Source organism: Coptis chinensis, chromosome 7 (genome assembly GCF_015680905.1).
Source record: "Coptis chinensis isolate HL-2020 chromosome 7, ASM1568090v1, whole genome shotgun sequence".
Taxonomy (NCBI): domain Eukaryota; kingdom Viridiplantae; phylum Streptophyta; class Magnoliopsida; order Ranunculales; family Ranunculaceae; genus Coptis; species Coptis chinensis.
Genome location: NC_141462.1, coordinates 90,095,171 through 90,167,259, shown reverse-complemented (window position 1 = coordinate 90,167,259; position 72,089 = coordinate 90,095,171). Strand labels below are relative to the sequence as shown.

At 35.3% G+C, this 72,089-nt stretch overlaps 5 protein-coding genes across 8 annotated transcripts; 2 read left to right on the top strand and 3 right to left on the bottom strand.

The window, feature by feature from the left end:
• Positions 1-45,180: 45,180 nt before the first annotated feature.
• Positions 45,181-46,626, top strand: LOC147489869 (pentatricopeptide repeat-containing protein At2g40240, mitochondrial-like). The gene has a single exon (XM_086572907.1). The coding sequence runs from the start codon at positions 45,309-45,311 to the stop codon at positions 46,380-46,382; it is 1,074 nt and encodes a 357-aa protein (XP_086429033.1). The 5' UTR covers positions 45,181-45,308; the 3' UTR covers positions 46,383-46,626.
• A 1,204-nt stretch (positions 46,627-47,830) lies between these two features.
• Positions 47,831-49,752, top strand: LOC147489868 (uncharacterized). Of its 2 annotated transcripts, XM_086572908.1 has the most exons (4): positions 47,831-47,983; positions 48,171-48,284; positions 48,499-48,531; positions 49,304-49,752. In XM_086572908.1, the coding sequence occupies exons 1-4, from the start codon at positions 47,969-47,971 to the stop codon at positions 49,433-49,435; spliced, it is 294 nt and encodes a 97-aa protein (XP_086429034.1). In that variant the 5' UTR covers positions 47,831-47,968; the 3' UTR covers positions 49,436-49,752. The 2 variants fall into 2 exon arrangements, with proteins under 2 accessions (XP_086429034.1, XP_086429035.1); XM_086572909.1 differs by lacking the exon at positions 48,499-48,531 and having other exon boundaries at positions 47,832-47,983.
• A 2,624-nt stretch (positions 49,753-52,376) lies between these two features.
• Positions 52,377-56,031, bottom strand: LOC147489867 (Ribosomal protein L10 family protein). The gene is made up of 8 exons (XM_086572902.1): positions 55,871-56,031; positions 55,630-55,795; positions 55,468-55,558; positions 55,326-55,384; positions 54,652-54,712; positions 53,610-53,700; positions 53,432-53,508; positions 52,377-52,783 (listed from the first exon to the last, which is right to left on the bottom strand). Exons 1-8 carry the CDS (start codon positions 55,896-55,898, stop codon positions 52,667-52,669), a joined length of 690 nt encoding a protein of 229 aa, XP_086429028.1. The 5' UTR covers positions 55,899-56,031; the 3' UTR covers positions 52,377-52,666.
• Positions 56,032-56,396: 365 nt separating this feature from the next.
• LOC147489866 (SAGA-associated factor-like protein) lies at positions 56,397-58,430 on the bottom strand. Of its 3 annotated transcripts, XM_086572904.1 has the most exons (4): positions 58,372-58,424; positions 58,148-58,226; positions 57,116-57,427; positions 56,397-56,917 (listed from the first exon to the last, which is right to left on the bottom strand). In XM_086572904.1, the coding sequence occupies exons 2-4, from the start codon at positions 58,187-58,189 to the stop codon at positions 56,738-56,740; spliced, it is 534 nt and encodes a 177-aa protein (XP_086429030.1). In that variant the 5' UTR covers positions 58,190-58,226; positions 58,372-58,424; the 3' UTR covers positions 56,397-56,737. The 3 variants fall into 3 exon arrangements, with proteins under 3 accessions (XP_086429030.1, XP_086429029.1, XP_086429031.1); XM_086572903.1 differs by having other exon boundaries at positions 58,148-58,430; XM_086572905.1 differs by lacking the exon at positions 58,148-58,226 and having other exon boundaries at positions 58,257-58,404.
• Positions 58,431-58,780: 350 nt separating this feature from the next.
• Positions 58,781-60,333, bottom strand: LOC147489865 (uncharacterized). Its single transcript, XM_086574752.1, has 3 exons — positions 59,481-60,333; positions 59,250-59,368; positions 58,781-59,149 (listed from the first exon to the last, which is right to left on the bottom strand). The coding sequence occupies exons 1-3, from the start codon at positions 60,316-60,318 to the stop codon at positions 58,781-58,783; spliced, it is 1,326 nt and encodes a 441-aa protein (XP_086430878.1). The 5' UTR covers positions 60,319-60,333.
• Between the last annotated feature and the right edge of the window lie 11,756 nt (positions 60,334-72,089).

Here is a 72,089-nt window from a genome sequence, read left to right as displayed (position 1 = left end):
GATATATCATGATCACCATGCAAGAATCTCAGCTTGGTGGAATTGGTACATTGATGGCGGAGACAATGTTGGAATGATGTTACAATCCTAGCTCGCATTTTGTTAAACAGATGTCTCTGAGAAGAAACCAACTGGCAGTGGCTTAGTGGGTTGGTAGGAATGTTATTGCCACCACGAAAGCCAGTGACATCAATTTGAGTTGTCTGCACATTCTCTGGACCCTTCAGAACATAAGGTATGGGTTTTGTATCCTCGAATTTTTATTGAATGAGATTATAGCAGTTGGTCAAACTACCACAGCTTTCCCTGCATTGATTACGAAGAGTATATTATTTTGGGGATGTGTGCCAGAGTCTGTTAGGGTTAAATTGAAGTTGCATGAGAATGCACGTATTTATAGGGAGTGTATTTAGAAGGAGTGGAATTTGCCTAAGGTTTTGGCTGCTGAGATGGAATCGGATGAGGAAGAGGAGGATGATATAGCCTATTTTGATATAGGAACTTTGGAAAGGGCTACTACGGAAGTAGCCCGTGTCTCCGTACTTCATCGTGGCCTGCGAACTCTCCATAACCAGTATGAGATGATTCGTACAGGCCAACGTTCTCTTAATGACCTCTGTGAAGCTATTCAGACTAAGCAAAGTCACCTTCAACGTAACCAAGAGAAGCTTCAGAACAATATTCAGTTGCTAGGTGATAGTCACCAAGATCTCCAGTCTAACATGGAGACTCTCGCTTAGACTCATCAGGAGCGTTGGGAAGCCATGGATACCTTCATGGAGCAGCAGAGCGCGTTTCAAGAAGAAGTCCTACGATGCCTTCCACCTCATGATGGTTCTTCTTCTGCTAACTCAGGAAGGCGTGAGTGTTGTCGATGCAGGACGGATGGCTCTGGCCCTTCCTCATCTCGTGGCTAGTTCGTTAGTTGTATTATGTTTAGGAATATTTCCCTGTTTTAGTAGAATTTTTATTCTGAGTTGTTTAGTTAAGTAGTTAATATTGGATTATGTATTTGGTTGTTATTTGAATTTCAAGTTAATTTAATTTTTGTCCAAGCATGCTATCTATTTTTCATGAATCCCACCTTTCCGACTTGTTTGGGGGTGACATTATTTTGTTTAGCATTGTATTTACCCTACCCATATGTTTTTGGAAGTTAATATCGCAAGGTTGTAAGAATATAGTTTATATATGATCATGTTGCTAATGTGGTGTAGCTAGAATTAGCTACTGCTATTTGGTGCAACCTCAAGGGTTAGAGGCATTGAGATTGCTATTTTGATAAGATGTTAAAACCATGTAGAATGGCTGCTGAGGTTTCTCTTGGTTGTTTCTATTTTGGTTTTTAGCAACCCTTTTCTTATTCCATCTCTTTCCTTATCAATTAGGGAACCTTGAGGACCATTGTTTAAGAAACTAGTGCTCTATAAATACATGGCACACCATATACTTCACACCGTACCTCACAATTTCATGCCACAGACCTAGCTTAGAGCGCCAAGACGCTTTTCTTTCGGCATCAAAGCGGCGCCAGCATTTCCTTCGATGATCGCAGAATTTCCTTTTGTCAAAGTAGAGCGCGCCCGCCCTCTGACATAAGCCATTTAGAGCGCGACTACGCCCTGACCTCAACAAACCTCCAGTTCTTTTTTCTAGGGTTTTCCACAGTCACTTCTAGGAGTTCATTAGTGTGTTTATTTACGATGAAATCTCCTCAAATCATACCGGAGCAGTCCTTTGAAGAATTGCTCGAGAGTGACACCTATGGATACTGGTTTCGCGACTTAATTGTGCAGTCAGGATGGCAGCCTCTAATGGTAAGTGCTGATGAAATTTATTCTTCTGCACTTACTACTTATTTCTATGATCATTGTAAGTTCTTTTATCAATCAGATGGGGAGCAAGTGTTCTCTGTCACCATTGATGATATAACAATGGATTTAAGCAAGTTTTTGTTGGCCTTTGCTATTGGACTGTCTATGCCTACTGCCCAAAACTCATGGGGTTATATGGCTGATAATATGTACATCTCCAACTATGATTATTTGCATGCGACCTATGTGGTGGGGATTTTTCGTGTAGAGGACCAAGGGCAATATAACGTAGCCCTTGGTAGCTTGTCCCTTAACATGGGTACTATTATATTCTTTATCATGCTGAATATCTTAGGGGAATGGCGTTTTTCTTCTGCAAATAATATCACTTCTGACGTCTTCCTTGCTCTAGCTGAGGGATGTATGCTCTATGACCTTCCCCTGACCTTAGTTCTAGTTTAGCACGAGCCCATAATATGAAGCATAAGTACCTTCTTATGTTTGTCTTGGTTTTCCGCATAATGCTATTTTTCTTTCCTAAGTTCTGTACCTGTTTCACGGATTAGGTTGGGGTTGACATTGTAAGACCCACCAATTGCATTATACGCTCTTTCCGTGCGATGATTTGGCTGGGGTGGAGGCTACAACCTAATTGGGTTGCACCTTACACCCCATCCGATCAAATGGCGCTTAACAGGTTAGCAAAGGTAGATGATAAATGGCGTGAGGCCTGGTAAATTATCATAGCTTGGTAGGACGCAAAGGAACCTCACTTCTTTATAGAAGGAGAAGACAGCGTGGTGCTGGATATGAGGTAAGTTTTGCTTTCTGTTCGTGTCTGCTTATGTCCTAAGCAATGTAATTTTTGTTATTCACATAACGGGTGGAACTCATATAAAGTTGCTTCTATTTTTCTTTATCTATATTAGTATGTTATAAATTTGTTTCGCAGGTATTCTAAAGTTTTCACGTGTTTCCATGGTATTTTCTATCCTTCTTATTTCTATACTTTGAGGACAAAGCATGTTTTTGTTTGGGGGTGGCATAGAAACATGCGTAATTTAAGGCACCTATTAGAATATATATATATATGTGTGTGTGTGTGTGTGTGTGTGTGTGTGTGTAATATGCACTTGCTTTCTAGTAAAAATTTTAAAAAATATATAAATAAAAAGTATTTATACTATGCATTTAGGAATATTGGTATTGTTTCTTTTTTTGTGATGATAGTAGTCTAGAAGTTTCACGTTAGCTCTTAAATTAGAATAGTTTTTAGAAACTTAGGTTAATATGTAGATAATAATCATTGCATCTTTCCATAAATATATTGCATGAGCATCTATATTTGTATTGGCAGTAAGTTTTTGAAATCTAGGTTATAGTACTTATTCTACAAATTCTATGAGAATATAGCCTAAAAGCCTCATATAAGTGAAATATCTAAGTAATAACACAAGGGAGAAGTAAATTCCAAATAGAGAAATCACACATCCACTTGCTTGATCACTATATCATATCCTAAGTGAGAATTTAGGCCATTTTTGGATCGATATAGCCAGAAATTCATACCTATATGAAATTATTTTCCGCTAATCGCCCCTCTGAGTATTTCTTTAGCCTTTTCATAAACCACAAATCCTTTACCCTTTTATAAAAACAAAATAAAAAGAAAATCAGCCTACCCATTTTTGAATGAGTCTGAGAAGTAGGATGAAATAGAATAAAGACAAGAGAAAGACTTGTGGAAAACCAAGAATTTGTTAGTTGTTTCAAATAAAAAAGAAAAGAAAAGAAAGTTTCCATCCAAATAAATGAAAAGAAAAATAAATAAAATAAAAGTTATAACTCCAAAAACATAATCAAATGAGTCAAAAGCCAAAGAAAAAGAAAAAAAATGGCTAAGGATGGAAACAAAGTGTAGAAGGAAGTTAAGAACAAGGTTTTCTCTAGTTACATAATATGAAGACCCTATTTTCTCAGACTTATCCTTTTTGAATATCCATTTCCTTCCTTCTTAAACCATCACCTAATCCCCGCAATACCTAATAAATACATCTAGCTCAATTAAAAATAGGTTGGTGTGATAGTAAGTGGCAAATGTGTTTGATCGACCTCGGCTTTCTTGTACGTCACTGAGTTTGTGAGGAAAAGTGTGCCCACTGCGCACTGGAATGAGTGAAACTTGAGTGGAAAAATTAGAGTGTTTTTATCTTGACATATTTGTAAGGACCTACTTAAGGACGTTATTCCAAAGTTTCAGAAACGGACCTGTTATTGCATTTCATAGCATAGTTCATTATATATGTTTATCCGTAGATGATTGATTATTATGCACGTATTAGCTTAGATTTCGAATTAATTATTCTTTATTCATTGCTAGTGAGATGTATAGATATCTGAGAATAAATAAGGAAACAATAATTTTATTTCTTAGTCGTTGTAGTATAAATGAAGTTTTTGAGTATCTTCTCTGTAAAACTTTCACGATGCTATCACTCGTCCACTAGGGAATTCCTAGTGGTTTAAGGCCTTATTGCATATGGTCAATGCAATCGCACTCGGCGAAACGAGATTAGTTAGAACTCCATTTTTTGTCATTTCTTTTAATTTCTCATATTTGTTTGAGGACAAGCAAAATGTTGTTTGGGGGTGGTTTGATAAGAGCCCAAAACTGTAGTTTTAACCCATTAATAACATTACGTATAGACCAATTATGTTCATAATAAATAAGAGTTAGCATTGTTTACGTACTTTTTTGTATTCCAGGTTTTGGAATCAATTATGTAAAAAAATATGTCACTTTTGTAAGAGAAAGGAGCAAAGGCTGGTTGCTAAGAAGTTCTATGGTTAAAGCCCAAGTTTCAAGGAGAAAAAACATTTTTAAATCCCAGTCAAAGCTGAAAAGTCAAAGTCAACGTGGGCAGAAAAAGAGCCTAAAAGTCAACATAACTTCCACGGGTCGTATCGTTGGACTCAGACCTCAGAATTGGGCCTATTATATGTCAAAACGACCGGATTAGAAAGTGCTTTCTAATGATCTAGACCTTGATTCAATCAGAGGAGTAAAAGTGGATGAAAAAGTTGTTGCAGTAATTTAAAATAGATAAACCCTTTTTGGACTTAAGTAATTAGGTTTTGGGCTTGATTTAGTGGCCCAAAACATAGCTCCATAGCCCATGCACAAAAGTATAAACCTAGCCCTCTCCTATATAAAGAGGACTAAGGCAAAACTCTAACTCTCTCACCCATTAGTTAATTAGTCTTTTGTCTCTTAGTTTTTCTTTTAGTAAACCTAGTTTATGTTATTTAGCCTAGCCACCATTAATAAAATCCAAGTTCATTATATTCTTCTATCATGTCTTCTTATTCTTATTATTTTAATTATGATAGTCCCATGATTCATAGCTAAGCCTTTATTAAAGGGGTTTGATTGAAGCTTTGATGAAGACTTGATGTGTTAGTATAGAATAATTGTTTTTAAGAGTTTCAATATATATGATAGTTCATTCACTAGGAGAATGGGTTTAAACTTCCTCTCATGCTAATTATTAGTTAGTTAGAGATGTCATGAATAATTAGGGATAAAAATACCTAACCTTTATGTTGAACCTTGTGTGAAAACATAAAGATTAGGGTTGCAATAAAAATCTATACTAGCATATTAGGGATTAATCAAGGTGGATATCAAATCTCCCTAATCCGATCCCTTCTTCTCTCATTCACATCTACGTATTTAATTACCTTAGTATAATTTAGAATATCTTAATTAGTTATTCCCACATATTAGTCTTATTAAAAACATTGCTCTCATTAATATTGTTAAATTGTTTAAGTTAGTGAAATTATTACGTTCTAAGCAATTAGGAGTGGAACAAATCTTTACTTAAGTTATTGCATGATAATTGAGAGTAGGAATTTGTTCTAATTGTACAATAATTTAGTTTTCTTATTCCTAGCAAAATCACTATTCGTTAAGATAGAAACGTGTTATTTTAGTATTATCAAGATACACCCTTTGAGTTTAATTCAGAGTGCATAGATGATAAGAAAGAATTTAAATTTTATTGATGCACAGTGAATATATGATGTTGTGAATAATAAATTATGGTGGAAAAATAGTAGATAAAACTCATCAAAATCATATGATAAAGAAGAGAGTAGTTGTGTTCGCCAAACTCTAATTCGTACACTACTTGGATGCGAATCTAGATTGCAATTATGCTTCACTAATGATAAGAGCCAAAAATTATAGTTTTAACCCTTTAATAATATTACATATAGACTAATTATGCTTATAATAAATAAGAGTTAGTATTGTTTACATACTTCTGTGTATTTCAGGTCTTTGAGTCAATTATATGAAGAAATATGTCACTTTTGAAAGAGAAAGGAGCAAAGGTTGGTTGCTAAGAAGTTCTATGGTTAAAGCCCAAGTTTCAAGGAGAAAAAACATTTTAAAGCCCAGCCCAGTCAAAACTGAAAAGTCAAAGTCAACGCGGGCAGAAAAAGAGCATAAAAGTCAACAGAACTTCCGCAGGCCGTATCTTTGGACTCATACCTCAGAATTGGGCATATTATATGTCAAAATGACCGGATTGGAAAGAGATTTCTAATGATTCAGACCTTGATCCAATAAGAAGAGTTAAAATGTATGAAAATGCTATTGTAATAATTTCCAATATAAAAACACTTTTTGGACTTAAGTAATTAGGTTTTGGGCTTGATTTTGTGGCCCAAAACATAGCTCCAAAGCCCATGCATGAAATTGTAAACCTAGCCCTCTCCTATATAAAAAGGACTAAGGCAAAACTCTAACTCTCTCTCTCTTTCCATTAGTTAAAATAATTTAGCTCTCTCTCCCACTTAGTTTAGTTTAGTTTAATTAGGGTTTAATATTTGACACTCTCATATCTCTTAGCTTTTACTTTTTCTCTTTAGTCTAAACCTAGTTTATGTTTTATTAGCCTAGCCACCATTAATATAATTCAAGTTATTTTTAATCAAGTAGTATTTTAATTATGTCTTATTCTTATTATTATTTATTTAATGATAGTCTAATGATCCATAGTTAAACCTCCATTAGAAGGGTTTGATTAAAGCTTTGATGAAAACTTGATGTGTTAGTATAAAATAGTTGTATTTAAGAGTTTCAATTCTATAGGATAGTTCATTTACCATGAGAATGGGTTTCAACTTCCTCTCATGCTAATTATTAGTTGGTTAGAGATGCCATGAATAATTAGAGATAAAAAAAAACCTAACATTTATGTTGAACCTTGTGTGAAAACATAAAGATTAGGGTTGCAACAAACTTTGTACTAGCTTGTTAGGGATTAATCAATGTGGATTTCAAATCTCCGTAATTCCTTCTTCATATTCACATCTTATTATTTAATTGTCATACTTCAATTTAGAATACATTAAATCGTAGTTTTCACCATATTAGGTATATTTGGAATAATTACTCTCGTATTGTTTAATTATTAATCATTAAGTGAATTAGTTATTTTCTAAGCAACTCGGAGTGGAACGAATTCTTACTCTAGTTTTATTGCATGATAATTGAGTGTAGAAAGTTGATATAAAAGAGTGAAATTATCGTTTACTTCTTCCTAGCATACCTAGCATAAGTATTTGTAGTAGTATAGTTTTCAATTATAAACTACTAAGAGTCAAAATAGTAGATATGATATGAAAATAGAAAATTTAGAGAATGAATAAAGGAATTAGAATGGGTTTAATCTGCTATGCGATTCGATTTACTATTAGTTAGTATTGAATCGCTTTGTTAATCCCTAGTGAATAACAAGTCCTCTCATATCAAGGTTTCACTAGCAAGAGAGTATAGCTCTACCACAAATCTCTTTAGTGGTGGCTCTATACTCTAGTTCTCCGTTATTAGCTCTATCTCTAGTCTCATAACAAAGAACTTAAAGTTCTTATTTGCAAAACAATAAATCCTAAAGATTAATCATCCTCACATGGCTTTATAAACCTCCTCTAATAGAGGTTTAGCCAAGTGTCATAGGAATCATTACATAAAGGCAATAATAAGAAGACATAATGTAAGGAGAATTGAATTGAATATTAAAGAACTAAGCTTTTTATTGATAGGTTCTAATGGAGGCTACAATGCTAACCCTAATAAAAGTAAAAACTAATTAAAACTAAACTAAACTACTTATTAACTAAATAGGGGGAAAAAAAGAGTTAAGGAAAGGAGAGAGAAAGTTTTTAGCCTTAACTCTCTTTACATAGGAGAGGGTTAGGGTTACATTTTCGTGCATGGGTCAGAAAAGGGGACTTTGGGCCTCTAAAGTGAGCCCAAAGTCCATTAGGTTCAGTCTAAAAGAGTCACAGCTATTGTAAATTACTTTCGTACCCTTTTTGTCTACTTTTATAGCTCTAATTGGAGCAAGGCTAGATCAATTGGAAAACTGATTTCGAGCCAGTTGTTTTGACATAAAGTAGGCCCGAGTCCAAAGCTACGGCCTGTTGAAGTTCTGTTGACTTTTCTGTCCTTTTTCTACCCGTATTGACTTTGACTTCCCAGCTTTGACTGGGCTTGAAAAAGGGTTTTCCCCATGATTCTTGGGCTTTAAATATAGAACTTTCTTGGCAATTATCTTGACTCGTTTTTCATGAAAAAGTGGTGCTTTTAGTCACCGAATCAACTTCAAGTCCTGAAATGCACAAAAATAAGTAAATATTACTAACTCTTATTTATTATAAACATAATTGGCCTAAATAGAGTACTATTAAGGGGTTTAAACTATACTTTTAGGTGCTTATCACACCACCCCCAAACAGCATTTTGTTTGTCCTCAAGCAAAGATGAGAAATAAAAACAGATAAGTGGCTAAAAATGTAGTTTAACTAATCTCATTTCACGGAGTGCGATTGCATTGACCATATGCAATAAAGCCTTAAACCACTAGAAATTTCCTAGTGGACGAGTAATAACCTCGTGAGAGTTTTCTAGATAATGTACTCACAAACTTCATTTATATTACAACAACTAAGAGATAAAAATAAAATTTCCTAATTAATCTCAGATATCTATACATCTCAATAACAATATAATACGAACAATGCTTTTCAAACCTAAGCTAATACACGCATAATAATCAAATTATCTAAAAATATATATTCATGCTATGAACTATGTTATGAGATGCAATGGCATGTCCGTTTCTTAAACTTTTGGAATAATGTCCTTAAGTAGGTCCTTACAATTTGTCGAGACAAAAATACTTTGATTTTTCCACTCAAGTTAGCTCACTCCAATGTGCAGTGGGCATACGCTAGCTTCCTCACAATCTCAATGACGTCCAAAGGAGCCGAGGTCAATCAATCACATCTACCACTTACTATCACACCAAATTAATCCTAATTGAGCTAGATGTCTTTATTAGGTGATACGGGGTTGAGGTGATGGTTTAAGAAGAAACGGAATGGATATTCAAATAAACAAGTTTGAGATGATAGGGTCTTCAATTACATGTAACTAGAGAAAACCTTGTTCTTACTTTGCTTCTACACTTACTTAGTTTCCATCCTTAGCCTTTTTATTTTGGCTTTTTGACTCTTTTTATTCTATTGTTGGAGTTTTTGTTTTCTTTCTATTTTTGTTTTTATTTTATTTTCTTTTTCTTTTCTGAACCAACTAACTAATTTTTGGTTTTCCACAGGTTTTTCTCTTTATTTTCTTTACTCATCCTATTTTCAGACTCATTCAAAGATGGGTAGATTTATTTTTATTTTTATTGGTTTAAAAGATGGGTACATAAAGGATTTGTGGTTGCGAAAAGGCTAAATAAAAGGCTCAGAGAGGCGACTAGCGGATAATTACTTATAGCTATGAATTTTTAACTATATTGATCCAAAGAGGGCCTAAATTCTCACTTAGGATATGGTATGGTCATCAAGCAAGTGGATGTGTAATTTCTCTACTCATATTATATGTCTCCTTTGTGGCATCACTCAGATACTCACTCATATAAGGCTTTTAGGCTATAATCTCACAGGATATGTTAAATTAAGTAGTCTAACCTAGGTCTTAGAAAAATACTGTCAAGTACACTCAAACATGCTCATGCAAGATGTTAATGAAAAGATGCAATGACTATTACCTATGTATTAACCTAAGTTTCTAAGAACTACGTTTAATTCTATTGCTACTTGAGATTTCTAGACTAATATCATCATGGAAAAGGAAATAATACCATTATCCTAAGTGCATAGTATAAATTATTATTTTTTGCTTTTTATATTTTTTATACGATAATTAATACGTAATATACAACCTAATATGTGCTTAAACATTTACATCATTTTCTATACCACCCCCAAACATAATCATGCTTTGTCCCCAAAGTATGGAATGAAAAGAAATAATAGAGAGTACTATAGAAACGTGCTTGTAAATGGTAGCACCTGTAAAGAAAGTTAAACGATATAAATACAAAGAATTAAAATGCAGACATAACTCCTATATGAGTTTCATCCATTATGGAGATAAAAGGAAATAAAATTTGCTTGGGACATAAGCGGACTCTAACATAAATATAAATATTACCATATATAGTTGTTTCTAATCATGCATTTTCTTCTGATTGCTCCTCACTTGTGAAATGAGGCTCCTTTAAGTCTTGCATATCTATGACTACTTTCCAAGCCTTCATCCTGTTTTCATCTACCCTAGCTAACCTATTTAGTGCAATTTGGTCGGACGGGGTGCATGGGGCTACTAGGTGAGGTTGTAGGCGCCAGCCAGGCCAAATCATAGCACGTAAAGAACGGACTATAGCATTGGTCGTGCAGATTGTATCAACCTTAACCCAATCAGTGAAGTGTGTACAAAATTCAGGGAAAAAGAATCTCATTATGCAGCAAACCATAACAGGCATAAGAAGGTACTCATGCCTCATTGTGTGGGAACGTGCTAAGTGATAAGAACTCAAAACTGTAGTTTTAACCCCTTAATAATATTACATTTAGACCAATTATGTGTATAATAAATAAGAGTTGGTATTGTTTACGTGATTTTGTGTATTTCAGGTCTTTGAGTCAAATATATAAAGAAATATGTCACTTTTGCAAGAGAAAGGAGCAAAGGTTGATTGCTAAGAAGTTCTATGGTTAAAGCCTAAGCTTTAAGGAGAAAAAACATTTTTAAAGCCTAGTCAAAGCTAAAAAGTCAAAGTCAACACGGGTTGAAAAAAAGCATAAAAGTTAACAAAACTTCCACAGGCTGTATCTTTGGACTCAGACTTTAGAATTGGGCCTATTATATGTCAAAACGACCGGCTCAGAAAGAGCTTTCTAATGGTCCAAACATTGACCCAATCGAAGCAGTAAAAGTAGACGAAAAGGGTGTTGAAGTAATTTCACATAGAGAAACCCTTTTTTGGCATATGTAATTAGGTTTTGGGCTTGATTTCATGGCCCAAAATGTGGCTCCAAAACCCATGCACAAAATTATAAACCTAACTCTCTCCTATATAAAGAGGTTTAAGGCTAAACAAAACTTGGCTACTCTCCTCTTTAGTTTAGTTGTAAATTAAGGTTCTCTCTCTCTCCCCCATTAGATAATAATTTGGTTTCCTTCTTTAAGTTTTAAACCCTAGTTATTGTTAATTAGCCTAGACACCATTAATTCAATTTAAGTTATTCTTTAATAAAGTAGTTCTTCATTATGTCTTCTTCTTTCTATTATTATGCCCATGATAGTCCCATGATTCATAGCTAAATTCCCATTAGAGGGAGTTTGAATGAAGCTTTGAGAGGACTTGATTTGTTACTATAGATTTGTTGTTTAGGGTTTTAAGTTTAGGTTTTTCTTGACTTAGAGATAAGAAGAGTTTAACCTAAACTAAAGAATATTGAGTTTGTCATGAGAATGGGAACAAGCTTTCTCTCATGCTAATTAGCTTATGACTAGAGATAGTATAAAGTAATTAAGGATCATTAAAGGTCTAGTCTTTATATTTTAACCTTGCGTGAGAATCTCTAGACTAGGGTTTTCTATACAAATCTATGCTAGCATGTTAAGAAATTAAAAGTGGATTCCAATCTCTCTATAGTTTTCTCCATATTTGATTCACCTATAAATAATTACTTTAGTTAATATTAGTATAATATCAATTGATAGTATTATCTCGTAGTATAAATTCTCAACATAATATTACTCTCACCATTGTTTCTTTGTGTTTGATTAATTGGATTCTATTTAGTCTTGGTAGTTTAAGAGTGGAACAAATCCGTACTCTTTATATTACTTCATTATTATTTGAGAGTAGGAATATTGATCTAAGCACTTGTTTAGTTGATTGATTATTTATGTTTACGCATAAATAGTTACTCTACATAAATTTAGCTTTATCACTAAGCTAGACACTATGGTCTTGGGAATATCAAAGTGCATACGTCCCTCAACTAAAGCAAGAAAGACGTTACATGCGGCGCTATTCACATTTGAAAAACGCCATTCCACTAATATATTGAGCATAATGAAAAACATAGTAGAGCCTATGTTAAGGGACAGGCTTTTAAGGGCTATATTATGTTGGCATTGGTCTTCTAAACGGAAAACGCCCGCCCTATAAGTCTCATGGAAGTATACATAGTTATAATAGAAGGCATTATCCGACATGTAATCCCATGTGTCTTGGCCAGGAGGCATAGAAAGTCCTAGCGCCAATGCTAACAAAAATTTGCTTAAATCCATGATTTCATTGTTTATGGTGACAGAGAACACTTGTTCTCCATCTTGATTATTATAAAATTTACAATTATCATAGAAATAAGCAGTAAGTTGATGTGAATAAGTATCACATGGATATACCAACAGAGGGTGCCAACCTAATTGGTTAATCATGTCGTCGAAATAAAAGTCATAAGTGTCAATATCAAGCAAGTCATAAAAAGACTGTTCCGGTAAAAAATTTAGAATTGACATAACAAACAAGTAATGAATTGAAGTATTGGAAGTTAGAAAAGTGGAACCTGGAAATCCAAGCCTGGAAGCTTGCAGTGAGGGAGCGCGTGCGCTTGGAATAACCCTTTGGTGAGCGCGGTACGCGATCAAAAATGCTGATACCAATTTAATATGAGCGCACCGCGCTCTAAGTTTGGTCTTATAAGAGGCGCGTGCGCACTCTGAGATGCAGCAATGTGTTTAGGGTTTTCAGTTATAAAACTACATGCTTAGAGATTGATTTTATAGTGTTTGGTTGCTAAGTCTAAGGCGGATTGTTGCTAAAATAAAAAATGTGAAAAAACACATTTTTAGAATAGTTTCCTACACATGAATTCTATTTCAATTTTTGGAATTTCTATATATGATTAGCCTCCGAAATTCCCTGAAATTTTGACATTTCATGAAATTTAAAATTCCTAATTACATTATGGATCCCAATTGATTTTAACAAGGCCCATGGGTTGCATATAATGGGTTTCTTTGTTGGGTTAATTCGATTTTGGCACTACTTTTAATAGGATATTCAAAGATTGGCTCCCCGTGTTCGTAATTCGTTTTGACCCCGTTCAACTTTGGTCACTTTTAATCTGTTCCGTTGGTTCTGTTCATCATAATTTTAAAATGGCCTAAATACCCCTCACGCATGCTACATGTGATTTTTTTTTTAAACAAAAACTAATAACACGTGTCCAAATCCAACGGTTGGGATCCAAGGATTATTATTGACTAGCCGTCAGATTCATCTTTTCCGAAGTCCACCTGGTCAAACACGTCTTCTTTATATTTCTTCTTCTTTTTCTTATCTTTAGACTTTGAATCGTTCTCATCCTTTACAACCTCAATGGAGGAACTCTCAGCAGCTAACTTTCCTACTAGAGGACAAGTTTCAGTTTCATTTCGTGGGCACTTTGTATACTGATCTTCATTGTTCTTGACATAGTACAAAATATCAGGATATGGGTATTTATCGATACTCAATTTCTGGATATGTATCGTGGATATATCCCTCTCTTTGGGGATATTTGACATTGTTTCACATGCAAATATCGTGGATATATCTAAAATATCTACAAATATCGTGGATATTGTGGATATTTCTTGATATATCATAATACATTATTTATATTTATTTAAAATATAATGGTAAATATTAAATAAAATTGTTATATACACAAAATATCGTTAAATATCTCTAAATATCCCCAAATATCACAAATATTGCAAATATCGTCAAAATATCGCCGATATTTGCAGTCGTATATATCTCTTAACATATCGCGATATTTATATATCTTTTTCTGAAATCTGGATAGATATCCCCAAATTTCGCGATATATCGGGATATTTTGTACTATGGTTCTTGACATAGATCGACTTGCTTTTCTTTTTCTTCTTACCTTTGGATTTCATCCAACTGTGAGTTAGGAACAGTTTCAGACTTGTCTAATTGTGAATCAGAATCTAGTTTGCTTTTCTTTTTCTTATCTTGGAATTTTATTGACTTGTCATCAGAGTCATTCACCAAGTTAGTAACTTCAATGAGATCTCCACGCTGTTCATCAGCTGTAACATCATCACTATCACTATCACTATCACTACTTTTCTTCTTTTTCTTAATACTTGGCTCCACTGTTAAGGAATGTTTACTTCTTCCCAGATCCTCATCAGCAACACCAACATTTGGGACATCTGAAATTGTGATTATTGAGTCAATCAACCCATCAAGTTCTTAGGTGAAAAAATCCATTACAAAAATTAAATGTGAGATTGTAACCTATCCCGATAGAATAACAGAAAGCGTAACCTATCCCGTAGAGAAGAAGACGTGAACATTACTATTCTGAACTACGTAAATGAGAGAGACAAGGGTTTCATAAGCTTTACGAAACCCAGAAGATAACTTGTTTTCCCGCATTCTCCACCACATTCTCGTGATATGTAAAATCCCCAAATATTTTAATCCAAACAGTCAATGTTTGTAACATAGATACTTGCCACGTGGACTTTTAAATCGATATCATCAAAACGAAATTTGTATTGGATTTCAAAATCGAAATTTTACGAAACTAGTATTTACGAGATTAACGCTCAACTCACATGAAAGGTAAAGTTGTCATTTTGAAAATATACTATGGAGCCATTAAAACTGACCAAGTCAACTGAGAGAACTGGGGCCAAAAACGAATTACGCAACTTACAGGAGCCAAACACTGAATACCCTATTAAAAGTGGGGCCAAAATCGAATTAACCCTTCTCTATTAGATTAGCTTATGAAATTCTGTGAAATTTTAAAATTTCTCGAAATATCAAGTACCTAATTACATTGTGGTCCCAATTAATTAAATAAGGCCCAAGGGTTGTTATATTTTGGCCCAAAATTTATATAAATGTGATTAAGACATGCAATTTTATACGTTCACATATATTAAAATATACCACCCCCAAACAATTTGAGAGGGGGGGTTCATGACATTGATCATTTATATTTTCTAAACATGCTGAATATCAACAAAAAATCTATATGGTAAAGAATATGTAATTAATCATGCATTAAATTTAACAATACTTGCATATATAAATAATCACATAAACAAGTAAATATTAACTACTTAACAAAAAAACAATTAATTAACTAAAGTACTGAAATAAATACGAAATTTAAATAGTTATAACAAAACAAGATAATTCTAAATCAAATTCATGACAACAATTCAAATATAAAGCAGCTATCCCTGGGAAGAAGATGGTCCTGAACCATCAGACGGACGACGACGACGATGCTCACATCTAGAATCAGAAGAAGAAGGCAAACCTCCTAGCTGTGGCAAACGTCTCAAGACCTCGTCCTGAAAAGCTGCCTGCGCCTCTTCCATATTCTCTATAGTGTTAAACATATCGGCGTGGTTATCGGCTATGGTGCGAACGTTATGCTCTAGGCTACGTTGATCACATTAAATGGAACCCTGACGCTTCTGTATAGTCTCACAGAGCGGAAAGGGTTCGCTGATGATTGTAAAGCGTGCGCATCCCGCTATGGAGTAGTGAAAAACGTGCACAATCAGAAGAAGCACGGTCCATAGTGTTCTCAGCAAAACAAACTGGATATTCATCTTCATCCTTATCATGATCTATCACATCAGCTCTCTCTTTAGGCAATGTCCAATTCCTTTGGACACACTCACTATACGCATTTGCGTTTGAGTGAATCTTAAGATGAGTCTTAGGTGACTCAGGCACGCAACCCTAAAATAACATAATCTTAGTAATTAAAACAGGGATGGGTGCAGTAGTTAGGCCTACAACCATAAGCTCATCACGCAGAAAATCAATGAGGCAAAAACCGTACCTCCTGTTCTGCAAAACTCAAAGAACATGCAAGAAAGACAAGATGATGTCACTCGGCTTTGAAGTGCTACAGATGTTCTTGCCTAGCCACTGCGACACAGACAGCTGGTTAATCCTAAGCGACTACTACTTCGCACAGTGAGAACGATCTTTGTATCGGCCCTCAAGTAGCGTCTCCATCATCAGCTGATGCACTCCATCAAACTGGGATCATTGTAAGGTCAGGGTGACCTATTTCGCTGGTATCCCAGTGATGGTAGCAAGCAAATCATGAGTCACATCCCAGTGAACTCTGTCTAAATCTACAAACATCCTCCCTAAAAAAAGTATCCTCTTATTCCGATAAAACTTCAATACCAAATCCTCATGGTAGTACTCCTCAGTAGAGTACCATATTCTATCTCACCCTCTAGCATGCATCTCCGTACCATAGAATGGCTGGAATATCTCGGCGTTAAATGCGAATTCCAATAATATTTTTACTGGTCGGGCCATTTTTTGGTTGGATTTTGAATACGGATAAGGGTTTATAGGGGATGATTAGGGGAAGGTGCTGTAAAAATTTGGAGAAGGTATGTTTCGATGGAGGCGCGCGACGCGCTTGAATTTAGTTTTGAATAGGCGCGATGCGCACTGGGATCGATTTAGGTTTGTTTGAATTTTGTTTGAGAAGATGAAGTGAATGGGCGGTGTTGGATCTTAAATGGGATAGTCGGTGGGGTGTAAATATCGTGGGTTGGATGGAAAAATGAATTTTGGCCCAAGCCCAAATCTTTTCTATGATACCCATCTTGTCCTGTTGCCTCATAAACTTAAAACTAAAATTCCCGATTTGTTAGCGGTCTGATTTTTGCGAATGAGCTATGAAAATGGCCAGCATGAAAAATGCTATCTAATTATCTAAGAAAAACTCAAATATAACCATGGGTGACATATAAAATGGTGGAAGAACGCCTCAAAATGCGTAAATGGCATAAGTTATGATGGCGAAGGAAAATCTAGAAAACTAGAGTGTGTCACATAAATCTATAAGACGTTAAGCAGCATAAACAAAGATAAGAAGTTGAGATAACAAGGTGGGGTGATTACCCACCCCCAAAAAAAAAATTAGAATAGGATGAAAAAAAATTTGTTGTGCTAAAAAAGAAGGTCTTTTAAAGTCGAATACCCTAGACTTTCTAATCTATCTAATATTTATGGGTTTTATATTTTCTAACTTTTATGAAAAGGATTTTTGAAAAATACAAGAACAAAGCAAGTAAAAATGTAAATCATTCCATAGAGAAACACTACTCAAAAGAATTGAGAAAAAGTGCAAGAAAGGAATGCGTGAATTACATGAATGTTGACTAATTAAGGATCCGGCACTTACAACCACACACTCTGAAATGAGGGTCCGATTATCTTAATGGAGTATTCCCAAAATATAGAATTAAGATAGTAAGTACACCAAGCATATAGGTCAGTCCTCATAAACAGGGTCTTGTAGAAGGGTTTCTTCTACAGCGGGCGAACGTAATTTGTGGAAATATTTTAAGCATTGGCCATTTACTTGAAAGGTACTATTGTCTTTGGGATTTTTCAAAGTAATTACTCCTTGAAGAGTGACATCAGTAACCAGAAAAGGTCCCGACCAACGTGTTTTTAATTTACCAAGAAAAATATGCAAACGTGAGTTGTATAGCAAAAATTTTGACCAAGGTCAGACTCTTTACGCAAAATATGTTTATCATGAATACATTTCATGTTAGCTTTATAATCCTTCGCTAAATCGTAAGAATCGCTACGGATTTGTTCAAGCTCATTTAATTGTAATTTTCGCTTGACACCAGCAATGTTAATGTTGAAATTAAGACTTATAATAGCCCACAGGGCACGGTATTCCAACTCAACAGGCAAGTGACAAGGTTTACCAAAAACTAAGCGGTAAGGGGACATAGCAATAGGTGTTTTAAAAGCCGTTTTATATGCCCATAAAGCATCTGTTAGGTGTCTAGACCAGTCTTTCCTATCATGATTAACTATCGTTTCTAAAATCTTTTTAATTTATCTATTAGACACCTCTACTTGACCACTAGTTTGTGGGTGATACGGAGTCGCCACCTTATGGGTAACTCCATATTTTTTTACTAAAGCTTCAATAACTCTATTACAAAAATATTTTCCTCCATCACTAATGATGGCCTTAGGTACGCCGAAACGTAAGAAGATATACTCCTTCATAAACAAAACTACAGTTTTATGATCATTATTACTACAAGTCATGGCTTCAATCCATTTAGAAACGTAGTCTATAGCTACAAGAATATAAATGAAACCATGCAAAATAGAAAACGTGGGCCCATAAAATCTATACCCCATACATCAAAAATCTCCACTATAAGGATGGAATTTAAGGGCATCATATTATGTTGAGTAATAAGGCCAAGTTGTTGACATATAATACACGCTTTACAGTATGCATGGGCATCTTGAAACAGGGTTGGCCAATAAAAACCGCATTGAAGAACTTTGGCGGCAGTTTTCTTTCCACTAAAATGACCCCCGCATGATTGTTCATGGTAAAAGGATAAAACTTTATTGTGCTCCTGTTTCGACCAAATATGATCAAAACACTAAGTGGTGACGAAAGAGATGAAAAATGTAGAAAAGTAGTAAAAAGCAGTGGTGATCGAGAGAATGATAAGACTGTACCTTTCGATTGCCTACGTACCCAAATTATCGATGGGATCAAGTCTCAAGAACGTAATTCTTTATGAAAAATAGTTTGGTATTTATATGTATAGAGTAAAGATTTCTTGTAGCTCAAGTAATCGTAATTGAACATGACTCTTAATTGATAATTATCTCTTTGATAATAAACGAATCTGGACATAAATTAATCTACATAAGTGGCAAGCCATGTAGCTAGGGTTTAGCCCTAGATACATGAGTTAATGGGCATGTACATCAATTCATGGTATTGCAAATTGGGTTTTAGTCCTATTGATTAAACAAATAAAGTGAAGACCCCTACTAATAGACGTTTGCCACGTAGGTGGGGGTCGAAACACCACCCCCTCTTTGGCATGCGAACAAAGTTCATATGGCAAAGAAGAGAAGAAAAATCAAGAAAAAAATAGAATAAGAAAAGAGTTAGCGGAATGTATAACAAAGTGTCGTGTGAATGTAAACGATAGAAAAATTGACTGTCGGGAACAAATCTTAAATTATTGTGAACGAAATAATGTCAAACTAATATATATATATATATATATATATATATATATATATATATATATATATATATGATGCAATGTAATTAAATGAATGATGTTGAAGTGAGAGTTGAAATGAGTGGCACAGAAAAAATTTAAAAGAAATTGATGGCAACTGTACCGAAATAATTACGTAATAATAATAAAATTGAGTTTTACTACTCATGCCAGTGGAAGATATATTAGGATTAGACATGTAAAATTAAATGTAAGGGCAGTTTAGTAAGAATAGGAAGAGAAAGAAGTTAAATACGAATTGGATTCGAAGGGGAAGACTTTAGTGACTAAAACTGGATGCCAACTTCGGATAAGATAAGACTTCGGATTAGATAAGAATTCAACCAGCAATGTAAAACTATATCTAAGAAATATTATATAAATGCTGGCTAAGCTCCATACGCAAAACAGTAGACGGAAAAAAAAAAAAAAAAAAAAAAAAAAAAAAAAAAACTAAGTAGAGAAAGATATATAAGGGAGAGTGAGATGGAGTGGCAAGGCAGCATGTCATGAGGAATTGAAAATCAAGTTTCAAATCGGTGGAGACATTAAGAGAAAAGTGGTTACGGGTAGATGAAGAAAGGTTAGTACTGTTTTTAGTGTTTATATATACGGGGTCTTAGATCCGGTAGTCAACCACTTCGTTAGTTCCAATGGTAAATAGCCCAGATAAAGTAGGTAGCTCGTCAAAAGCCACTTTCATCGGCACCTTGTTAAGTTCTGAAGAGCGTCAGCTCCCACTGGGGAATACAACGTCGTATTATCTGATCCGCACAATACTTAAAAAGGTAGGGTTCATCCCAGTAGTAAAATTTAACTTTTGCCAAAAATCTCTTGCGTTCATTCCTAGTCCATATGTCAGGAATGATCTCGGACACTAAGAAATTTACTATATATGCATACCAAGGTGCAAAAAAAAATTGAATAAAGATGTTCATCCGAAAAATAGTCAGATATCGATTCGGAATCACTGTCATCCTTATTAGTTAACCTAGATAAGTGATCTGCAACTATGTTTTCAGCTTCTTTTTTATCCTTAATTTCTAAGGTAAATTCAGTTATGAAAAGAATCCAACGGATCAATTTCTGTTTAACATCTTTTTTCGCGAGAAGGTACCTAAGCACGACATGGTTGGTATAGACGATGGTCGTAGAAACCAACTAAGTAGGGACGGAACTTATCTAAGGCATAGACAACGGCTAGAAGTTCCTTTTCAATAGTAGTGTAATTATGTTGAGCATCATTTAAGGTTTTACTAGCATAAAAAATAACAGTAGACTTATTATCTAACTTCTGTCCTAGCACAGCACCAACGGCATAATCACTAGCATCACACATAAGTTTTAAAGGTTTTGACTAGTCTGGTGGTTGTATGATAGGTGCAGAGGTTAAAGCAACTTTTAAAATTTCAAAAGCCTGTTTGCAGTCATGATTAAAATAAAAAATGACATCTTTTAGAAGTAATTGTGCTAAAGGCTTAGCTATTTTTGAAAAATCTTTTATGAAATGTCTATAGAAACCTGCATGGCCTAGAAAGGCCCTAATCTCATGGACAGACTGTGGTATAGGCAGAGACGATATTTTATCTATGTTAGCGTTATCTACTTCTATTCCATTTTTAGAAATAATATGACCTAAAACTATGTGGTCAGCTGTGCGTTCAAGCATTTGGTCGACAAAGGGTAAAGGAAAGTGATCCTTACTTGTCATAGCATTAAGCTTCCTATAATCGATACAAATCTACCACGTTATAGGAATTCGGGTGGAGACTAACTCTCCATTGGCAGTACGTATGACTGTAACACCAGATTTCTTAGGGGCTACATGAACTGGGATCACCCATTCACTATCTAAAATGGGGTATATAATTTCAACATCGAGTAATCTCAAAACTTCAGCTCTAACTACCTCTTTCATGGCAAGGTTCAAACGACGTTGTGGCTCACGAGAGGTTTTCGCATTATCCTCCAAATGTATGCGATGTTTGCATACGCTAGGGTCAATACCATTAATATCGTCTAAAGACCAACCAGTCGCAGAACAATGTTAACGAATAAACCTAATCAAATTTGCCTCTTCGGTAGCAGATAACTGATATGATATAATAATCGGATGAGTGCTATCCGGATCAAGATGAATGTATTTTAACTCAGCGGGAAGAAGTTTAAGCTCAGGGGTGGGAGGAGTGGAATCGAGGGAATCAGGAGGGTGTTCCTCCTCTAAAACACAGACTTGTTCATAAGGGAGCTCTTCAAACTCAGGGGCTATATCGTGGATGGGAGTAGATTCTACGAGGTCATGTACTTCTTGGATGTAAGAATCCTCAGTACTGCCAAAGGAAAGAAATTGGTGCATCATATTATCTGTAAAAGTTTTGTTAAAATAATCTTGAGCGAGGCTCTCTATCATGCTAATTTCGCCATCTATAGTCGTGTCTGGTGTCTGTTGCATCATTTTAAAAATATTTATCTCAATAGCAAGATTTCCAAAGGAAATGGACATCGAACCATCGCGGTAATTATTAAGGGCATTGCCAATTGCCAAGAAAGAACGCCCTAATATGATAGGAACAAAGTTATAGGCAACTTCTGTGTCTAGAATGACAAAATCGGCTGGATAATAGAAGTCTTGTACTTTAACAAGAATATTTTCAACTACGCCCTTAGGATACTTAATCGAATGATCGGCTAACTGCAAAGTCATTTTAGTCGGTTTTAAATCATGTATACCTAGTTATTTATAAAGGTAAAACGGGAGTAACTTAACACTCGCCCCTAGATCTAGAATAATAGCAGTTGTTGTAAAAGTATCGCCTAAGGTGCATTGTACAGTGGGACGACCAGGGTCCTTATACTTAATGATTCCGTTGTGCTCAGATAAAGAGGGAAAATGTTCTGTTAAGAAGGCTTCTTTAGATATGTTTGTTTTCCTCTTTGTGGTGCACAAATCTTTAAGAAACTTAGCGTGTGTTAGAAAATATTTTATAGCTTCGAGGAAAGGTAGGTTTATAGTTAAATTTTTAAAAACTTCTCTAATCTCGTCAAAGAACTACCATTTAATTCAAAGGTTGTGTTTGTTGATTTTAGATTAGGTACAGGTTGACCTAGAAACACATCTTTTTGTTATGGTTTTTCTTGGGCTAACCATTGGATGGATTGTTAGATTGCTAGTAATATCTGTTGTTGAGCTTGCATGTATGCACCGAATCTATCATTTTAGAAAGGTTGAGTTGTCATGGGTTGTGTAACAGGAACTATCTCATGTTGGTTATTAACAGGTGGGTTTTGATAGTTGTTATTAACTGGTACTAAACTTCTATTATTATTATTATAATTACTTTGCTCTTGTCCTTGCCTTAGTTGATATTGATTGTAGTTATTGGTGGGCCTAACGTTTTGATTATTAAAATCTGGAGGTGTTGCTTGTTGGTGATTATAACGCCAACTAAAATTAGGATTTTGTCTCCATGGTGCGTTAGGTACATAATTAAAAGCACAGACATCTTCTGGCTGTGATTGTGGTTGTTCATAAGCAAGAGGACAATAATGATCTAAATGTTCAAGACTAACATAAATTACAGCGAAGAGAGTTTATATTCATGACGGGAGTTAGTTTTTCTTCTTGATTTTTAACAGAAACGGCATCTACCTTACGAGTGAGGGATTCAATTAAAGTTCTAAGTTCAGGATCTTGTTTAATCTCAAACATACTGGCTGCCTTAGTTGTAAAAAAGGAATGGAGCGGGAGTAATCATTACCTCCCCAGTTGTTACTTTTCTTGGATTGATTATCTAGAAAGTTATAAGCATCTATGGCTCCTTTACTTAAGAAATTACCTCCATTCATGATATCTAAATTCTCTTCCTTTAAAGAAGGCACGAACTAGTGTGTCTTTACCAAGATTATGATGTGGACATTCTACTAGAAGATCAGGGAAACGATTCCAAGCCTCAGAAAAGGATTCTTGCGGCTTTTGACGAAAGAAATGAATATTTTGTAGTATCTCATCAGTCTTCTGTGGCGGATAAAATTGTTACATAAATAATTCTACTAGCTTTTCCCATGTGTCGACAGAGTTTAGCTTTTGTGTTGTTAGCCAAGCAGCCGCTTTATTTGTTCTGGTCTTACGTTAGGATGATGGAATGTAGTAAGAACTTGTTGTATCTTACGTAAGTATTGATAAGGCTTTTCATGGTCTAAGTCATGGAAAACAAGTAGCAGATTAAATATATTGAGGGGGATTCTAAAATCTCCCATAGTATCTGCAAGAATTATGCAGGACTCAGGTTCATCGTTTAAAGCCTTATAGAAATCAGAGAGAGGTCTCTCTGCTATTTCTTCACCCATTGCTACAGATATAGTTGTGGTGGGTGTGTGTTGTGATTGGTGAATTTCTAGATATGCGATTATTTCTACGTCTACGATAAAATATAACAGGTTTATGCGTACCAAATCTTAGTCTCATGCAAGTTTTAAGTCTAACAGGCAAGTCCTAACGAGCATGCAAAAATAGCCTTATTATTACTATAAATAGAATCCTCTGACAATAATTCGAGGATATATAGAGGTGTTACCTGGAGCGCCCTTGCTACACGTATAAATAGCATCTTCAACAGCCTTGAAGCACGTCTACGTTACTTGAACAATTATACAAGTACTGGTCCTGGTACACGGTGGATTGTGAAGTCCTGTAAAAAGTTTAACCTTAATAGTTTTTAAATTTAAGAATTAGGAAAAGGCTTTTTACTATGGGCTTTGTGTTAGGCCTTGATGTTAGGCCTGTGAAAATGGGCTTTTGTTAGTGGGTGGGCTTTCTAATTAATATGTAATTAATTAATTTTTTTGTATTTTTAATCAAACCAACGGCCAGGTCACTTAGGAATTTGAGGGAGGTTGTCCGTGCGTGCACGTTCCTTAATTAGATAACCCAAAATTTGCTCAGTTTGATAGACACCGTTTAAAATGAAAAAAAAAAAAAAAAAAAAAAAATTGAAATTTAGTAATTTTTAGCATACGAGTATTGTACTATACTCTTGAGATAAAATTGCAATTAATATTAAAAAAATTAATTTAAACTAATTAACCTAGGGCGCGTGCGCACTTAGTAGTAGGACAATTTGGGTGCGATTCGCACTTAAGATGTAGAAGGCGGGATGCGCTCAGTGCAGGCAAAAATGAGGCGCGCGCGCTCGTGAGTGAAAACAGTGACTTGATTTTTTTAGGGTCAGGTCACGGGAGGCCAGTGAGTTTGTTGCACAACTCATATGCACTCCAGCAGTAGCAAAAAAATTTGAAGAAACTACAAACAATGTTTTAGTTTGTGTTTTGTGAATAGTGAAAATAGTGTTTTGTAATCTAAACACGCGTAATGTAAACAAACTAGATGGCAAGTGGTGCCATTGATAAGAAAGAATTGAAATTTGATTGATGCCTAGTCAATATATGATGTCGTGAACAGTAAATTATGGTGGAAAAATAGTAGATAAAACTCATCAAAATCATGTGATAAAGAGGAGAGTAGTCGTGTTTGCCAAACTCTAATTCGTACACTACTTGGATGCGAATCTAGATTACAATTATGCTTCACTAATAAGAGTCAAAACAATAAATATGATGTGAAAACAGTAAATTTAGAGAATGAATAAAGGAATTAGAAGGAGTTTAATCCGCCATGCAATTCGATTTACTATTAGTTAGTATCGAATTATTTTCTCTAGTGAATACCAAGTCCTCTCGGATCGAGGTTTCACTAGCAAGATAGTATAGCTCCACCACAAATTTCTTTAGTGGTAGCTCTATACTCTAATTTTCCGTTATGAGCTCTATCTCTAGTTACTCATAACGATGAACTTGAACTTCTTATTTGCAAAATAATAAATCCTAAAGATTAATCATCCTCACATGGCTTCATAAACCTCTTCTAATGGAGGTTTAGCCTAGTGTCATAAGAATCATTACATAAAGGCAATAATAATAAGACATAATGTAAGAAGAATTGAATTGAATATTAAAGAACTAAGCTTTTTATTGATAGGTTCTAATGGAGGCTACAATGTTAACCCTAATAAAAATTAAAACTAATTAAAACTAAACTAAACTACTTATTAACTAAAGAGGAGAAGAGAAAGAGTTAAGAAAGGGAGAGAGAAAGTGTTTAGCCTTAAGCCTCTTTATATAGGAGAGGGTTAGGATTACATTTTCATGCATGGGCCAAAAAGGGAGACTTTGGGCCTCTAAAGTGAGCCTAATGTCAATTAGGTTAAATCTAAAAGAGCCACAGCTGCTATAAATTACTTGTGTACCCTTTTTGTCTACTTTTATAGCTCTAATTGGGGCAAGGTTGGGTCAATTGGAAATCTAATTTCGAGCCGGTCGTTTGACATAAAATAGGCCCAATTCCGATGCCCGAGTCTAAATATACGGCTTGTTGAAGTTCTTTTGACTTTTATGTCCTTTTTCTACCCGGATTGACTTTGACTGGGCTTGAAAAAGGCTTTTCTCCATGATTCTTGCACTTTAAATGTAAAACTTCCTTGTCAATCATCTTGACTTGTTTTTCATGCAGAAGTGGTGTTTTTTGTCACCTAATCAACTTCAAGTCTTGAAATGCACAAAAACACGTAAACATTACTAACTCTTATTTATTATAAATATAATTGGCCTAAATAGAGTACTATTAAGAGGTTTAAACTACACTTTTGGGTGCTTATCAATAGAGGCTTTTGAAACTTTGAAAGTCGCCTTAATAACTGCTCCTATAATTCAACCTCCTAATTGGTCAAAACCATTCGAGTTCATATGTGACACTAGCGACTATGTTGTTGGCGCCATACTAGGTCAAAAACATGATAATGCACAGACAGTTATTTACTATGCAAGTAAAACGTTAAATGAAACACAACAAAATTATATAACCATCGAAAAAGAATTTTTAGCCATTATCTATGCATTAGACAAGTTTCGACCTTATTTGGTAGGTTCAAACACCATAATTTACACCGATCATGCAGCACTTAGATACCTACTCGCGAAGAATGATGTTAAACAGAAATTAATCCGATGGATCCTTCTTCTGCAAGAATTCACATTAGAAATTAAAGATAAAAAAAAAGAGTTGAAAACGTGGTAGCTAACCACCTCTCTAGATTAACCAATGATAGCGACAATGATTCCGAGTCCATCTCATATTCTTTTCCTGATGAGCACCTTTATGTTATCATGTATGCACCTTGGTATGTTGATATTGTTAACTATCTAGTGACTGAAGACACTCCACCCTGGTGGAATAGAAATCAGTGGAAGAAGTTTTTAGCACAAGTAAAGTACTGTCATTGGGATGATCCTTACCTTTTCAAGTACTGTCCAGACCAGATTATCCAACGTTGCATTCCAGATTGGGAACAATCTGTCGTTCTCTCTTTTTGTCACAAATAGGCTTGTAGGGGGGGAGGCATTTAGTGCCAATAAAACCGCTGCTAAGGTCTTACAATGTAGATTCTGCTGGTCAACACTCTTTCGCGATGCATTTCTTCATTTCAAAGACTGTATTCATTGCCAACATCTCGGTCGTATCTCTACACGTAACATGATGCCCTTAAATCCCATTCTCATAGTGGAGATTTTTGACATCTGGGGCATCGATTTCATGGGACCTTTTCCCACATCTCACGGTTTCATCTACATCCTAGTCGTCGTAGACTATGTATCTAAGTAAATAAAGGTTGTACCATGTCGTAACAATGATAACAAAACTATAATAGCTTTTATAAAAGAAAACATTTTTTCAAAATTTGGAGTTCCAAAAGTCATCATTAGTAATGGCGGGTCACATTTTTATAATCGAGACTTTGAACATGTCATGAAAAAATATGGAGTAACCAACAAGGTTGCCACTCCATATCATCCCCAAACAAGTGGTCAAGTGGAAGTTTCTAATCGAGAGATTAAACGCATCTTAGAAAAAATAGTTAATCCAAATAGGAAAGATTGGTCTCTCCGTCTAAATGATGCCTTATAGGCATACCGAACCACTTTTAAAACACCTATAGGGATGTCACCCTACATGCTTGTCTTTGCAAAACCTTATCATCTGCCAATGGAACTAGAGCATCGCATCCTGTGGGCAATAAAAAACCTTAACTACAATCTCGATGCGGCGGCAGGTGAGAAATGTAAGCTACAAATAAATGAACTCGAAGAAATTTGAAATGGTGATGCGTATAATCTCTCTAAAAATTATAAAACCAACATGAAAAGGATTCATGACAAGCATATTTTACAAAAATATTTTGAAATTGGTCAAAATGTTTTACTTTATAACTCAAGGTTACATCTATTTCCAGGAAATAAAATTAAATACTCGATAGATTGATCCTTACATGGTCACTATAATCACGTCACCCCACATGGGGCTATCACCGTGAAGGATCATAAGGATAACAGCACCTTCCAAGTTAATGGTCAGCGTCGAAAACACTATCATGAGTTACGGTCTATGGATGTAGAAGAAACCATTCTTAAAGACCCTATCTATGAGAATTAAATTCTCTGTTCCGTGATGTATTTCCAATCCTCTCATTCCCTTACATCTATTTCTTTAGAGTACATCGGCAAAGGTAACCAGACCACTCCACTTGGAGTGTGTGGTTATAAGTGTTGGAGCTTTGAGTCCACGTATACTTGCATATTCCTTGTTACCACTTTTACTCGTAGTTTGGAGTAGTGTACCTTTATGGAGAAAGTATACAATTTTCTTTTCTTTTTCTTACACTCTTTTTGTTAGAATTAGTTTTTCCTTGTTGTTTTTATAAAAGTTCTTGGTTTTTCCAGTTTTTATAATAAAGGATTCTCAATACAACACTAGTCATGTGTTTTTGTTTCAAAACGGGCAATGGATTCTACACGAACCAACCCCTAGAAAATCGCAGTCTAGGGGCAGTTTGAGATCAATTTTGCTTATTAAGGGTCGCCTATATCATCGCGCTATTTGCACGGGTCAGGACATTCCATGTCTTGCGTAGTAAAACTCCCTTCTCAGATAATCAAGCTCTCTGTCCGTGCGGATTGGGTTCACTCGGACCGACATGAAAGTTACCTAAGACAATCTGTTATGGTATGTTTTTATCACTGCTTTTGTAAGAATCCTTTATATATATCTCTATATAGTTTTCAAAAATTTGAGGATATGAAAATTAAAATCTTACGTCCTAGAGTAACCAAAATAATACTGGATTAACGAATGATTTTATCTTTTTGCAAAAACCATCTATCTTATTAGAGATATCTTTTAAGAAAAAAAAAAACCTCGACGAGATGTCGAATTCGAGAATTAAACAAATGGTGTAACCCAAAGTGAAACCATGAATTGTTTAATTCTATCATGCACCTCTCTATTATTGTCTCAAGAATCCGACGTTAAAAGACTCATTTTGAATAAAAACTTCAAAAAAATTCCCCCTCCCCTTTACTAAAAACTCTACAAAATTTCTAGTTGTTAAAAATTTCAAAAACTTCTTTTCTCCCCCTCCCCTTTACTAAAAACTCTACAAAATTACTCGTAGTTTGGAGTAGTGTACCTTTATGGAGAAAGTATACAATTTTCTTTTCTTTTTCTTACACTCTTTTTGTTAGAATTAGTTTTTCCTTGTTGTTTTTATAAAAGTTCTTGGTTTTTCCAGTTTTTATAATAGAGGATTCTCAATACAACACTAGTCATGTGTTTTTGTTTCAAAACGGGCAATGGATTCTACACGAACCAACCCCTAGAAAATCGCAGTCTAGGGGCAGTTTGAGATCAATTTTGCTTATTAAGGGTCGCCTATATCATCGCGCTATTTGCACGGGTCAGGACATTCCATGTCTTGCGTAGTAAAACTCCCAACTCGTATAACTGAAGCTCTGTCCGTCTGGATTGGGTTCACTCGGACCGACATGAAAGTTACCTAAGACAATCTGTTATGGTATGTTTTTATCACTGCTTTTGTAAGAATCCTTTATATATATATCTCTATATAGTTTTCAAAAATTTGAGGATATGAAAATTAAAATCTTACGTCCTAGAGTAACCAAAATAATACTGGATTAACGAATGATTTTATCTTTTTGCAAAAACCATCTATCTTATTAGAGATATCTTTTAAGAAAAAAAAAACTCGATGAGATGTCGAATTCGAGAATTAAACAAATGGTGTAACCCAAAGTGAAACCATGAATTGTTTAATTCTATCATGCACCTCTCTATTATTGTCTCAAGAATCTGACGTTAAAAGACTCATTTTGAATAAAAACTTCAAAAAAATTCCCCCTCCCCTTTACTAAAAACTCTACAAAATTTCAAAAACTTATTTTCTCCCCCCCCCCCCCCCCTTTTGCAAACCTTTCAAAATGTCTAAAGATGGTTCTTCTCCACTGAGCAAGGCTCAATGGAGACATGTACCCTCTGATTCAGAAGTTTTTGCTTCTCTTCCGATTGATATAAAACATGATATCTGGAAGAGAATTCACACCACTATGCCTGGTGCAGGAAAATATTCCTACGCCCGCAGACGGCGTGCAATCAGGGAGAATTGGTGCTTGAGATGTCAAACACCAGACTTCCCTGGGCTTCAGCCAATAAGCGAAGATTCAGTATTTACAGTCTACATGTGCCTTACACCAAAGCATAGAGCTCAGCTTCATAGAGTCATCAAACCTTCTGGTTGGGATTGACTTAAGTCTTGGGAATCTGACTTAAAACAACCCACATTTTTTACAATTTTTCAAAAATATAATCCAAAAAAATTAATTAGTCTTTAATTTCAAGTTTGTATATTCTTTCCACCATCCATTCCATTTTCTCTCGTAACACTCTTTTGGATTCATTCCGCTATTCATGTGCTTTGTTTTCAAGTTGGCATACTCTATTCTTTTCAGAGCTCATTTGTGTATACAATTATGTCATCTTCACACTTTCAGACGTTCATCTATCATCTTGTGTGTCATACAACCTTTGATCGAAGCATGTGATATACCTTTGGATAGGATTCTTCACGCTGATCGTTTAGACAGTTCGTTTGTCATAATCGAACCGGTAACGAAGCGGGGATTTGCATTTTACGCGTTACGAGGTACCCGAAAGTCAACAATTTCATGGCACAATGTTCGATTTGATGCATGCGACTGTGTTAGAGGGCGAGTACATCAATGGTTCTACTTGCACGAGGCAGACTTCTCTGAGAAAGAACCAGCTAGCAATGGCAACGTGGATTGCGCACAACCTTGTGGGGACAATGAAACCTTCAGATATCAGTAAGTCGATCCTTCATATTCTTTGGATTTTATAGACCCGGAACAACGGGTTTTGTATTGCTTCTTTCCTATAGGACCAGCTTTCTCAGTGTAAACGGAGTACTGCTCCCCTTCCTACCCTTGTAACTAGGCTCATGCTTAGTTGGGGAGCAGCAGTTCCGACTGACTTTGTGGTAGTCAAGTCTATCACATTCACTCCTGTCTACCTTCATTGCATTCAGCACGACTGGTCCCCAGAGGTTGTACAAGAGATCGAGCACGGTCTCGACGATGACTACGCTCCACCTCCACCTCCAGTAGACTAGTTTGCTCCAGGAGCTTTGTCTCAGTTCACGCGTCCCTTGGATGCTTTGCAATTCATGCATGAGGGTCAGCGTTTACATCGCCCGCTTGACTACTATTCAAGAGGAGCGGCCAAGACCTTCGGACAAAGACTCTCTAGATGCTTGAGGTTTCTGAGATGAGATAGTTCCACCGGCTTCTGAGAGAACCCGATGATAGAGGAGAGACAGGAGTAGCTCGAGTTCATCTCGACGTCGTTAGTTATCCCACACGGAATCTGACTAGGCAACTCCCTAGTGTCCGCATAGTTATATGTTTTTTATTGTCGTCGTAGTACATGTTTTTACTTTCTACACTTCTAGTTTTTTTTTTTTTTTGAATCATTTGTTATGTTTATCTGTGTTTTGTGGAATGTATGAGGATTTGTGGTATATGAGTAAAAGGACATACAAATACATCATGCCCAAATTTTTCTTATTTACTACATTATGCATGTTTATCCAAATAAAATTCAAAAAAGCCAAAATTTCATGTTAGAATAATTACGTGGTTTACTATTTAGATAAACCATGTATTTCTTGTTATATATCTATCAACCCACACTCCAAACTTGTTTGGGGGTGGTATATTTTCATAACGAGGAACAGAGTATAGGTTACTACCGTTTTTGCTCATGTTCCTATGGTAATCTCTTTCCTTTTCTTCATACTTTGAGGACAAAGCATATTTCTGTTTGGGGGTGGTATAGTAACATTTGCAAAAACTAGGCATTTCTTATATTAGATAGATTTAGTATATTTCTATATTTCTTTCTTTCTTAAAATATTTCGAAAAGACCAAAAATATTTTTCTGTTTAGTACCAAAAGTCTTGTTTTCCTTTTTCTATGATGAATAAAAGGTTTAAAAGTCTCATTATAGCAATAGAGTAAAGATTCGTTCTTCGAACTTAAACTAATATACACATAATAGTTTTTGCACCTTTCCATGAATGGCATGCATCAGCATTTAATTGTATATAGCAGTAAGTTTCTGAAACCAAGGTTAAAACAGTTAAGGTCCATATCATGTGAGAATCTAGTCAAAAGCCTCATCTGAATGATTATTGAGTGATAACACAAGAATGTCCGGATAGAAAGATAACACATCCACTTGCTTTATCACTACGCCATATCCTAGTAGAGAATTTAGGCCCTTTTTGGATCAATATAGCCAAATAAACGTTAAAAACCCAAAAATATAATTTTCCTCTAGTTACCCCCCTTGAGCCTTCACCAAATTCTAAAAGCCTTTTTATTTCTTCGCCATCAATCCCTGAACCGTTACCACACATAATAAAAAGCTTACCCAGCTGACGAGTTAAGAATTAAATTATATGTAAAAAAGAAGAGAAGGTATTGTACAAAAATAGAATAGTTAGAAGCTTCAAAAGAAAAAGAAAGGAAAGAAATATTCAAAAATCAAAATCTTCCAAAAGTTCAAAATCAAAAGGAGTCGATGTCAGAAACAAAAGCAAAATTAGAACTCCCGAAAATTCAAAATCATATGGAGTCTCAAAGCCAAAGGGCTAAAAGAATGAATCACAATTTCGGAAGCAAAGAACAAAACGAGGTTCTTCTCTAGTTACAAATATCCTAAAGACCCAATTTCTCAACTTATCAGAGTTTGTTTTCCCTTCCCTTTATTTCTAAACCACTACCTTATCCCCGTAATTCCTAATAAAAGACATCTAGCTCAACTAGGAATAGGATGGTGTGATAGTAAGTAGATATTATGATCAATCGACCCCGGTTTCTTTGGACGTCATTCGAGTATGTGAGGAATAAAAGTACCTTCTGCACTTGAGAAAAATGAAACTTGAGTGAATCTATCAGAGAGTTGTGATTGCAACACACCCCTGTGAGGACCCAACTTAAGAACGCTCTCCAAAAGTTTCAAAAATGACTCTGCTTTTGCATTTCACCACTCATGTTTTGCATGTTTATCTTTAGATGATTAAACTACTATATATATATTATTCTGAGTTCAAATGAGCTTTTCTTTATTCCCCGCTAATGAGATGTATAAACCTTTGAGAATAAATAAGGAAACAAGACCCTTTGTACTAGATAGAGGAAGTTTGTAAGTACCTTCTCTGGAAAACTCTCACGAGGCTTAGTTCGTCCACTAGGGAAGTCCTAGGTGTTGCATATGGCTAATGCAATCGCACTCTACAAAACGAGATTAGTATAATAAATCACACATTTGTGATCTTAGTTTTTTCTCTCATCTTTTGCTTGAGGACAAGCAAAATGCTGTTTGGGGGTAGTTGATCAGTCCCCAAATGTGCAGTTTATTACCTTTACAATGCTTTATATATGCCCTTCTTATGTTTAATGAACAGTCAACTTATAGCTTTTGCTACCGTTTGCAGGATACAGACCATTTAGGACGCACATTCCTAATACGTGCATTTTGGCACAAAAAGGATGGCTATTTACGTTGCTTAAGAAGATTCCAGTTTAGGAGCAAGAGTGCTGGAAAGTCAAAGTCAAAAGTCAAGTCAACTGTCAAAGTCAAAGACTCAAGGCTGGAAGCTACAAAGCCAGGGACCTAAAGCCAAAATCAAGACTTCTCTTATGTGGGCTTAGGTCAAGGGACCATAAATTTGTTTTTAGAAGGAAGGGTATAATTGTAAATAGTGTCATATATAAACCAAAGTTGTATAGAAAGATCTTTACCCTAGATCTAATCTTTGGTCATTAGGAGTAGGTTAAATGTTTTTATTTTAAATTGTTATTTCCTTATTTTCTATTTTTATGTTCTTCAAGCTTTAGTGTAAACCAAGTTATTAATCAATTCAATACAAGTTTTCTTAATCATTTCAACACAAGTTTTCTAAATCATTTCAATACAAGTTTGAGATTGAGAGTAATTCCAAATAGCCAAAAGAGACTAGGAGAGAAGAGTTACAAAGTTCGTTGTTTCATCCATCAAAAACCCTCCTCTAAATAAAGAATCTAGATAAACAACAAAACCCTTTCCACCACTATCAACCAACACCAATCAGTATCCTCATGCTGGCTCTCAATTGCCCCTCACAAACTACCACCCCATATCCCCATGGGACGAACGCGTTGCTTAAAGCGTCCACATCATCCCCTACTTCATGTATCTCCAGGTCGCTCACATCTATATCATAAGTATCCCTTAAATCGGCAAAGCTTCCCATAGCACGCTCATCTACATTTCTAGGGGGCAACCCACTAGAAGCAGAGCCCTCACCGTGACTAGAGCTACTATCCAAAACAATTACAAATTCAGATCTTACATATTCTTCATCACTTTCAAACCCTACTGATTCTACTATAACCTCCTCTGATCGTGTATCATCGGAATCAGACATCAGACACGTTATGAAACAAAAAACGAAAGAACCTAACAAGCAAAGCTTACCTATCAAAGTGAGAGAAAGAAAAATGGAGGAGAAAGCACTAACCTGAGCACTCAACGATCTCAAAAATCTCAAGAAAATGAAACAAAATAGTAAATCTTCAGTTCCCCAAACTGTCTTATACACACCGCCTGTTTAGTTCCCAATGCAGGCCATCATTGCACTGAACCCTAACCGACACGACTCCTTATGTCTTGTCTTTTTGAATCCCACAAAACGAGACAGTTATTATTCCACACATATGCTACACACGTGCTAACATTCTCTCTCAGCAGATCGCTTTAATATACAAAGCAACTTACTGAGATGGTGCTGTGTGAGGGGGTAATATTCATAATATATCCAATGAATATCAAACACGTGTCCAACACAGTAAATTTAACAACCAACCTCATATCCTCATCCTCAGAGCTCGCTTCATAGTGACTCGACTCAAGCAAGCAACCTATGCAACTCCTGCCCAGAGCGATGTCACCACCAATCGATCTCATGCACTCGTCCTGCGAGCTTGCTCCAAAGTGACTCGAGTAGAGTAGACGATCTCACACAGAAGCGATCTCCTCGGTACACACTCTCCCTATCCCACAACGGCTCGTAACGTATGTCTTTATGACTGCCATCAAGACCGAAGCTTCAGGTACGCATCATAGTAAATGTCCTTAACTCACCATTATGACTCGCAAGTGACCTGAAGACTAAAATCCGACCTGACACGGGAGAGCTGGAGGCGTGGGCACCTTGCCTATATAAAGAGGATAAGAAACTACATCTGACCTAATTCAAGTTCCCCAAGAGAGAGCTTGATACGTAGGCGGTTCGTCCACACGAACTCAGTCAAATCCAATCTTTAAACCCTTTCTCCCCCAAATTGCCTACGTTTGTAAGGCTAAACGAATCTTAACCTTTACACAATGGAAGTTGTCATTCAAAAGGGAAATTATCTTGTCATGACCAAGGCTCCTAATCTGTTAACTCCTTCGTTCAACAGCCGTTACATACCATATACTAGATATTGGAGACTATGAGAATGTTAACTCCACTCCCTTAATTCCTTGAGATTAGGAGAGTCCTCTACCCGGCTTCTTCCCCTTCTATTTCTTTAACTATTCCCACCTCCTGGGCAAGACAAGACTAACCCTATTTTAGGTTGGTTGAAAAGTAATAAGACTCCTTATAAGCCAATAGATGCGGCTGGAAAGGCACCCCGTAAAAGAAGGAAAAGGGGTCTTGAGGTTTGAATCCTCTGGGACTGGCTTGCCTTCCCTAAAACAAGGTCTATTTGAAAAGCACTTCACCACACCCTATATGGCTTTCACTCCCTTTAGCTTCATGGGACCACGTCTTGCGGTAATCTTTTTCCTTTGCACATTTTTCTTCATTTAATAATTTATTAATTCACGTTCCTTGCTTATAGTGATTGTACTTGGCAACCACTGCCTCGTCGTCCTCTTGATCGAGAACCTGGATTGTTATTCGACAAAGTTATTCACCCAACAATGGTTCAATCATTATTACTTTGGATGCTAAGAGATATCCTTTGTATATCCAGATGCAACTCTAGTAGTTACCCATCAATTCTAATCTAGCTCACTGATTCGTTTAAACGTTAAATTCGACAATTTGATCAAGGCCAAAGATTAATTAGGCCATGGTGATGGGGAACAAAGGTTTAGATTTAGAATAAAAGATGCGGAGATTCTCAAAAGAGAGAATAGAATCAAGAAGAAAAATTGAAGTTTTAAGAATTGTAAAAGGTGAGGAAGAAAAGTATAAAAGGTTTTTGGAGATTTGATAATTTGATAATTGATAAACAAACTACACTGGCCTCTTTATATAGATTAACCAACTTGATAATAACCAAGAAATAACCTAGACTTCTAAATCTAATTAAACTCAATAAAAGAAACTACTAATCAACGTACTAATTCTACAATAGAAATATTCAAAAAGTGGACCTTCTCATCCTGCATCATTCTCCCCTTCTTTCAAACAACTTGACCTCGAGTTGATAATAGGAAGAACTATTCCGTCTTGCTCAAAAACATATTCTCTATGATTTTTCCAACGTTTCTTTATGTTTCTTGGATGACATTTTCTTAGTCTTCTGCTTGACGTAAACATATGTCCAAAAGACTTTTAAGGAACTTCTTTTGAAAACACTTCATATGATATATTTTTTCCGTTTGTTCCAATAATATGTAACCATTGGTGAAGATAACAATGTAAAAAGATCTTTATAAGTTGGAAAGACAAAAGTTGGTGTGCACCCCTTCTTTAGAGAACTCTATATGTTGAAAAATCACACCTTTAATTTTTGTCCAAGTTGTAAACTTTGAAAGTTGGGATCTTCATATGTAATATGTGCATGGAGGATTCTTTGTAACCTGTAATAGAGAACCAACATACGAAACAGCATCTTCTTCTTTCACAGTTTCAACTTCTTGGGGAGTATAGTTGGGTGTTGGTGGAGGTGGGATTAATTTGAAGTGTAATTGTGGTTGGAAGAAAATCTTTCGGTGTGGATTTAGGGTCGATGATCTCATGGTTTGTGGATCGGAGGTGCTAGGATTTGCATAAGTGGTGGTGGAGGTTGCAGAAGTAGTTTTAGGATTTGCAAAATAAGTGGTGTTAGGGTTTGCAAAAACAATAGTATTAGCGAATGTTTCTTTGAACATATTCATGAATCTCATCTCAAACGCTTCAAACTTTGAATCTAACTTTACATCAAAAGATCAATTTTATGAGTTTGAGTTTCTACTACCTGTTTTAGAGCATCAAACTCTTTCCAAGTAACGAAATCTTGATTGTGTGGAGCCATTAATGAAGATCTTTGATTTTCAAAAATCTGTCAAAAAAGAACACGCTGGACGAAAACAAGAATAACTTTCTCTACAGAATTCGAAACGATTCACTGTTTTTTTTTTTTTTTTTTTAGAAACTAGACATCAGTAGCTTTCCAATGGTATATGGAACAATGACTAACTCCAAGTGTCATGTTCTTGGTGAATTTTTGAAGATGACATTTTTTTTTTGTTTGTGTTTGGTGTTGCGCGGAAGCGTTTTTATTTTTTAATGGTGGATATATGGTGTGGATCGATTTCTAAATAAGAATCTAGAAATTGAGGCTCGTGATACCAATTGTTGGGGAACAAAAGTTTAGATTTAGAATAAAGGATGCGAAGATCCTTAAAAGGGATAATAGAATCAATAAGAAGAATTGAAGTTTTAAGAATTGTAGAAGTTGAGAAAGAAAAATATAAAAGGTTTTTGGAGATTTAATAATTGATAATTAGTTGAATCTAAACAAACTACACTGGCCTCCTTATATAGATTAGCCAAACTTGATAACCAAGAAATAACCTAGACTTCTAAATCTAATTAAACTCAATAAAAGAAACTATTAATCAATGTACAAATTCTACTAATGGAAATATCCTAAAAGTAGACCTTCTCATCCTACATCACATGGTGCAGTCCTAAGTTGCCCAGGACCCCAGCCCATTACGTACTTGTCGTAGTATTTGGTTTGGTAAAAGGACAAAATAAAAGGTACTGGACTAATAACTTCAACACACTGATTTATCAAGAATCACAATAAACAATCACACAATCTTAAGAAAGCAGGACAACCATAATTCATAGAATACCCAAAACTCCGACCACCATACCAATGGGATTTAAAGAATAACTCGAGTGTATTGGGGATAAACCATTGGCTAGAAGAGAAAGAAAGAGAGATACCTCGACATCAAGGTAGTCAAGAAAATTGGAGCACCATATAAGCAACAGGTTCGCCGACTTCCACAAACCATGGAATTCAACAATGTTGTTCAATTTTTTTTATCATCAAAAAAAAATTCTTAAAAAAGGGGATAGAAAAGTTTATGTGAGAAGAGTGGGGATAAGAATAAAAGGGAGAAGGGGAGTTTGATGGATGTGAGAAGGCGTAGAGAAGTGGTTTTGGAGAGAAGCAATGAGAGGGTTCTAATAACCTTCTGGGAGATGGGGTGGGTTATTGACGAATAGAGGAAAAGAGGAGAGTGAAAAAGAAAAGCGAAACAAACATATGAAAGGGGGTAGCGACATTCTGGACCCTCTGTGCCCATAAACAGTCACTCCACTCACTCGATTAGCATATCTATATATTAATATTAAAACTCGCACCAATATATTTATCAAGAAACATTATTAAAATTCCACGCCATCTCCTATTAAAACGGGAATTCTTCCCCTATTGAAAAGGGAAAATCTAGCACTTCTAATTAAACCGTAAATCATTCTCCTATTAAACAGACCCCCCCCCCCTCCAAAAAATAAAAATAAAAACAGATTTCGTAAAGCACAATTAATACAAGTTTTCAACTAATTAAAATGGGATCATTTTCCTAATTAAAACGTGTGATTTGTTACAAAATATGTATATATTCTTGAGCAAGTTTTCAGAAGAGCTAGTGGCGTATGTAAGGGCCTACTTTCCAGTATCTAGTATAACAATAGGGATAGCTTTAACGAAAATAAAATAAAATGAAGAAATGGAAAAGATAGAATAATTATAGGGAGTTTAGGATCTCCACGAAGTGGGTGTGGGCTTCGGGAAGTCTGATATTACTAAAATAACACGTTTCTATCCTAACGAATAGTGATTTTGCTAGGAATAAGAAAACTAAATTATTCTACAATTAGATCAAATTACTACTCTCAATTATCATGCAATAACTTGAGTAAAGATTCGTTTCACTCCTAATTGCTTAAAATGTAATAATTTCACTAACTTAAACAATTCAACAATATTAATGAGAGCAATATTTTTAATAAGACTAATATGTAGGAATAACTAATTAAGATATTCTAAATTATACTATGGTAATTAAATACGTAGATATATGTGAATGAGAGAAGAAGGGATTAGGGAGATTTGATATCCACCTTGATTAATTCCTAATATGCTAGTATAGATTTTTATTACAACCCTAATATTTATGTTTTCACACAAGGTTCAACATAAAGGTTAGGTATTTTTATCCCTAATTATTCATGGCATCTCTAACCAGCTAATAATTAGCATGAGAGGAAGTTTAAACTCATTTTCATGGTGAATGAACTACCTTCTAGATTGAAACTCTTAAAAGCAATTATTCTATACTAACACATTAAGTCTTCATCAAAGCTTTAATCAAACCCCTCTAATGGAGGTTTAGCTAAGATTCATTAGACTATCATGGAAAATATAATAAGAATGAGACAACATAATTAAAGAATATAATGAACTTGAATTTTATTAATGGTGGCTAGGTTAAATAACATAAACTAGGTTTACTAAAAAGAAAAACTAAGAGACAATAGACTAATTAACTAATGGGTGAGGGAGTTAGAGTTTTGCCTTAGTCCTCTTTATATAGGAGAATGATAGATTTACAATTTCGTGCATGGGCTTTGGAGCCATATTTTGGGCCACTAAATTAAGCTCAAAATCTAATTATTTAAGTCCAAAAAGGATTTCTCTGCTGGAAATTACTGTAACAGTATTTTCGTCCACTTTTACTCTTCTTATTGGAACAAGTTTGAACCATTTGAACTCTCTTTCCGAGCCGGTCGTTTTGACATATAATAGGCCCAATTACAATGTTTGAGTCCAAAGATACGACATTCAGAAGTTCTATTGACTTTTATACTCTATTTCTGCCCGCGTTGACTTTGACTTTTCAGCTTTGACTGGGCTTTAAAAAGGCTTTTTTCTTTTTGAAACCTGGGCTTTAACCATAGAACTTCTTAGCAACCAACATTTGTTTATTTCTCTTGCAAAAGTGACATATTTATTCACATAATTGATTCCAAAACCTGAGATACACAAAAGTACGTAAGCAGTACTAACTCTTATTTATTATAAATATAATTGGTCTATATGTAATATTATTAAGGGGTTAAAACTACAGTTTTGGACTCTTATCAAAGTTTATAAAGAGAAAAAATTTGTTCCTTGGCTCTTAAGAGCGAAAAGTCTCCTAAGTAACCCATCCACCATATTTTAACTAATTAATAATGATTAACTCTGGTTAATTAAAATCTAACAAAATATTTATTTTACTTTCTCTTCAAATCATTCTTTTTTTCTCTCTCTACAAATCTTTCGTTTATTTAGTTTTCCACACACAAAAAAAAAAAAAACAGTGGAAAATTTTGAAAAAAAAATATCGATAAAACCAAAAAAAAAAAAAAGATAAAACCTTATATAATAAAATAAAAACTACTCTAACATTTATGGGGAAAAAACAATTAAATTTTATCATAATTATTAAAAAAAAAACATAAATGCAATTACAAATTACAACTTTATTTCAAACCAAAATACTGATGATAATAACCAATAAAAAAAAAAATTGAGAAATCCGCATTGTAACCCTCTTGAAAAATCTGCAACATAAATTTTTAAAAAACAAATTTTAAATTTTTTAAATTTTTAATTAAATCCTTAGATATATATTATAGTTGTACCCTCCTGGCTCTATTTTGTAAGCATTCACAAAGTCTCCAATATTTGTAAAACTCTTTGACTAATTACGAAAAAGTATGAGACTAATATGGAAAAATCGGACAATTGGAGCACTCACATAGACTCCAGATTTTTCTAAACTCTATTACTAATTACGAAAAAAAATATGATATAAAAAATAAAACAATCCCATCTAGAGTTTCACAGATTCTCCAACTTTTCCTAAACACTATAGCTAATTACGAAAAAATAGAAGACAAAAAATTAAATCGCTAAAAACAATAGTTTCTACCAAAAATTATTTTTCTAAAACCCTTACGCTCCACAAAAAATAGTTTCCACACTAATCTTAGATGAAGTTTAACATAACAAATTAAAGTTTCTTTCAAGAAAAAGACAATGAAATAACGAAGTAAAAAATGAATTGAGTTGCCTGAACATTTACTTTCTACATTTGTTAACCACACGTGACTGGGACAAAAAAGGAAAAATAAAAGTCAACTAATCATAAAATAAATAACATTGTACACCCAAAACTAAGGCGGACAACAAATAAAATTGTATTGTATGCACTATATGTCTATATGGGCCTAAACAAATAAAGTTGGATAGATTTAATGCATCATCTACTTTGGGATTTAGACATTTAGTCATCATTAAGGATTTCAAAAATCACAGTAATTACAACATATTCCAATTAAATTTCTGAATTAATAAAAAAAAAAACAACACTACAATGTAATTTCCAATTTTATAATATATGTAATTTCAACACTATACCAAACCAAAACAAATTACAGTGGAAAATTAAATTATACAAAAAATAACATCACAAAACATATCATAGAAAATTTTATATTCATTCTAATGCAAGCTCACATGTATAAAAATAAAAAATAAAAATAACGGCAAACCAATAATGACAAATATTTTAAAAAATATATAATACTATATGAAACTAAGCTCAAAAAACAATTAATGGGAAACCGAAAACTGGATGCAAATGCATCGAATTAACCTCAAATAATATTTAATGGAAAATCAAAAACTTGATGCAAATGCAAACATTAAACTAATCTTAAAAAGTAATTAATGGAAAATCGGACTATGAATACAACTGCATTAAACTAACCTCAAAGAATAATTGTCTGGAAATCAAAACATGGATGCAAATAATTGTCGGGAAATCGAAAACTGGTTGGAAATGCATTGAACTAACCCTCAATGATTAAATTAATGGGAAATCGAAAACTAGATGCAACTGCATTGAACTAACATCAAAGAAAAATTAACTATAAATTGGGAACAGGATGCAAATGCGTAGAACTAATTTTAAATAATAATTAATAGAAAATCATAAACCGGATGCAACTGCATTGAACTAATCTCAAAAAATAAACTGGATGCAAATACATTGAACTAACCTCAAACAATAATCAATGGGAAATCGAAAACTAGATACAAATGCAACCTTATCGAATAATAAACAAGAAATAAAAAACTGGATGCAAATGCATTAAAATAATGTCAAAAAATAATTAACGGGAAATCAAAAATTGGATACAAATGCATTGAATTGACCTCGAATAACAATTAATAGGAAATTGGAAATTTGATGCAAATGCATTGAACTAACCGCATTGAACTAACCTCAGAAAATACATAACGGGAAATCGAAAACTAGATGCAACTGCATTAAACTAACATAAAAATAAATAAATAACGGAATTGAAAATCAGAAACTAGATGCAAATGCATTAAACTTACCTCAAAACATAGTTGTGTTATATGTTGTGGGAATGTCTCGATAAGTATAGTTTTGCATTTAAAATAGTGTTTATCTTATCTCTTTTAGTATGATTGGGAACGCCTTGCTATTCAAGTAACTTTAATATAAACTTCGCCTTATTAAACACTCTCACAAAACTTCAATCAAACTTTTATTATTAAACAACAAAATGAAATTGAAGGGTTTTATCAAGAGTGAGTTCTTTTTTTTTAATGGATAGTAAGATTTTCACGTTATAAGAAATTTGGATGAGTGATTAATATAATATTCATATATAATAGTTCTGCATATATAGTTGCAAATATTTTTCAGAATAATTAATATAACACCACACATCCGTAGATAATCTTTGAAGATCTCACATAATGAGTCATGTATAATTTAAAGAATAATTAATGGAAAATCGGGAACTAGATAATTTTTTATGATCCCACATAGTAAATCAAACATAATTTATTTTTATGTCCTGTTTGAAGTTGATATTACATACTATATTGGATAATTAAAAAGAAATTGAAAACTGGATTCAAATACATTGAACTGAGCTCAAAAAGTAATTAACATGAAATCGGAAACTTTATGCAAATATAATAAACCAGACTCAAAAAGTAATTAACTAAAAATCGAAAACTGGATGTAACTACATTAAACTAACGTCAGATAATAACTAACAAGAAATTAGAAATTGAATGCAAATCCTTGAAAAATATTTAACGGGAAAATAGAAACGGTATGCAAATACATCAAACAAACTTCAAATAATAATTAACGGGAAATCGAAAACTAGATGCAAATACATTGAACTAATCTAAAAAAATAATTAACAAAAAATCAAAAACCGAATGTAACTGCGTTTGAACTAACCTCATAGAATAATTGACGGAAAATCAAAAACTAGATGTAAATGCATTGAAATAACCTCAAAGAGTAGTTAACGAAAAATCAGAAATCGGATGTAATTGCATCGAACTAACCTCAAAGCATAAATAATCAAAAACTAGATACAGATATATTGAACTAACCTCAAAGAATTATTAACGGGAAGTCAGAAATTGTATGCAAATGTAATGAACTAATCTCAAAGACTAATTAACAAAACATCGAAAAATTGATGCAATTGCACTAAATTAATCTCAATGAATAATTAATAGAAAATCATAAATTTGATGCAACTACATTGAACTAACCTCAAAAAATAATTAACGGGAATCGGAAACTTGATGCAAATGCATTGAACTAACCTCAAATAACAATTAACTAGAAATCGAAAATTGGATGCAACTATATTGAGCTAACCTTAAAGAATAATTAACGGAAAATCAGAAACTGGATACAACTGCATTAAACTAAAATAAAAGATTAACTAATGGTAAATCAGAAATTGGATGCAATATCTTGAGAAATATTTAACGGAAAATCAGAAACTTGATACAAATGCATTGAAATAATCTCAAAGAATAATTAACTAGAAATCAGAAATCGGATGTAACTGGTCGAACTAACTTCAAAGCATAAATAACTATAAATTTGAAACTAGATGCAAATGCATTGAACATCGAACTAACCTCTAAAAATAATTAACTAGAAATCAAAAACTGGATGCAAATGTATTAAACTAATCTTAAAGAGTAATTAATGAGAAATTAGAACCTGGATGGAAATGCAATGAACTAATCTCAAAAACTAATTAACGAAACATCGAAAACCGAATGCAACTGTACTAAATTAACCTTAATGAATAACTAACGATAAATCATAAACTTGATGCAATTGCATTGAATTAACCTAAAAGAATAATTAACATGAAATCAGAAACTTGATGCAACTGCATTGAACTAATTAACCTCAAAGAATAATTAATGGAAAATCGGAAACTAGATGCAATAACTACATTGAACTAACTTCAATGAATAATTAATAGAAAATCGGAAACTTGATGCAAATGCATTGAACTAACCTCGAAACATAGTTGTGTTATTTGTAGGGGGAATATAATGTCTCAATAAGTATAGTTTTGCATTTTAAATAGTGTTTGTCATAATTCTTTTATTATGATTAAGAGTGTTTTGCTATTAAAGTAGTTTCAATATCATCTTCGCTACTTTGAGCATTCTCATAAAACTTCAATCAAACTTCAATTAATAAACCTAACAACTAAAAGAAATCGATAGGTTTTATCAAGGTTTGGTGTTTTATTTTTATTGAGAGTGGTACAAAAAATTTGAATGAGTGATTAATATAATTTTCATATATATCTCATAGTTCTGCATAACTGCTAATATTTTTTAGAATAATTTAATATAAAGGCACCTGTTTGTAGGACGGATTCAAAAACTAGTATATATATAGAAACACAAATAAAGAAAAAATGGAATGATTTGGAAGAAGAATAAAATAAATATTTGGTTAGATTTAATTTAACTAGAATTAATCAATAGTTAAAAGATAATGGATATGTGGTGGATTGGTGCTTATGATATCTTGGAATCCTATGCGGTTAGGAGGCGAATATTTTATCGTATATAGTTGAGTTGAATATATCGGTTTAAGATTTTCCAATTTATTGGATATCAACATTTTCGTCTGCCACAGCCTTTTCTATTTCCATTCCGAAATCCTTGGCAAAAAAAAAAGAATGTTCATCCTCCGTAAAACCCTGCTAAACCCCTCCACCAAAATCCCTTCTTCTCCCTTCCATTTCAGCTCACGCTTCTTCTCAAATGAAACTAACTTTTACCCCTTCACCAAAACTCCAAAACGCTTTGACACTGACATCCCCACTTCCGCCTTTTACGACAAACTCATAGACGAAGCTGGCCGTTCTAGAGACCATACTACACTTTACCGCCTTCTCAATAAACGTTACAAAGATGGCTGTTTCAACACATCCAAAACCTTCAAATTTCTTACAGAAACCAATGCCCATTTCAACACCGATCTCGATGATCTTGTTCACATTATCTGTAAAGTGGATAAAGGGTTTGCGCGAAAGAATGCTTTCGATTGCTTAATTACCTGTCTTTGTAAGTCCGACTGCGTGAATGAATCGGTTCGAGTAATTGAGTCAATGATTGAAAAGGAAGTTGGGGTTAATGCGGTTACATTTTGGCCTCTACTTAACACGCTTACACGGAAGAGGAGAATAGATGAAGCGTGGGGGGTAGTGGAAAAGATGAGGGAGTATAATGTATGTGTTGATATAACGGCTTATAATTTTATTTTAATGGGGCATTGTTTTGAAGGAGACATGAAGAAGGCGGTAGAGGTGTTGGAGAAGATTTTAGAACAAGGGTTGAAGGTGGATACTAGAACTTACGATGCCTTGGTGATGGGGGCGTGTAGGGCGGGGAAAGTGGAAGGGGCGTTATTGTTGTTGCGGAAAATGGAGGAGGAGGGAGTACGTGTGTTGTATTGTACTCATGTACATGTGATTACTAGTTTGCTTGGGATGGGTTGTTTTAAGCTATCATTTGAGTTTGTGATGGCTTTTGCTGGAAGGGATAAGGCACTGGATAAGGAAAACTTTGGGTTTTTGTTGAATTGTTTGATTAAAAGGAGAAGGGTGGAAGAAGCTAAGTTGGTCTTCTTTGAAATGGAGGACAGGGGTTTGGCTATGGGTGAGAAGTTAAAGAAAGAGTATGAGGGTTTATTGTTGGGAGAATTCCCTACCAAGAATAGAAATAAGAAGTCTAGTTTAACTTTGGAATAAAAGTTGGTTGTCATGCTCAAATCACTTCAAAGCGATTTTTGAGCACCGGCTTTATTTGCTGTGAAAAAGATGTGAAATCGTCAAGGTGTTATGTATGGATAGAAGTATAGAACAGCTTACATATTAAAACTTTGTCGACCAATGCATCTTTTGTGACTGTTGCTCAATGAAATTGATCTGTGTTGTTTACCATATTTCCGTCGGACCATCGGAAAAGCAATAAAATTGTTAAGTTTTAGTTGTATATGTTGTTTGGTAGGAATTTGGGGCAGGTTATTCTTAACTTGTACATATCAGTGTCAGGTTGGCAATATTTTGAGTTAAAAATATTATTTTGAGGTAATGCTTTATTGATATCAACATCATTTGAGACATAACTGCATAGCTCAATCTGCAAAGGCATTATTTTGAGGTATATAAGTTGCATAGTTCACTCTGCTTTGCAGCACTAGTTGGGGGCATGAACCCTGGGTTCTCGTCGGAGGTGAGGTGCCCATGCCGTCTGGCCACACCAACTAACCTGGGGTCCACAAGGGGACTCTAATCAGAGCTCTATCACTTTGTGTTATGCCTTAGTTCTCACCTGAAAGTTGTCAAGATTGTTGTGAACAAGCTGAAAACCATAAACTTTCACCATTTTTGTACTTCATAATACTTTCTGCTAAAGCTGCTAATTGAAATCTCCGGACTATCGAACAAAAGAAGAAGAAAAAAACTAATTGAAATCTCCATCTTTGTTCAAGCTCCAGGAAAACATTCGTGTCGTGCCTGAAAACTGCAAAAAGCCCTGTTAGTCTTGTCTCAGATCAAGACTTTTTGGACCATTTTTCAAGAACAGCAAATGCTCTTCTTGTTTGTTCTAGAACTGGATTGGTCAACATAACTTTGTTTACCAGAAGGCACAGGTTTCTACCCTTTCTCTTTTGCAGACAGTTACTACACATTGGAATGACTGATCCCTTTTGCAAGATGAATATGAATGAGGGCAAGGCAACTCAAAGTACTGCCTCAAGTGGAAGTGATCCAATCTCTTGGTCACATTAGATCGTTCTTCCTTCCAGCTGATCAAAGTCATTGCTGATGCAGCTTTCTTCAAACATTAAAGGTCTTGCATGCCTGAAGCTGTTAGTTGGTCGAGGAAGCCAGTGAGGTTCTTAAAGGATGAACTATAATAGAAAGTGCTCTGCAACAGAAGCAGAACTACTTGGTGTGGAATTTGCAGTAAAGATGACTGTTAGGAAGGAGTTTGTTTTGAGTTTTGACAATAGAGGTAGTAGACTCATAGATGGTTATGTAGATTTGTGCAGGCGCACATCTGTCAGGAAATGGACTTGTTGGGAATCAACACTCAACAGTATCTGCATGAATCCATTCATCTCATGTTTAATTTTGTTTACCCCTAGCCCCCTAGGCTGAGCAAGATAGGAAAATGGAGTACATTTCTGTGAACGCTTATTTTCCATTGGGCCTAAAGTTAAAAAATAGCACAAAGCCCAGTTGACCAACTAATGTCACCATGTTAAGGGAAGAGAAGATCAAACGAGTTGCGAGAAGGGAAGAAAAACCTCCCGCGTGAGTTCTAAGTCATGGAAGATTACGAGGTCCGATCCTTCTCTTATTTCTTTTTTATTTCTACTTATGAAATTATTTGTAAGATGGTGGGTATGTATGTATGGAATTGGTATTAAACAACAAAAATATGCTCTTGCAGTTGTAGTCTTGTACTCTTGTAGGCTATTAGTGTTATTATTGAGCTTGAGATGAACGATTTTGTTACACAACGTGCAGATTGAAGAGAAAAAACAAGCCGCAGCAGATGTTCTGTACCAATATTCGCAGTTTGTTATGGTGTCTATTGGGGAACGTGTTCGTCCTTGTGATTTGAGGTTGCATTTAATGAAGGTACATCCATTCCCACAACCAAGTTTCTTGTCTAATGTTGACTGCAACTAATAGATAGTTATTTACTTATGGTTTCTGATATAGTCTTTGTTTCTATATTATTAGTGCATTGTAAATTTGTAATCCTGGTTCTTTGTAATTGCCATTTTAAGTTGATGTTGATATTGATTGTACCCTGCTACATGATTGTAACAACAACAACAACAACAACAAGAACAACAGCAACGTCAAACCAAAAGTGATAATGGTTAGTTGTGATATATAACAACATTTTCATCTGATTATAATTTCTATTCACCATTTCTTGTTGGTTAGTATTCCATATTTCTGACGATTATATAGCAGATCACCTCAAATCTTTTGGTTTGTATCTACGCTAAATCTACTTAAGTAAAAATAGTTTTCTTATTAACTTGGTCAGCTGTACAATGACGTTTCAATTGCAATTATCATATGATTTCTTGAATCATATGTGTGGAATCAAATCACAGGAGATGTAACTTTAGGAATTGTAGTTCATTTCCTTCTTTATAATGTATCTTGCTCTTAAAGTCCTACTCAAATCTGCCTCCCAGCTCCACTTTTTAGAATTTCTAACTTCTCCGTAAAATGTAAGAAACCTTTTAGTACTTAGTGTGAGGGTTATATCATGCAAGAATATGATCTGTATTATCAATTTATCATTGATCGCAGTGTCTTTATTCTCCTTGCCAACTTTAGTTTCTTGGTATTCCTTGCTTATTAGTGTGAGATATTGTTCTGCTTAAGAACTAGGGGGCTCTTACAAAAAGGTAGTTACTGTGGTTGGAAGTTGATACTTAAATGGGTTACATATGGTCTCTGCTTGAAGATCTCGTTGTAGTATCAAATCCTTCCTCTTTTACCATTTCATTTGCAAGCTAATCAGCTGACCCAGACAGGGGACACACAAGAATGTTTGACTGTATATTTTTCAAATTGTTTCCTCATATTTGGATTAGCTTAACTGAATGGGTGAGAGAACAAATGTCTATCTTCAGGAGATCTCAGGCATGCCAACATCACTGAAGGGGGCGACATCAAAGGCAGGAGCTTCTCCTGATGTTGTTGGTGAGCCTTCAAGTTCCAGTGCATCAAGAGGAGACAGAGCAGACAACTCTCAGGTGCTTTAGCTCGTAGAAGTAAGTCAAGTAACATGCTGTATTAGTGATAAAGTATTCCTACTGGATTGCCAAATCCAATTCCAAGGCCTTTTTTGTAGGCTATGTTATGTAAGTATATATGTACCAAAAGTTTGAGTTGATTCCGTTTTGTTTCGACCTCTTGTGGCCTTTATTTGGTATCAGCTTCACAGTTGCCGTTCCAAGTCACAGCTTCATAATTTTGGATGTTTTATTATGTATTTACTGTCCAAGACAAAAGGATCATATGAACAAGTTATTGATGATTCACCCATGAAATTCTGATTGAATTCTATTTGATGCTTCTATATATCGTATGTACCCCTGTTCAGAAAGTTACATTGACAACTCATATGCAGATCAGGAGTGCAATAGTGCATTCATTTTTAGCTACTGATTCACATCTGAGTTCTGGCGTGCTATATTTGAAATCAAATCCCAAGAGTTAACAGTTCATTTTAATTAATTATTTTGCATCTTCTACTTTGTGTTCTACTCAAACCTGCCTCTCTGTTTAAGAATGTAGAATTTAGGCTGAATATATGACATGCACAGTATGGTTCATTTTGTCAGGATCATTAACCTTTTTCTTAATAGTTTCTATATTTTTGTTTTTATTTTTTTTTAATCTTCTTTGCCAATTAGTTTTAGGCAGGGTTTGGGTTTCTCTACATGGTCAATAAGATGGTTTGAAATTTGTGTCTTAGGTCAGTTTCAGTGATGAATAGAGAATGTGTCTCATTGAATACTGCCTTTGGTTACCCGTCCATTTAACAGGTGAAATTTACTCTAAAGCAATTAACCATATACTGTCCACAAGTCCTTTTTCCAGGCCTGGATTAGCTTAATTAAATTGTTATTTGGCAAGCAACGGATATCTATCTTCAGGAGATCTGAGTCATCAAAGTGATGAGCTTCTCCTGATGTTGAGCTTTTGAGTTCCAATGCACCATTGCAGTCAGCAAACAACTCTCATGTGCTTTTATTATTGCCGTGGTAGCTACTCCTTCGGGAAATCGCTGTGGTAGTTACTCCTTCATGATTGTCATCTACTGCCAGGGTCTTTTATGTATGCAATTATTATATAACTCAATTAGCACAAAGATGAGTTGAATACTTTAGCTCCATTTTCATCACTCTGTACCTATCTTTTGGACAGGCTCTACTATTTCATTCTGTACTAATGTGGCTGCGTAATGGCTATATTTGTTAGTGTTTTTCTTTCCTTTTTCGTAAATTTTTTGGTGCAAGAAACTTGTATATTATTTTACTACGATACGTACCATGTAGTATCACATGTATTTATCAGACTGTCGGAACCAGACATTTTTGGACGCCTTTCCTTCAAATGTGCTATCCAACCTGGTGTGTCCGTCTACTACCATCTCAGGATTCAGAAATACATTGTATTTGAAGATGTGATTGTTGAACACCTAACTTGTCTTGAGATTTGAGACATGATGCATCCCTTCATGGATGTTATTGTAGTTGCATTGAGTGCAATGCTGTTAACAAAGAGTTTTAGTTACTTTAATTTATGAAGGTTGCAAATGAAATGAGAATTATTTTGCATGTCTAACATGAGTACTAATATTGGAGAGTACATGAGACTTGGTGAGGGCTATACCTGATGATCAACATCATCATCTTTGTTTTCTTATTGCTCAGCCCCTTCAAGCCGACAAAGGTGCTACCTTGGGTGTCATCATCAGTCAGAATAACCAATAACATTGGAGATGGAACACGTGTTATTGTTCACTGTCGTTCCAACTTCCAATAACGATGACTTCGGCAATATTATTTTCAAACAAGCGCAAAGAAAAGACTTGGAGCTTTAAAAACGATGCCTTAGACTAAAGCGCGCCAAATATCCCTTATAGAGGCCTATTTGAGCTTATAGACTACCTTGAGGGCTTATAACCTCTTATAAAATGTGGCCCAGTGATTTTGGACATTTTTTTTGTTTGTTTTTTTCCTCTTATAAGAGGCATTCTAGTGGAAATTTCTATAATTCTATAAGTACTAAAATTCTACTTCGATTCCATAAGTCTTATAACTTGAAAAATGACTCAAACACCCACGTCCATATACCCCTAACCTCATTTCTCTCCTTCTTTTCATTATCTTCTTCTCCAAATAACTCCATTGCCCTAGCCACCACCACCAAACTATTAAAAGCAACACCACCACTGCCGCCACTACCACCACCACCACCACCACCACCACCACCATCACTACCATCATCACCTCCACCACCACCACTATCATCACTACCACCGTGCTATTAAGACCAATATCATCACCTCCATTGCCATCACTATCACCGTACTATTAAGATTATCACCGTACACCACCACTACCGTACTATTAAGACATCCACCACTTCCACTACCACCACCACTACCGTACTATTAAGACCACTACCACCACTGCCGCCAATTAAAGTAATTTCCTAAAATAGATATTCTAATTATCAAAATTGATTTGAAATCGAAAATCAAACTATACGCTTGTTTCAAATTAATCTATTCAAGTTAAATGTAGTGTAAAGTAAGATTATATTTGTCAAAAAACCATCTATAAGATGTCATGTATTTGTTTTTTCTATTTTTACAAGTGTTTATAAGAGGAACTTAAAATGAAAAACAAACTACTTTATAAAACCATCTTATAAGACCATCTTATAACTTAACCCAAAAAAACAAATAGCCCCTAAATCTATCATTCCAACCATAACTTAAATCTTTTGCCGTTGTCCAAGATGAGTTTGTTCCAATCCCCATTTCCCTTCATTAATCCAATATTAGAAGACATCTGAGTATAGTTTTCCTTTTTTTCATCTCCCTTTAAGTTATAGATCTAATCCATAAGCACTATATGATCGTAATCAGATTCAGCCTTTTGACTTCAAATTACTAAAAGCAGAAACACATTCTCAAAATAGAACAGAATTAATGTAAAATATCATTTCTCAAATACAAATAAGCTTAAGTTCTCAAAAAGTAGAAACTCCATATTGATTGAAGAAGAAAGCCTAAGATACAAGATATTGACCCTGCGGCAAAATGGGAAGCCAAAATCTCATCCAACCACAAGTTGAAACTTCAACCTAGCGCTACAACTAGACCCAGTACAGCTGTGTATGAATATTCGAACAGGGTAAGACAAACAAGCATGCAGATATATTCCTCAAGCATCTATTGACGCTGCATAAAGATCATTCTATGAGGACTCGACATCGGAAAACTCCTGACCTTCTTTAAAGACTTCAAAGTCCTCGGGACTCCATCGGCAGAGAAGTTGAAGGCGAAAAGTAGCCATCTGGATCCCAAGCAATCGCTGCAAACAAACAAATAAGATAAAAAAAATATATCTCACAACACAGAGCATATACCAACATGTTAACAACACAATGAAATGCCCGTGGTAAAATTCATCTGTTATTATAATCAAATCATTATTCAAGGACCCTAAGACTTACAGTATTTTACACGATTAAATAATTAAGGAATGTACTTTGTGGATATATGTATTTGAGTACAACCATCCAGTAGAAAATAGACTCAATATAGCAATTATGTCATGTTAACTTTGCCTTTTACAAAGCGAGGCAATATCTGACAGAAGTTATTAAATCATTCCAAGACAACCAACCATTCTTATTATAAGAAATGCAATTCAAGTGGACTGATTAAATTTAAGGATGGCCGCTGGGCATATAGATTTTGTCAGTGCAGACATATGGGAATCAACACGTCATGAAGCACATCTAGTCCATACAGTAAGGGATCTTGTGATTAAGCACTGCCATTGGATGATTTGCAACTATAACCTCCCTCATAGTCCACTTCCAATAGATTAATAGACTTGAAAACATGGTAAAGATCAGATCAAATACAATAAAATGCTACCTTGGTTATGCAGCCGGATAACAAAATAACAAAAAAACAAGTGCACAAAATTACAGCTAAAGCTCTGAGGACAAACCAGTATACGAGCTGACTCAGGCGATAAAGAGCTTCCTTCTTCACACACAACAAAGTCCGAGACAAGCTCCACTACACCTACAAGCATGAATACAACCTTAACTAGATAAGAACACAACTAACTCATCTTAGAAACACAACTAACTCATCATAGAAGAAGCTCACAGAAGCAAGGATACCTTTATTCAACCGCACAGGCATACCCTGCTTGCGCAAAAATGGTTCCATCTCATGTGTGAACTGGTCTAGAGGGCCCTCTTTTAACTCCACCTGAAACAACCAAGTATTGAAGTATGTGAAATACGACTTGAGACCTAGCACATAATAATTAGAGTTTTACCAATGAAATATTGAATGTGAATGCTTGGAAACAACATCAACACTTAACAATGAAGATGATGCACCCATAATAGAGTACCAATGCAGTAATGATACACAGACCTACTAAATTGACCTACTTAAACGACCTACTAATGATAATCATTAATTTGCATCGAGACACATGTCCGTGTGTATTTCAATGCAAACCAACGTTATCCAAATAGTGAGTCGCAATAGTAGGTCAAAAAAGTAGGTCCGCGTACCACTACTTGTACCAATGTGACTAAACTCCAATTTTTTTTTATGATGATGGGGCTGCTTGTTTGGGAGAATCTGAGTTTGAATCTGATTGCAACTACTTTTTTAGTCGGTAAGCTGACTTTAACTACTGCATATCCACAGCTGATAGAAGTCCCCTTTTAAGAACAAAGGACAGTTCCAGAAAGAGAAAACTCTCTAAAAAGGAGTTGAAACAACACGGTCAGTTTCATTTTAAGCTGACTCAGTCATCATATTTCATTTTGTGGAGGTTTTATCTCCAAAACCAATCTTCCTACATGTTATCTCCTAGCAATCTACATTAGTCACAATCAATTTCAGGCTCGGATTCTCCCAAAAAAAACAGGCCCAGTAGTTACAGCTTGTATAACATGAGGACAATCGTAGTGTGTTTGGTTGATGGAAAGGTAATTTCAAAACCATTTGAGCAATATTTTCTCATCAATCACACAACATGCAAGATGAGCCACACCCTTTGGTAAGGTAGTCAGCAAAAAGTGAGACACAACACACACCACTGCAATAACAATAACGAGTGTTATTAAGATATTTTTTGGCATTATTGATCCTATAATTTCTAACACATTTAAATATACAAAAAAGAAAAATATCCTCAAAAACCTTTTCTGTTATAGTGCTTCCTGTCCTTGCAAAATCATGCACTTTAAATTCTTCAAACAACCTGCAAAGAATATAAAACAAAGAGATGTAACTTTTATACTTGTGAAGAGTAACCCCAGTTTTCTAAGATAAAAGTGTTCACTGGCCTACAGGTTAAGATTTGGGAGGTTGGGCCCAAGGTCTTAGGTTCAATTACCACCTTCGCCGGGGGAAAAGGGATTTGGGAATAAAGGTTCTAATTGTCAAAAAACAGATTTTCACTAAAAGAACTTGTTAAAAAGGATTTGCCAAATTTCGTAATTGGAACAAAGAAATCCATAAGACATAGTGTGGAAGGGAAATTCATAAAATTTGAACATACGTTATGTATAGCTCCAAAACCCCAACAAGACAGTTCTACAACATTCAATTGTATGCTCATCTTTTGAGCCACAGTCACATGTAAGCTATCCTCGATACAATTGTTTTCAATACTTACACAATTATTTCCCAAACAAAATTAAATGCGCATAGTAGTCACTCTATCTGGTACGGCACTCTAGTAGAAGAACAATATCATACATTTTATTAACAACGAAAGACATTTGTAACCATCTCATAACAAATGACTTCATGTATATACCATTAAACATAAAGCATCACAAGATTCTATAAATTCTGTAAAAAAGACCCACCTTACAACTTCTTCCTTGGGTAAGTTAGTAAAGAAAAGTCCAGAATTTCCCCGCAAAAGCTGAAAAACAAAATCAAGAAACATCCATTAGAAAAAATAAATAAAAAAATAAAATTTATAAAAGACAAGAATGCATACAAAACCTTGGAGACTTTATAAAGGCCAGGCCTAATTTCATCAGAATCAGAACGACCAAGTGACACTTGCATAACTTTATTCGAGCCAAGAAAAAACCTGTCGAAAAACATATTAAGTTAAATCAATGTTAAAGTAGTAATATAACATGGGGTTAATGAAAAGATTACCTGCTAGTAGATTTGAGTTGTTCTCTAAACTCTTTGAACTTGAGATTCCTCATGTTCTCATAAGTGAAGACATAAATGGAGTTGTAATTCTCTATTGCTTGTCTAATTGTATTCACAATCTCTTCTTTATGTCCTCTTCCTTTCTTTTTCGTCTTTGACAGCGTCACTGCATTTTAAAACAAAACAAATTTAACAACTTCTCAAGATATTAAATAAACACAAGGAGAATAACAACACTTACCTGCTCTGTTACGCTTTGACTTTGGCATGGCTTGGAAGGAGGCGGCTCTTTTTTTGAACTCTGCGAGTGTGAGAAGGGGAAGAAGAAACTGCCTGTATCTAAAACCTGTTTTCAGTGTTTTGTTTAGACTTTTAGGGCTATGACTTCAGAACGAAATGCCGTGACATTTCGAAAAATAGAATATCTTTATGCCCGGGCACAACGAGCCGAAGATTCAAGCATATTGAAGTGAACGTCGAGATTTCGTAATTGTACGAGTGAGCTCGCATTTGTCTCACTGGTTGCGAGATAATATGCTAGCGAAAACTGAAATGACATGAAAGATGAAGCATGAATCTCAAAAAGTTTGCTCAGAAAATTCATCTACATCGCAAACACTGCTGGTGCTAATAGATACTAGTCATATTGTTGTTTTTTCCACTGGGCAACTACTTACCAGTATAACTATTCATCCATCTTCGAGAAGTTGGTCTATGTAATAAAAGTTAAAATAACATATCTAGCAAAGATAGTGCCAGTGAAGGACTTTTGGAACTGCCCATATATTGGATTGCCTTGAGCACATAATAAGAGTATTCCATCTTGCTGTTTATCAAGAAAGTTAACCAAAACTGAGAGGACGCAAAGATTTAGTACTGTGTAAACCTCATCACCATTCTTAACTGCAATAACACTGGCAATGACTGGTGGCTACTTTCCTCATAACATAAAATGTCAGTCCTCCATGTATTTATTGGGTTAGTTCATCAAGTCATTCCATCATTTCTTTCATTACGAAATTCTTCCACAACTTTTTCTTTTGGCCAGTAAGTTTCTTCCACAACTCTGTCACCTTTGATGAAGTTCAAGATCCATTTCTCGGCAACTTTAAGTGTCTTCAAAAGCACCCTCACCATAGTCCTCACCAGGAAGTGCTGTTCCATTTGCAACCCGGTTTACATTGGTGGAATTGGAATAAGGAGAGTGCGTGGAACCAGGGCTTCCACGGGTATTCCGGCTCTGAGTAGCTGTACTACTTCTGGTAGTCTTAAGACGAGCCTTACGACCCTGATGGAGAACAGAGTAACCAAAAACAGTATTAGTGTAAAATAAACTTCAGCTTATCTTAGCAGATTATTCACCTTTTCTGTCATTACGCTGCAAGAAGTGGAAAAAGATTAACTGCAAAAGATCTGCTACTTTTAATCTTCTGCCAAGTGCCAACAACGCAATTCTTAACATTACATAGAATGAAATAGACCCTACCTTTCCCATGCACTTCTCCAGATGAGGTGCAAACCTTCCTGCCATGATTGACCGCCCACAATTCATGCACTCAAATATTTCATTGGCCACAGCAGGATGAGTCTGACCAAATATATCAATCACATACTTGCTATTTGATTCACCACTGTGGCTAGGATCAGCTACCCTTGCACGTGCCTGAGTAGAAAGCCTCAATTCTTCTTCTTCCTCTTCCAAATTACGATCAAGGCCCAGCCTAGCTATCCGGTGGCATTCAGACGCAACGTCCACAATTATAGACTCAAGAAGTTCATCAAGAACATGAGACGACATCTGCAAACACCACAACAAAAAAGTAAGTAATTGTGCTATACATATTACCAGTAAACAGATGCATTCATAAATGAACATGATTTTAACATGTGTATTCAGAATCAAAACATCACAAGTACAGGATTCATAAGAACACTATGTTAGTGCATTTGCTCAAACCGTTTCCCCTTACTCATTACAAAACTTTACTCTGTAACTATGAAAACACGCAAGTGCCGCTGTGCTGAGTGTAACAAATACATGGCTCGGAACAGTTTAAGCTGAAACAAGTATTCAAGTGACTTCAATGTCTTAGTATAATTCCAATCCCAGAACGGCCCAAAACAATTTAAGCCTGAAACAAACATTTATGTTCCTTCAATATTAACAGTAGTACTCAGGATTCTAGTTCATGATTATGATGTATAAATGTGACCTTTGAGTGCAGACGACAGAGATACTTTAAAGTTTAAACAACAACAAACAACTTCCTCCAGATGCCTATCCTATATTTACCTCAATATGAAAAAATAACAAAAAATAATTCATGGTCACTGTCACACTCCCAATTCCTCTAACACACAAATCATCAGTTCAAGGATCATCAATGCCCAACACGTTATCATACAAGCTTATGTAATTTGTTAGCCACTGACCTACATGAATGATGGATAAAAACCCGTAACGTAAACTTGTTTATATTGATGGGTATTCATTCACTGGAAATAAAAGATACGTTACCTGAGAATGAGAAGATGCATCACCATCATTTGGATTCGACATCTACTTGTGTATAACTACTTCACTTGGAACTGTCTTACTATATAATATATTTGAAACAAAAACAAACCTTAAAGAGTGAAAAATGCAACAATCAATTGCACCAGATCTTTTATATCGTAATCTAATGTTCGATCGAACTGTTTCAAACAAGTGCCATCACAGAGAAAGAGAGAGAAACTCACATGGAAGTTTCCCACTTTCATAAATCGAACTGCACCGAAAAATTGAGAGCGTGGGCCTTGTTGATGGAGTTACGAAAGGCTATCTTTTATGGGCTTGGTCCGTCCTGTTTTGGGCTGAATCCAATGTTCTAAAAAACGCTAGGCGGTAGTCGGGCGGTGGAAGAGCGCCTAGGCCTTCTAGGCGGTGCCTAGACGGGCTAGACGCTAGGTGGTTTTTTTTAATTATTATTATTATTATTATTATTATTATTATTATTATTATTATAATAGTAATCCAACCATGAAAGTTAAGTAAAATCATAGCATGTCTCCTAACGGTCATAACTTAAACAAAATGACATAAGATCAAAATAATCCAAATAAACATACAAAAAGATAACATTATGACTTCTGAACTACTCCAATAGGTCTACAATTCTTCCTCTCTATATCTTTTCATCACTTTCTCTCCATCAGATTCAAACTCATACTCTTCATCTCTCTCATCCTTGCTCTCCTCATCTGACACAAAATCTTCTTCATGAAGCTCTCTAACATTATTCGCTCTTGATAATTCTCCAACCATACCACCTGTAAATCCCGAACTGGGATCAACTTCTTCATCATCCCCACCATGAACAATCCATCCTTGTGCCTTACTAGTTTCACTAGCAAGTAATACATCTACCTCTTCTTCTTTTTCTTTCCTATTCTTGTCGATGAGTTTGGCATTAAATTGGACATAGACTAGATGTTCCAACCTTGCTGCATCAAGTCTATTTCTTTTCTTTGTATGTATCTACACAAAAGAAAATGGAAGTTAAAATACTATTAATACTCTGACTCTCTTAGTTTTATTTATTTAACTACTTACTACAAACTTTCTAGTTAGTACTTACCCCCTCAAAAGCGCTCCAATTTCTCTCGCATCCCGATAAACTTGTAGTCAGTGAGAGAATCCTTGAAGCCATTCTTTGCAAATTTGGAGTATGATTGCCATAGTTAGACCACCATCCAACTAGTCAATAGATAAGGCAATAAACATAAATATAAATAGTGTTAGTGTGTTACTTAGTATTAAATAATATCAGACGGAATGGAAATGAGTAACTAAGTAATGAATATCTTACCTGGATCATACTTATCATCATTCTTGGCGCATCCCGCCGCGGCCAAGGGTTTACCAAATGCACTTTCTTTTTTCTTATACACCAATAACTTATCATTTGTGACTTTATTTTGCATATCAAAGTCACCATGGAAGAAGTGCTCCTCTATACAAAGAAAAATCCCGTTCATGACAATTGGATCCTTTCCTATATCTTGATCTTTAAAGTAGTAATAAGGATTCAAAAGGTAGGCAGCCAAATGCAATGGACTGTCAAGCCGACCAACACCTTTTTCTTCGATAATACCTATGACTGGATTGTAGTTAGCCGCCACATTTTTGAATGTTTCTTTGATATCTTTTTCTGCTTGTTTTAGTTCACCATGTAAAAAGCCTATAGATGGCTTATCTCCGTCAGCAATGCGAAGCACTTTCACTAAAGGAGCAAATACTTTCAAGCATAGTATTACCCCATTCCAAAAAGCCATACTTAACACGGTGGAATATGCCATTTTCCCCTTTGCAATCTTGGACCATTTGCACTCTCCCCATTCATCACTAGTAAACATAGTTTTCAACTTCTCCTTTTTATCCATCAAACTTTGCAAAGTCAGGAAAGAAATTGCAAATCTAGTAACTCCCGGCCTCACTATGTCTCTTTTTTTTGTAGCTTTCCTCATCATCGACAATGTTTTATGATGTGAATAAATGAAGATAGTGAACGCCTTTGCCTTATCAATCACTTCTTTGAACCTTGGTAGCTTTCCAATCCCTTCAAGCACAAGGTTCAATGTGTGAGTGGCACATGAACTCCAAAACAAGTGTGGTCTCTTGTTCCTCAGTAAAACCGCCGCGGCCATATTGAACTACATTTTCTGCCTCAATTTCTTCAATACACTTATCAACATAAGAAAAAATAAATTCTCCAGTGTGTGACTCCTCTGAAACTTCCTTAGAAGAAATGAAAGTTGTGTCTAGCTTGCAATTGACACATAAATTCATGATGCTCCTTCTTTTTCAATCGGACCACGCATCCATCATAATAGAACACCCACTAGTAGCCCATTCTTTTTTTTGCTTCTCGAGTGAACTTTTGGTTCGCTCATATTCTTCCTTCAACAATGGCTCCATCAACTAGTATTGGCTTGGAGGTAGGTAACCTGGGACAAATTGACCAACCGCTTCAACAAATCTTTTGAAGCTATCATTGTCAATAGCATGAAAAGCAATTCCGGTTTCATACACCCATCGAGACAAATATTGATGCACGCTATGAGTTCTTTCCTTCCAAAGTGCATCATTAATATTTTGTCGGCGCATCTTTTTTCTTGCATCAATTGAGGAATCAGGAGTGATAGTGGATGCAAACTTATCCATAGGCCCTAGAGTATGTGGCCTCTTCCTCAACACCACCTCGTCATCTTCTTCATCAATAATTTGAACTTCTCTTACTTACGCAAATGTCTTTGGTCTTTTCTTACCCTTCTTAGCTTTTTCTCCTTTTAGTGCAGCTTTACATTTGGCTTTATCTTCGTCGTTAGACTTTGGACATACTGTTACTTGTCCCTTAATGTTCGCAATGTGTAGCTTCATTCGATAAATGCCCCCACTAATTTCTTTATTGCACAGCTTATATTTTAACTTATCATTGTTGTTTGCATCTCTCAACATCCCATACTCCCAACCAACATCGTCGAATCATGTTTCAAAGGATCAGATTCAGATTCGGGCACAACATTAGATGTCGCAGAAGAAGCAACATTACCAACCATTGAACTGAAAATATCACAGCATCATACAACAATTAATAACCCAAAAAGACAATTCAACTAGGTAAGTTACTAGTCAAACAAAATATATGAAATAGCTAAATGAGTTGTCATTCATTCACTTAATTTTCTCCAAAAACACACTAGCTTATAGTTTCTAGGCATAGAAAATATATGAACCTACTAGATACTATATTGATATTAATTAGGATGACATAAATATTCTAGAAAAGTACACAATAAAATATGGCATTAGTTTTAACTTTTAACATTGAGCTGCTGCTGGAAGTTGAAAGTTAAATGTTTTCAATACTCAAAAACATTAGGCAACCTATTTATTCACACCTAAAGCATATTATGGAACTGCTTGGCTTGTGTACACTCAGGCTCATTGTTTGCATTTATACGATTTGTGAGATTTGGTCTCACGTTAGTTCCATACACGCATACAGTGTATACATCATCACTAGCATTATCATTTTCACCGGAATCCTCATCCTCTCCTTGTTCATCAGCACGAGGAGTCTGCTTTTGAGTTACCTTTTATAGGGTTTTTCTTTTTCTTTTTCTACTACATGATCTAGTGCTCTGTCTCTTACCCATTTTACTCTGGAGTCAATAATGAAGTGAAGGAAGGTTTGGTGTTGGTGGGAATGCTGTGTGTAGTAGAGATGGTGTGAATGTGATGAGGTTTTGAGGACAAGGATGGAAGAAGACCCCATGATCAAATATCAACATAGGGTTTTAACAAGGTTTTGATATTTTGATATTTCATTGTGTTTTAGATGTCGATATATGCCAAGTTTCAGCTGAGTATTATTGGTTGCCAAAAGCACCTAAACCTCTTGTCTGTATATGCTCTTTTCCTTCCATTGTTTTGCTAAAAGTTGACTCAGCATCCTAGATCCTATTACCATGTTTTTTGTTGCTTTTCAGGATTTTCATGTTCATCAAGGAATCAATTTGGTATTGGATTTGGTGGAACTTGTTTTGTTAACTTTACTGCCCCAGCGGAATGCTCTAATCCCAACTCCAGCAGAAATGTAAGTAGCATGCAAGAACAAAAAGTTACCCATGACCAGCCAAACAATGCTGACTTTATGACCAGAAAACTTATGGATGATAATAATAATTCACTAATCAACTCCTGTGACAAAGACAAAAGTTTACATTCCATTTTGCTAAATGTCACATTCTATAGCCTAACTGCCAACAGCCAAATAAACCGTTTGTATTATTGTGAACATCAACTTAGATTGAAGTAGAAGAATGACGTTATAAACAAATAACTCACTATTGAAGTTAGTACCTTATCTTGGAAGTTGGGAAACAACACGAGCTACTGCTGAACGAAGTTGGAGCGAAGTTGGAATGAAGTTGGACGAGCTGCTAGTCTGCTACTGAACGAAGTTGAATACGGGGGGTTTTTTTTTTGGTAAAGAATAGGGCCTTTGATTTGTAATTTCACTAATTTGAGTAATTTGTTATAAGCCTTATTGGGCCTTGCCTTCTTGGGTTTTTTTCAAAAAAAACAAATATAGGCCCGACTAGACCGATTAGCCCCCGCCTGGACCGCCTAGCACCGCCTAGTCGGGTAACCGACTTGCCCACCGATTATAGCCTTAGGCGAGTCGCCTAGGCACCACCTAACACCTAGCCACCGCCTAGGCCGATTTTTAGAACAGTGGCTGAATCATTGTCAATTTCACTATCTTCAGTGCAGAGTCCAGATTTCATTCAAAGTTGTTAATGCATAACGTATTTTGGCGTAAGCCTATGTCTGATAGGACTTAGGTGTGGTGGAAGGAAAATAAACGAGAGTTTGGTTCAACAGTTGCAGAAATAGACAAACCAGTGCGTGGGGATGCCTCTCCTGCGAGCGATAGCAGCTATACTCCCTTCTCTTTCTCTTTCTCTCTCTCCTGTTAGAAAAAATCTATTGATATATGAATGAATAATTTGTCTCCCAAGTTACTCCACTTGAGATGAAATGTTTTCACTTGAAACAGTACATATAGAGAGAAAAATCTTTTTGAAATGGTGCACTGGTTCGAAACAGTGCATTATGCCAAAAAGGTGCAACCTTTTTAAATAGGCACTGACTCGAAACAGTGCTTTATGCTGAAAATGTGCGACTTTTCAAAAGAGGCACTGGTTCAAAACAGTACTTTATGCCGAAATGGTGCGTCCTTTCGAAACATGTGACTTCTCAAAGAGGTGCCTAACTTTTTTAAAGAGTCACTATGTTGTTTCTAAAAAGCACTTCTCACCTATAAATAGTGGATAAATTTGGAGAGAAAGACGCATCAGATTACACATTTATGATCTTTCTCTTCTCCCTCTGTTTTTAGTCAAATACTATGTTGTGTTCGCTAATTCTATAAAATTGAAGTGCTAGCTTTCTATAGAAGGAAATTCATTCTATCTTAGGAGACAGTTTCCCATCAATCTTCAAGCACCGTGAGGGGAAAAATTTGTCTTAAGGACATAGTGTTTCTACACTATGCTCGGATTTAACAAAGAAGTACAAGACACTTACAAGACAAAAGATTTGTACTGTTTGGTGATTGGTAAAGAGTAAGTACATTTAAGTTGTATATTCCTAACAACTTAAGACAAATTTCTTCTTTTCGATTATACTTATTGTTAATGCACTAACAAAAGAAAGCGGGTTTTGTTCACGTTTCGTTGAGAAACGGTGGTCAAAAGATTGATATGTGGTAGAAACGTTTTCTTGCAATAGTTCATCACTATGATCTTTCCATGCGACCCATGGGACAGGTATGTATTTCTAGTTAATTACATAATCAGAAATTATATTTTGGCAGTTCTTTAGTAGTGAACGCTAAGGTGAACTTCGAAATTCTTTTAATCCGTTTGAAGATATGTGAAAGAAGGGAATAGCTCACATACTGATTGAATGGATCAAAGTCGATGAAGTGCTTGAAACACACTAGTTTGTGCCCAATTTAATAGACGTCCAGTAACTTAAATATCCACCATGGTATTTGTAATGGTCTTGGCACCATATGGTTTGGGTTTAAACAAAGATGGTTCATTGAACATGGGTGGAATTAAAGTGAACTTGACAAAAATGTGCGACTGTTTGAAAAGGTAAACACTTGGAAGCGGAACCAAGATATTTCGAACAAGACACCGGCCTGTTGGTAAGATAAGGTTCAAGACTTGGAGTTTTTGTGACTCTTTGTGAACATAACCAATAACCAACAGAAGTATTAAATGGTTGACTATTCAGTCTTGTGAATGTCAACATACATGTAAGCAAATTGAGGTCTTAAAAGTGTTTAGAGACTATATGAATGATATGTGACATTCTTTAACAAAATGCCTCACTTGAAAAACATACATCTAAATGGTTTTCCAATTTATTAACTTTGTCATGAGAAATTGGAAAAATGTGAGGGATTATGTATCTCTTTGTATTAATCAATTCAAAATTGGAAATTTGTTGAAGCATTACTAAAAAGACATCAAATGTGTGGTGTTTTACTCTAAGAGAGATGCATAAATTTCAAGGAAATCCTCAAAGCAAACGTGCATAACAAGATCCACTATGGAATTAGAATTCATAGCGTTGGATAATGCTAGAGAAGAAGTTGAGTGACTTCGAAATTTCTTAGAGGATATTCCAAACTGGGCTAAACCTGTGTCAGCAGTGTGTATACATTGTAACAACCAATCTGCTATTGGTAGAGCACATAGCATCATGTATAACGGGAAGTCTTGACACATCGTCGTAGACATAACACCGTTAGACAATTGCTCTCAAATGGAGTTATCTCAATCAACTATATAAGGTTAAAAGATAACATTGTGAATCCGCTTATAAAAGGTTTAACAAGAGAGCAAGTTGAAAAATTATCAAGGGGAATGGGCTTAAAGCCTTTGAGATAATCAACCAAGAGTCCCTATAATAGAAAAACCAACCTAGTTGACTGGAGATCCCAAGATCTATGTTCAATGGGCCAATTGAATTATGTCTGTGACTCAGTGAGTACTGAAGAGTAATACTATACTTGTAACGCCCGTATTTTTAAATACGTATTTTTTTCTATTTATTAATTAATTTAATTATTTATTTTCAAAAATTCATTCTGGATTGGACTCGGATAAGGGCCCCGTTTTGGGCCGTCCGAAGTTCGTTAGCTTGGGTTTTGGGACCCAAGTATATAAACACTTTTTCTAGAAAATAGGGTTCAGAGAATAATAAAATAATGAAAATGGAGGCAGAGAGAGAAGCTGGTTTCTTTGGAGAGGTGGGCCCTTAACGGTTCGGACGGCGAGGATTCATCAAAATTATTCATACGGGTGAGTAGCTATTTTGCTATTTCACCGGATTTTTAGTTTACGTATATCGGGGTATACTGCCTAAGATTTCTGCTGATTGATACTGTTCATTTCCTGTTTTATTCGACGTTGTGCGTGTTGTATTTATTAAACTCTGTTCAATATCGGTTTTTTTTCAAACTGTTGAAGCTCTGGAAGTTTGAAGCTCGACAGAGCGTTAATGGCGACGTGGGCTTTGAACTTAAATACTGTTGTAGTGTTGCTTTGAACTTTTGATTTGTTGAACTGTTGTAGCTCTGTTCACGCTCTGAACAGGCGCTAATGGCGTCGCGAGGAAGCGCCCAGCTTTTATTTTGAACCGTAGTAGTAGATTTACGGTGTTGCGAGGTTGGATTTTGATTGTGGGATTTTGATGGGTGAAGGGGGTTGATTAAACTGTGATTAGGTTGTGTAGTGCATGAATGTCGGGTTTAGCACGGTCGATTGGGTGCTGGCGAGTGTGGTGGAAGCTTGGAGGCGTTAATGGCGCCGGGGGTTGGGGCTGTTTTTGAGTATGATTGGAGTGTTGGGCTTTGCCTAGACTAGGGTAGAGTGTTTGAGTGCAAATCGCGGCTCCCACAAAGCTCCAAAAAGCCAGTAATGGCGGTTCGAAATTTGGATAGATCTAGTTTTTGAAGAAGATATATATTGATTGATTTGGGGTTTTTGATTTTATTAATGTTGTTTGTTTTGGTGTGGGGATCAAAACCGACCTGAGGAGGAGATGAGTGGTGGTCGATTTGGTGGTGGTGGAGGAGAGAAGTTTGGGGAAGAAGATGAACAGTAACCGATTTGGGCTTGGGCCAAATCGGTTGGGCCAAAAATCTATTTTAGTTTGGGCCGGTTTTTATGTTAAGTTTTGGGCTAGTTCTTTTTGGTTTTGTTTTGGGCCCGGTTTTGATATTAGCTAGTGGGTTGGGCCTTTTTCCTATTTGTTTAGTTTTGTGGACCTGTTTAATTTAAAGTTTTCGGGCCGAACTCAGTTGTGTTTTGGGCTTGTTCAGTATAAGTTTTTGGGCCCGTTTCTAATATTGATTGGGGCGGTCCATTGACTTAAAATAGATCTATTGGTGTCTTTCAATGTTTAGACTTTCTTCAAGGTTTGGGCTCGCCGATTGGGTCCGAACCATTACCTTAGTCATGTGAGCCATGAGCCATGCACCTTTGACCTTAGCCATGAACCATGGCTATGACCTTGGACCTGTCGAACACGGACAATCGACCGTTGACTTTGACGGTTGAGTTTGACTTTGACCATGACATGTTGAGTTTGACCTTGACCATGATGTGTTGACCTTTGACCTTTGACTGTTGACTTTGACTGTTGACCGTTGCCTGTGGAATGTTGACTTTTCCAGTTTTTCACATATTTGATTATATAAAATATTGTCGATATTGTATAACTTGGTTGGTCATTATCTAATTTAGATTTGACGTGAGTAGTGTGTAAAGCATATATATATTGGGCTTTGATTGTGGACTTTTGAAATTGTCTACGTTTTATGTTGTATATTATATGGACACATATAGTAATAAAATGCTTTGTGGAAGCTAGTATATATTTGGTTGTCATTATCTAAGAAAGATTTGACATTGATGTTGTGTATTTTGACACGTGACGATATTGAGATGTTAGGAGACATTATATTCCTAATACGTTATAATAAAGATGTATGCGATACGTTGAAACATTGTGACATGATATAATATGCTAGGATAGTTATATTAATGCAATATCTTTGAGAAATGTATATACGCTCCATTATTATATATGTGAGATGCTACTATGAGGTAGCATAGTATTGGTGAATATTTGCCCACGGAGTGTGGTGTAGTGCAATAATATATTGCACGTGAAAGAATGAAATTTGGTTATGAGATATAATTGAGATGTTTCTAAATATTATGGCTTAGTGCAATAAGGTAATTGACCTGCACTTGCGATATAGTGGAATGTTTATGAGTCATTAACGATGACACTGAATAAATTACATAACGAAAATCCTAGAACCCCGACTACCACAACTCATGATTGGCCAAATTTGGTCTGAATGGCCTTCCCTCTTTAATAGTGGCTTGATTATTCCGTTCACAAAATAGAACGATGATCGCAATATTTTATGCCGAATAGTGGCGGTTTACATAGATTTGGCTTCCGATGGATTTACGGTGTCGCGGCATCCCGCCAGTGGTTTACACGGAGTGGCTCATTATGTAAGGGGAGGCATGTGGATGTACATATTATTGGGTTGCGATTGTGGTAGCCAGGAAACTAGGTAAAGACATAGATACGACGTGATTTTAGGGACACGCAAAATAAAACCTTAATTAATATAATTATGGTAATATATTTGTTAATGATGTATATGTAGATAGATGATTATATATGGTTTTGCGGAAGGGTGGGTCAAACTAATTACTTGGCGACGACCCACTCGGATTGAAAGCATGAAATGAGGCACGATATAATACGTTTGTTTGGTTATTTGTTTAGTTGAACCTAAAACCTCGATGGAGGAACTACATGCCTTATTTATTATGTGTATAGTTTGTTATGTAGTTAGTGGGAAGTTAAAGCCTCGATGGAGGAACTACCCGCCTTTAATTATTATTCTTTAGGATGTTGTATTTGTCGCCGAAAGTTAAAGAGAGAACTAAGCTGCCTTATGGATGGTGTTTATATATGTATAAGTATATTTGTATTTCTAGGGCTACTCACACCAAAGATTGTTTATAATGTTGACCCGATTTGCATGTTTGCTTATCGGGTGTGTTCGATAAATGAACATAGTTGATAAGTCTTGACAGTTTAGTGATGAAGAAGATTGGTTCTTTGCTTGTGGTTTTATAAGCATTGCATCTCGAGTTGTGTTTTGTTTTCCTTGAGGTGATATAGATTTTCAATTGAGATAATACTATTAGCATTTTCATTTGTAAATTGTTTTTGGTAATGAAGATGACTGTTGTTTAAGTTAAAAATTTTATTGGTTTTTAATTGTCCGCATATTTTTAAAACTGTTTATGAGTTTTTGGAAGTGGAGAGTGCGTCACACCTCGGATATCGAAGAGTCGGGGACAAATAATGTTTTTCCGAATTCTGTCGAAATTCGGGGTGTGACAATACTCTAACTCATTCCTATATAAAACAGTGCATATCTACTGCGATACCCAAGATAAGTCAAGCTTTTTAGCTTTTAATGATTTACTATATCTTGGAAAGTCATGTTATCCAAGTGGAGTATTGCAGGATACTCTTTATAGAAATCACCTATGTTAGTGCAAAGTGGGGCCGCTTCTATGAGAATTTTAAAGGCAAATGTCTCAGAAGCACTATCTGAAACCAAGAAGTGTTCAAGGCCAAAATGAACACAAATGTGAGAACCAACAGTATTCGAGAAGGTACTGCGTGAAGATGATTGTATAGGTTTATACAAATGGCTCACAGTTCAAGGATGATAAATATAAAATGAATAGTCTACCTACGAAATGAACTATGAATCCAAACGTAAGTAAACTAAACTTTATCTTTTACGTGTCTATTATCAAATCTTCTACTCTCAATGCGAATTGCACTAAATGGAGTACGAAGTTCGTTCCACTCCTAGTTCCCTAGCATGGATTGTTTTCTAAGTCTAACTAGTCGCTCTTAAGTCAATGAGAGCTTTACGAAGGGGAAATTATACTACGATGCAATATGAAACGCAATATGTTGAATTTAAACTATGAATTGAATGCTATGAAAATATGATTGTTTACGAATCTAGATAAGGATTTAGGGGAATTGAATCCACCTCGAATCCAACTCAATAACCTAGTATAGATTGTCGTATCTCGATTCTTACGTTTTCCGGCAAATTTCGAGTCTAATCCCTAGTGTTCATGGCATTTCTACCAAGTACTAAACTAGCATGTGAGGTCGTCCACCCATTCTCATGGCTAAACACGCACCTTCAGAGTGGAATAGAATCTACAAACAATTCTACACTAACAACTAAGTTTTCATCAAAGCTTCATCAACCCCTCTAATGGAGGTTTAGCCTTGATTCATTCCGCAATCATTTCCCATTGAAATTGAATACAACATATTATAAAGATTCTAACTTTATGAAATTTAACTAAACAATAATCGAAATCTAATTAATAACTAAGAAATGATAACAAACAATAATGGAATTTAGATCTATAAATCGAAATTGTCAAAATAACTATTTTTATTATCTAATCAATCAAGAACAATAATTTGAGAGTTTAATCTAAAACAAGAATTGAAATGAAATTAAACTTAATTAATCTAATGAAAACTAGATCTAGAATTAAGGTTTAATGGAGGCTAACTAATCTAATTTATTTTCTAACCTAACTATCTACCATTAACAAAGAGTCAAGCTTTTGTTTTTATACATCCAGATCCAAAAATCGTGCATGGGCTTGGAGCCATGTTTTGGGCCAGAGAATCAGGCCCAAAACTCAAGTCTTTCAGTCCAAAAAGGCCTCTTCAGCTGCAGTTGTCTTCAGCAGACTTTTCGTCCACTTCTACTCCTCTGATTGGGTCAAGGCTTGGTCCATTGGAAAGCTCTTTCCGAGCCGGTCGTTTTGACATAAGGTATGCCCAATTCTGAGGTCTGAGTCCAAAGATCGGCTTTGGAAGTTCTGGCGACTTTTGCTCCTTTATCTCGCTAAAAGTGGTACATTTAAGCACATAATGGACTTTGAAGCCTGAAATGCATAAAACACGTGTCAGTATTAACTCTTACTTATTATTCACATAATTGGTCTAACAGTATGATTATTAAGGGGTTAAAACTACAGTTTTGGGCTCTTATCAAAGGACATTAATTGAAGTCTACTGATCGTCCAATTAAATTCGATTGTCTTTCACTAAGGCAAGTTCAAGGCCTCCCATGCTACTTGACCTGATGCGGTATCTTTTCATTTGTAAAAGAACAGAAATCCATTATTTATGAGTGTAAAAGCCAAATCTTCATTCATGTGGGGGATTGTTAAAAAATGGATTTGCACAAATCCATTGAGATATGTGATAGGGTTATATACTAAAATGCATTACTTTTGTATTAATTATAATTCTTTATTTTTTGAATGAGAATTATATGGGTAAATGTTATGCATATTATATATGTTATTAGTTATATGCATGTGTCTAATACTTTATGTTGTAGATAATATGATGTGAACACACAGAAGATCATATCATCAGTACCTTATAAAGTATAAGTAATCGTTCACAACCTAGATGGATTTGGACAAACCATTAGTACGGTTGTAGTATAATATGGTATTAGTCTATCTTGACTATAGGATTACACTAGTACACTTTGTGTGTATTGAACATGACCAAATAAGGTTGTTTCTCTTTATACTGACTGTATAAGAAAACAAATGCCTCTGTTATTATGGATGCTTGTCCTCTTAATCCGGATATAATAACAGGCACTTACGTGCATTGTACATTGCTTTAAATCATCAATGAGTGAGATTTATTTGTGAATTAACAAACTCGATGGATTGGGTAATGACATTGTATGTAAGGTGTGCTGCTGATTATAGAAGGAATCCGTGACCCGCAGGAAGTCGGGTTGATGATGTCCCCTTGAGGAGCTCAAAAAGATTGTCATGTAAACCCTGCAGGTGGATTTATTCCGACATAACAATGAGGTTGAGTGGTACTACTCAAGGACATAAGAAGTTGATTAATGTAGTTGTCAGTAACTTGACTTAATCAACGGACATTCGATATCTTAAACACGGGGAGATCAACAAGCATATAATATGGAGCCCATAAACGCTGACACATAATTTGGGATTATGGCGGTAATGCAATAATGGCCTTTAGTGGAATAAGCCATTTGTTGATGGACTTGGGCCGTGTGTTCTGGGTGAACATGGGAAGCCCAAGCCCGTCAGGAGGCCCAACCCTAATTTCTCCTCATGGTCCCTGTTGTAGCCTATAAATAGAATAATCTATCTCTGGCCGAAATTTCACTATCCCCTGGATTAGAAAAAGAGGCAAGGAAAGATAGATCCAAAATTGGATCTAGCTTTGTGAGAAAGAAAGGGATTGGTAGATCGTTGCCCACACAATGTCTAATCTGTTCTAAAGGAATACAACAGAAGATCAAGGGGTTGATTTCGGATTTGATAAAGCTTGGATTCTCAGAGTTATCTAAATCGGATTCAAAGGTATATTTTCTATTCAAAATCGTGAGAACCCCATTGATTCCGCTGCGCGTGGGTTCTCGCGGTTTGTAGAAATATTCGTTCTGAAATAACGGTTCCTACAATATGAATGAGTAATTTGTCTCTCAAGTTACCCCACTTGAGATGAAATGGTTTCACTTGAAACAGTACATATAGAGAGAAAAACCTTTTTGAAAGGGTGCACTGGTTCAAAACAGTGCATTATGTCGAAAAAGTGTGACCTTTCGAAATAGTGCTTTATGCCGAAAATGTGCGACTTTTCGAAATAGCCACTGGTTTGAAATAGTGTTTTATGCTGA

Excerpts from the sequence above, each read along its gene's own strand:
- LOC147489869 (XM_086572907.1), top strand. The coding sequence starts at position 45,309 with ATGTTCATCCTCCGTAAAACCCTGCTAAACCCCTCCACCAAAATCCCT.
- LOC147489868 (XM_086572908.1), top strand. Across the intron at positions 48,285-48,498 it reads TGAGGTTGCATTTAATGAAG|AACAACAGCAACGTCAAACC; the intron begins GTACATCCATTC and ends AACAACAACAAG. Across the intron at positions 48,532-49,303 it reads TCAAACCAAAAGTGATAATG|GAGATCTCAGGCATGCCAAC; the intron begins GTTAGTTGTGAT and ends GTCTATCTTCAG.
- LOC147489867 (XM_086572902.1), bottom strand. The coding sequence starts at position 55,898 with ATGCCAAAGTCAAAGCGTAACAGAGCAG. Across the intron at positions 55,559-55,629 it reads CAACTCAAATCTACTAGCAG|GTTTTTTCTTGGCTCGAATA; the intron begins GTAATCTTTTCA and ends GTTTTTCGACAG. Across the intron at positions 53,701-54,651 it reads GAAGCACTATAACAGAAAAG|GTGGAGTTAAAAGAGGGCCC; the intron begins GTTTTTGAGGAT and ends TGGTTGTTTCAG.
- LOC147489866 (XM_086572903.1), bottom strand. The coding sequence starts at position 58,189 with ATGTCGAATCCAAATGATGGTGATGCATCTTCTCATTCTCAG. Across the intron at positions 57,428-58,147 it reads ATGCATCTTCTCATTCTCAG|ATGTCGTCTCATGTTCTTGA; the intron begins GTAACGTATCTT and ends TGGTGTTTGCAG. Across the intron at positions 56,918-57,115 it reads TGGAGAAGTGCATGGGAAAG|GGTCGTAAGGCTCGTCTTAA; the intron begins GTAGGGTCTATT and ends GTTCTCCATCAG.
- LOC147489865 (XM_086574752.1), bottom strand. The coding sequence starts at position 60,318 with ATGGCCGCGGCGGTTTTACTGAGGAACAAGAGACCACACTTGTTTTGG. Across the intron at positions 59,369-59,480 it reads TGATGATAAGTATGATCCAG|TTGGATGGTGGTCTAACTAT; the intron begins GTAAGATATTCA and ends TCTATTGACTAG. Across the intron at positions 59,150-59,249 it reads ATTGGAGCGCTTTTGAGGGG|ATACATACAAAGAAAAGAAA; the intron begins GTAAGTACTAAC and ends TCTTTTGTGTAG.